Source organism: Anopheles moucheti, chromosome 2 (genome assembly GCF_943734755.1).
Source record: "Anopheles moucheti chromosome 2, idAnoMoucSN_F20_07, whole genome shotgun sequence".
NCBI classification, from domain to species: domain Eukaryota; kingdom Metazoa; phylum Arthropoda; class Insecta; order Diptera; family Culicidae; genus Anopheles; species Anopheles moucheti.
Window position 1 is genome coordinate 66,019,221 of NC_069140.1, and position 72,089 is coordinate 66,091,309.

The following is a 72,089-nucleotide window of genomic DNA, read 5'->3' on the forward strand; positions in this document are numbered from 1 at the left end:
CACCAATAAACCAAAAGGATTGAGCATCATACACACATTCAAACAAATATTTTCGGAAGAAATATGTAACCTGATCATCCATGAAACCATCCGAAAAGCCACTACTTATTACCGAAGTGAAAACGAACGGGATGAAACAAGTACACGGGAATGGAAAATGATTACATCTTCAGAATTCGACGCATATTTGGGTCTTCTACTTATAGCCGGAGTGACCCATTCAAACTATATGCCTATAACACAATTGTGGAAGACATCTTCACATCCAATGTTTCGAGCATCAATGAGCATTCAAAGATTTTGGTTGATTACTCGATTTATCCGTTTTGAAAACGGACAAACACGTGAGCAACGTAAGAGAACAGACAAAGCAGCAGCAATCTCAGACGTTTTTCGGATGCTGAACAACAATTTAAAATCATGCTAGGTAGCTGGGACAAATATTACTGTTGATGAAAAACTTTTTCCATATCGCGGTGGCACATGGTTTACGCAGTACATACCCTCCAAGCCAGCTAAGTACGGAATCAAGGTTGGGTGGGTGTGTGATTCAACATCATCATATTTACTCAAAGGACAGATTTACACTGGATTGGCGCCATCTGGGGAAAGAGAACGTCATGAAGGTGAATGCGTGGTAAAAGATTTGTGCACTATTTTTCGAGGCAGTGGCCGTAATGTCGTATGTGATATTTTTTTTACATCATATAATCTGGCGCAAACTTTGATGCTTAACTACAAACTTTCAATATTAGGCACTGTGAATAAAAAGGGCACATTTGTTCCTGCCGAATTCGCTAATCCTAAAGGAAAAACAGCTGAAACGACAATATTTGGGTTTTGTCAAAACATCTGCCTCTGCTCTTATACTCCAAAAAAGAACGAATGCGTGGTGTTGATGTCCACTTTTCATTATGACAAGGAAGTTGAAGGACCTAAGAGAAAACCGGTAATGATTAGTGACTACATAATGACTACATAGTGACTACAAACTGAAAGGAGGCGTTGATAACTGTTGAATTATATGTACTTTAGGAAGCTTATGGCGCAACAAGAAACACAACCTGCAGCACGTTTGGATGTCCAAGCACAACTACGTCAAGTTCTCTTTTATTTAGTATCGTTTACACAGACGTCTAATTCTTCGTTAACAATATGTAATTCAATTCTCAACACCCTCTCTCAATCCGAGTCCTGATCGTAAAGCCTTGAATCGGATTGCATCAATAGATTTTGTAAGTATGTCCGCTACCTGTTCATTAGTCTCTATACGCGCTACATCGACCTGTCCACGAGAAACCATATCTCGTATGAAATGATGCTTTATATCTATATGTTTGCTTCGCTTATTCTCGGCGGTCTTGGCCATGCTAATACAACCATTATTGTCTTCATAAATGGTTACTGGAGCAGCTACTATTGATATGTCTTCCAATATTTCGGAAATCCACAGACATTCAGAAACAGCTGCACTGAGTGCCACATATTCAGATTCGCTTGATGATAGAGACACTGTTGTCTGCTTTTTGCTACTCCAGGACACTGTGCAGTTACACACTTTGAATAAAAATCCGCTTACTGATTTACGGTCTTCAGTATCGGAAGCCCAGTCAGCATCTGCGAATCCTATCAATGGTTTAGCATTACCCTCTCTCTTTTGTATTCCAGATATAAATCGTTCATAATCAATCAATTTCAAGTCCCATAAAATTACGTAACACACCGCAATCTGTCATTTCAAAAACTGATGTTAAATCTGCTTTGAGTTTGTTTATAGATTCTTTGTTCCTACCAGCAATTAAGAGATCATCTACGTACAAGATGATGTAAAGTTCATCCGCTAGCGTATTTTTCACATATAAGCAGTAATCTCTATTAGATCGCGTGAAACTCATTTTCATAATTTCGTTATTAAATTTATGGTTCCAACATCTTGGAGATTGTTTCAAACCATTCAGAAATTTCTTTAACCGATAAATAGTTCCGGGTTCAGCTTTTATACCTTCTGGGGGTGTAATATGAATGTTTTCATTCAAGTCTCCTTGAAGAAATGCGGGCTCCTCATCGATGGCCACCTGCCATTTTTCCCTCTCTGGACTAGAGACCGCCTCGTTAAAGGACAATGGAATAGAATCTGTACAGCTTGCAGCAAAAGACATAACGTAATCATCAAATCTTTTCGGCAGTATTCCTCTTGTTTCTCTTTTAATCCTTTGATCCTCACTTTCAACAACTACAACGGTTTCATCATGAGAGATATTGGAATTGTCGTTTTCTAGCCCATCCGAAAGAGACTTATAACTGTCTTCGCTTGGGACTTCATCATCATCTGTATGGATAGACTTTTCCTCCTGATAATTGTTATTGTTACTGTTATCGCATTTTGCAAATATTTCAATATTGTGCTCTACATTTTCAACAAACTTAGCATCTCGACTTATCGTTATTCTATTCGTTACCCTGTCTACGAAACGATATGCTTTATGTTGGATGGAATACCCAATAAAAATTAGCTTTACTGCTTTTGGTTCCATTTTTCTTCGTTTTTCCTCTGGTATGTGGATCTATGCTTCAAAACCAAAAATTCTAAAGTGATCGTAAGAAGGCTTTCTCCCGAACCATTTTTCGTAGGGAGATATATTTGTCGCACGAGTTCGTACAGCTTCTCCCCAAAAACGCTTTTTTAACTGAGCATCCTCCAACATGCACAATGCCATTTCTTTTGAGGTTCTATTTTTTTCTTTCAGCGACCCCATTTTGCTGCGGTGAATAAGGTGCTGTGAATTGGCTTATAATCCCTTGTTGTCTGAGGAACTTTTGTATCTCATGCCCTGTATATTCGCCACCTCCATCGGAACGAATAATCTGCGGTTTCTTACCAAATTGTGTTTCACAAAACGCAATAAATTCTCGTGTTTTCAACGCAGCTTCTGATTTGTTTTGGATTAGGAAAACAAATACCATTCTAGTGTAATCGCCTATGAATGTAATGAAATATCTATTTCCGCTAGGTGTACTTTCTAATGGACCACTTAAGTCGGTGTGTATAATCTCCAGCGGATTCTGGGTTTTTGATTCGGCTACTTTTGGAAATGGTAATCTTGTAGCATATCTGCTATACAGTCTTAAAAACATTCACCCCATGCTCCTCTATCAAGATATTAGAACAAGAACTGCAACAAACAATTAACGCAAATAGCATATACCTCAGGCGCAATTAGAACAAACATTAATCGCTCACAAGTTACAGGTACTCATTCAATGCACACAAGTTGCAGGTACAAACCCAATAGGCAAAACATAAAAAACATACACCATAGAAGCATCGACCGCGCAAAGAGCTTACGCAAACCCAATCCATACCCGATCAATACGCTGCGTCAAAAAAAACCCATCGCGACCTCATTGCAAGACAGTACAGGTGCGCTTCACGCCAGAGTTGCAACCTTTGCAATATAGCAATAGACCCTATTGCTTGACTTGGTTCAAGTTAACAACAGGAAATAACCCGTCCATACATAGTTTATATGAAACAGAACTACGCCACCCAATTAATAAGAACTAGAACTCAAGAAAACAATTAAACCAACCAATCGAAATTCAGACAAACAAAAGCATCAAATTACAACTAGTTCGATATCTAGGTTAATGGAAATTTCCATCAAATTTGTTCTCACGATGTTTACTCGAAATTATGATATAAAATAAAGATTGACCGTTGACTAGGCAGGCACTCGCAGCTACGTGCACACGCTGTTACTGTCGTAGTTGATCGTTATGCTCAACTAAAGAAGTCTAGTGTTTTATTGGGGACTCTGTCCCAATCCGTACTGAAAGAAATGTAGACCCATACATGGTGTGTTGTCCCGAGGTGATCCCGTATGACCGTGTTGTATTATGGGATAAGCAGTTATATTACAATCTGCTTATTTTCCCTTTCATGCAACATCTACATGGTAAATCCTTTTTACATTCACGAAACTTTGTTTTCCTTTCACCAGCTTTGAAAATTCTTTTTATCGCTTGAATAACACGATGTCCCATTTTCCTATGTCACGTTTTGTTTGCAACGCAGATTCAAGTGTACATAGTTTGTATAAGTTTCCTACTGCCTTTGCCATTGCTACAGATTTTCCTTTTGCATTGTACATAATGCATTGTGTTAGAAACAAAAGTGGCAACACTGAAATTGAAATTGTTTTCAATACTTGAAAACATCGCGCACGAATGATCCAACTTAGGGAAGAACGTAAACAATGCGATGTTTACGCAACACTGGCACGAATGATCCAACATAGAGAAGAACGTAAACAATGCGATTTTTACTTAGCCGATTCAATATTTAAAAACACGCGAGGTCAACGAGCGATAAGCAGGGATGGCGGATTGTAGGGCGAAGAAACCTATATGTAGGAGTAAGAAAGAATAATTGCGCCATTATTCGGTGGTTCCGCGAAAGAAGGTCTACTTAATTTTGGTGCAAATAAACGAAGTGCAACCTAACATAGTTTCCTTTTCTAATTAAACGTCGATACGTAACACATTGATCATTAGAAAATATCACTTTAAAATCCTTTTTAGTCAACTCATTGACGGAAATCAATCCAGCAGTTAAACTAGGAACATACAAAACATCCGAAATATCAATAATTTGTGTTTCGTCATTGTCCGTTAGACAATTTATCCTACCACTACCGATACCAGCTACTTCGGCCGTTTGTCCGTCAGCCAGTAAAACTTTTGTAATTTGCGTTGTTTCCAGATTTCTGAAGAAGAGGTTCTAAAGAGGTTCTGAAGCAGCGAACCACAAGCGTAAAGAAACATAAGTGTATATTTCAGTGATATTTCAAGCGATTTGCGAATAATTGAGTTTTTGAGTTGAGTGAGCAAAGAAAAGATCATTTGTACGAAATGAGCAAGAAAGATGAGCATTTGTACGCTTGTGTTAAATATTGCAATCGACGGGTTACCGATCTTCAAAAGCAGTAAATTGCAATTTTGGCCCATACTTATTAACATTCATGAAATGCCAGAAGTACCAGTTATGAAAGTTGCTATATACTGCGGACCAACAAAACCAGCAAGTATCGAACACTTTCTTCGTCCTTTCGTGGACGAACTAAACTTCCTAATGAAGAATGGAGTAATGGTTCAAAATGAGAAGTTTAATATACAACTACGTGCCATTATAGCTGATTCTCCTGCTCGTGCGCATATCAAAGGTAATATAAATCAATTGTAAAATTACGTTAAAATTACTATTAAATTATACTTTATTAAACCGGTGTTGCCAATTATAACGCTCGACACGGCTGTTTAAAATGCACTACGGTAGGACAGAGTATGCGAAGAAGAGTTGCGTTCCCGGATCAAATTGCTCCAAATCGTACTGACGAGGGATTTAGAATGTGTATATATGGCCCTCATCATAAATTTGAATCTCCTCTAGTACATTTGGACAACTTCGACATTGTGAAACAAGTAATAGTTGGAGATTCGTTGCACATAATCGATTTGGGAAATACCAAACAACTATTGAATAGCTGGATAAACGGGAAACTTGGATTGGCACACAAATTATCAACACAACAGATTAATAACATGTCAGCTATGTTGTTAAATACTAAATTACCATCCGAGATAAACAGCAAATTTCGTTCTCTTAACGATCTAAAGTACTGGAAAGGGTCTGGGTTATCCTCATTTTTATTTTACGCTTCAACAGCTGTACTTAAAGAACATTTATGTGAAACAAATTGGAACCATTTTATGTTATACTTTTGTAGCATTACACTGCTATCTATAGTGGTATACAAAGAGCATTGGCCACTTGCACATTGGCTCCTACAGCTTTTCGTTCAACAGTACAAAACTATATACGGCCCAGAGTATATTTCTAGTAATGTGCATAATCTGTTGCATATTTACGATGAAGTAGAACAATTCGGTCCTCTTAATACTATTTCTTCCAACCCATTTGAAAATGAATTGCAGCATATAAAACGTTTGCTGCGAAGCGGTTCAAAAAGTTTGGAACAAGCTATCAATAGAATTTCAGAAAGGGAAACTTTTAATACGGATCATAGTAATGAAAATGTTGCATATCCCTTGATTAAACAAAGAGGCAATTTAATCTCACTTTATGCACGCAAAGGATTCTGCTTAAAAAATGATCAAGCAATGCATGGTTATTAACGAATAGCATTTGTAAATATGAAAATGTAGTTTTACAAGAAAATACCCTTGACATATTTGCGAAAAAATCCTCTTCAATAGATGCTTTCGTTTATCCCTTCAATTTGAAGGTTTTCAACCTACATCATGCTACGGATATAATAGTAGGGGCCCAGGATATAAAATGTAAATTAGTGATGGTACCGCTTGCTCAGGAAAATGATTATTTCTTTGTACCCCTTATACATACCTCAGTTTAAAATAACATATCTTTTTTTAAAATAACAAAGATCATTTTTGAATCAAACGATATGATATTTGATAACGATTTGATATGATATTTAAATATTTTGATCGATTGAAATGTAAATAAAGAATAACAAAAACATATTTCTAAATAGTTCATGAACTGGCTAAAAATATGTAATGAATCCTGACTACCCTAATTATTTTACTGCTTGCTATGTCTATGATAAGATGTTTTCACTACACCTGCTAAATTTAATCTTTGTGTACTATGTCTAAACTTATTTTGTAAAAATGATTTAATTTTAATGTCGGCAGCATTAAAACCATGACATGTCCCAATGTATCTATAAAAATTTAGTACATTATTATAATCCTTTAACGCTATTTTTGGGTTCGGATGGCCCATACCTGTCCAGCTTAACTTTACAACAAAATCGCGTTTAAAAAGAACGTCAACGCTGGCATGTAGGCGCGCTTCAATACTTTCAGTTGGCAGCCTGGCATCTACAAACTGACGCATTTTAATTTTGAATTCTTGCCCTCATAGATTTTGCTCAAAATCGTCCAATTCTTCCTTACATCCTATGGGTTCGAATTCAAAACTGTTTGCTCGTACAACGCCAACCCTGGGAGCAATTCTGTCCGCCAGCAGGTCTAGCTCCGCACGAACGAGTTTCATTTGCCTGTCCATTTCCAACAGTTTTTTGTTTGTGACTAGCTGTTCCCGTTGGATCTCGTTGAGTTTATTAAGAATTTGGCCAAAGCACGCATTCTCTTCGCCGGATGAAATTGTTTGTGTAGCAATCGACGACTGCGTTGTGCGTGCTGATTTACGGAACGCGATTTGTTTGCCTAAAAGTATGCATTAAATACGAAAACATTATTGTTGTTCTAGTGGTATTGCAAAACTACTCCATACCTTTTGCTGGTATATGTCGAACATTGGAAGTGCTTTGGCTGGATAGTACAGTCGTGTTGGGTGCCATTTGTTGTATTAACTGTTGGTGCAAAATTAGGTTTGTAGCACGGGGTTGTGTTAAAGTAATGTTGTCTAATAAAGTACAAACACTTTTAATATGATATTTTTGTCTACATATGTCCCGATTATGATGACGTAACTAAAATGCTCACCATTATTTTGGGGTTTCAATGGTGTTAGAATGCACTTACCATCAATCACCTTTACCATCACCTTTGGCCGCTTTGCGCTAAAAATATAGACGAAAAAAGATGTGCTCTTTGTGTACATTACTGTTGAACCATTCCCGTATCCGCACTTACTTTTCCATTTTGGCCTATCTGGATGAACGATTAATATTGGCTAAATGCAATTCACTTTCCGATGGGACCGAGTAGCTCTACCAGCTACAGAGCGAACGTTATAACACGCTGTGGACGAGTTCAACACCGTTGAGGAGCACCAAAGGAACACAAATAAAAAAGAATTCTCTCACAACTCTACAAAACAACATCAACAACAAAAAACCCCGCAACTTAATCTGACTTCGACGCTGATGTTATAGAAACATACGAAAACCACCGAGAAGAGAGAGAACGAAAGTACTACGATGCAATAAGCTTAGCCCCAGCCTAGGAAGAAGTGATGAGTGATGAGAGAGATCAACCCAACCCCTCACATATGCGCACACACGAAGTGAACCAAACATGGCAACAAGGCCCTCGGAAAAAAAAATTGAAAAATGGCGCTTTTTTTTTCTCCAGTTTTTTTTATTTACCCGAGCGATGATATTTTGCGACATTACCCCCCAACAAACAATTCCCAACAAACAATTCGACGAATTTTTTAACGTTGTCCGAGCCTTTTTGGTCGAATCAAGCGTCGTTTGGTTCTGCGCGCAGCTAAATCAGCAAGATTGGTTCCGAATCTTGGCTAAATGTGCGTCAAAGGTTTGCGTCTTTGATTTCCTCCCGCACGAAAAGATCGAAGTGGTGCGATCTATGGTTCTTCTTCATCTTTTTCCATGGCTTGTTTGCATTTTGTCTGCGGTGATTACCGCTTTGACAGATTGAATGAAATAGAAATGTAAACAAAGCCTGACCTGTGATTAAAGAGCATCTCCTCTGCTTAAAGTAATCCTTTTAGTTAAATCTGTGCAACAATCTTTCATTGGTGTTAATGTATTCAATCTGTGGTGTTTTTGAATACTCTGGTAAGTAAATAACGTGTGCATGTCGTACAATACTTGTGCCAATGTTGTTTCTTTGAGAACAGTGTTCTGTTTGGATCTTCCGCTAATAGGTGCAACATGGAAACCAAAAGAAGCCGTGCGACTGGTTCGGTGTACAAGATCCGTAATATTAGATTCATCTTCATCGTAACAATTATATGACGAATGTGTTGGAAGGACATTGCGACGCGGCCAAACACAGGATACGGTGAGTGATATCAACATTCGTTACAAGTTGCCCATTAATTAAGGACATATTTTTCCAGACAACGCGCAACGATGGTTTTGTTGTTTTCTTCAGCTGTGCGCCATTATGGTTCAAAGAAGGGTGATCGGAAAGCGGATTCAAACGATACAATACCACAATATATCTACAGCGGAGATTAATACCACAATATATGGAGCAGCGAACAATTTAATAAGAGCAGATCAAATGCTTAAGATACTACTAGATTGTAGGTAGCATCAAATAATAAAATTTATATTATTTATACAAATATTGTGCATCTATTAATCTTGTCCTAAATATTGTTTACTGCAATGCACAATAGATGGCGCTTTGGTAAAACGTCCCGCTCGATTTTCATCGAAAAGGCTCGAACGCGTCTTCCTTGCGAGCTCGAACAATGGCTCGAACGACGCTCGAACCGGACCTGTTCGAGCCTCGAACCAGTTCGAATTGTTTGTTGGGTTCGATCTGGTTCGAGGCTCGAACAGGTCCGGTTCGAGCGTCGTTCGAGCCATTGTTCGAGCTCGCAAGGAAGACGCGTTCGAGCCTTTTCGATGAAAATCGAGCGGGACGTTTTACGAAAGCGCCATCTATTGTGCATTGCAGTAAAAAATATTTAGGACAAGATTTATAGATGCAAAATATTTGTAAAAATAATATTAATTTTATTATTTGATGCTACCTACAACCTAGTAGTATCTTAAGCATTTGATCTGCTCTTATTAAATTGTTCGCTGCTCCATATATTGTGGTATTAATCTCCGCTGTAGATATATTGTGGTATTGTATCGTTTGAATCCGCTTTCCGATCACCCTTCTTTGAACCATAATGGCGCACAGCTGAAGAAAACAACAAAACCATCGTTGCGCGTTGTCTGGAAAAATATGTCCTTAATTAATGGGCAAGTTGTAACGAATGTTGATATCACTCACCGTATCCAGTGTTTGGCCGCGTCGCAATGTCCTTCCAACACATTCGTCATATAATTGTTAAGATGAAGATGAAGTTATAAGATGAAGAGCAGGTCGAATATTGAGGATCTTGTACACCAAACCAGTCGCACGGCTTCTTTTGGATTCCATTTTGCACCTAGCATGGGAAGATCCAAACAGAGCGCTGTTTTCAAAACAACAATGTTGGCACGAATATTGTACGACATGCACACGTTATTTACTTACCAGAGTATTCAGAAACACCACAGATTGAATATATTAACACAATGAAAGATTGTTGCACAGATTTAACTAAAAGGATTACTTTAAGCAGAGGAGATGCTCTTTAATCACAGGTCAGGCTTTGTTTACATTTCTATTTCATTCAATCTGTCAAAGCGGTAATCACCGCAGACAAAATGCAAACAAGCCATGGAAAAAGATGAAGAAGAACAATAGATCGCACCACTTCGATCTTTTCGTGCGGGAGGAAATCAAAGACGCAAACCTTTGACGCACATTTAGCCAAGATTCGGAACCAATCTTGCTGATTTAGCTGCGCGCAGAACCAACCGACGCTTGATTCGACCAAAAAGGCTCGGACAACGCTTAAAAATTTCGTCAAATTGTTTGTTGGGCCAACAAACAATTCGACGATTTTTTAAGCGTTGTCCGAGCCTTTTTGGTCGAATCAAGCGTCGTTTGGTTCTGCGCGCGGCTAAATCAGCAAGATTGGTTCCGAATCTTGGCTAAGTTTGCGTCAAAGGTTTGGGTCTTTGATTTCCTCCCGCACGAAAAAATCGAATTGGTGCGATCTATTGCTCTTCTTCATCTTTTTCCATGGCTTGTTTGCATTTTGTCTGCGGTGATTACCGCTTTGACAGATTGAATGAAATAGAAATGTAAACAAAGCCTGACCTGTGATCAAACAACATCTACTCTGCTTAAAGCTGCCCTTTTAGTTAAATCTGTGCAACAATCTTTCATTGGTGTTAATATTTTCAATCTGTGGTGTTTCTGAATACTCTGGTAAGTAAATAACGTGTGCATGTCGTACAATATTCGTGCCAACATTGTTGTTTTGAAAACAGCGCTCTGTTTGGATCTTCCCATGCTAGGTGCAAAATGGAATCCAAAAGAAGCCGTGCGACTGGTTTGGTGTACAAGATCCTCAATATTCGACCTGCTCTTCATCTTATAACTTCATCTTCATCTTAACAACTATATGACGAATGTGTTGGAACGACATTGCGACGCGGCCAAACACAGGATACGGTGAGTGATATCAACATTCGTTACAACTTGCCCATTAATTAAGGACATATTTTTCCAGACAACGCGCAACGATGGTTTTGTTGTTTTCTTCAGCTGTGCGCCATTATGGTTCAAAGAAGGGTGATCGGAAAGCGGATTCAAACGATACAATACCACAATATATCTACAGCGGAGATTAATACCACAATATATGGAGCAGCGAACAATTTAATAAGAGCAGATCAAATGCTTAAGATACTACTAGATTGTAGGTAGCATCAAATAATAAAATTAATATTATTTTTACAAATATTGTGCATCTATTAATCTTGTCCTAAATATTGTTTACTGCAATGCACAATAGATGGCGCTTTCGTAAAACGTCCCGCTCGATTTTCATCGAAAAGGCTCGAACGCGTCTTCCTTGCGAGCTCGAACAATGGCTCGAACGACGCTCGAACCGGACCTGTTCGAGCCTCGAACCAGTTCGAATTGTTTGTTGGGTATACCACTGTAAACATTTCCTATACCAAGGCATCCCAGATCGCAAATGTCACTGAAAAGACGTCTTTTGGCGGTCTTACCGCCCGCCGTTAGACCGCCGAAAGACGTCTTTTTAACGAGGGTTTAGACCGATTTTGACATTTGCCGCAGCCAAAATATTGGCAACGCTGCCAAAAACAAAATTTTCAGCTCCATCTCCCCTTCCCCTCTCACCCTTCCATCTTGGTTGTTTTTTTCTTCTATGCATCCCTCAATCATTTTACCGTCTATATTTAGAATCGAACTCGTATTGCGTGTGTCTCAATCTTCAGTATGTTATGTATTTGTCTTTTACGTCTGTGTTGAGTTGGGGGTTAAAATAGGGCTATAAAAGCACCCATGATGGAGTCAAGCGATATATGCACTGCTGTGTATGTCTTCGTCATGAATTTGCGCTAGATGCACCAAATTGATGGTGCAATAAAAGGTCGGTATGTATTTTGGTTTCGTTGAAGCTTCAGCCTCAGAGAAAAGTGTATCCTGGATTGAATGGAGGTATAAATAGTCTCTATTTTACATGCATTTTCGGACACTGATTCCAGTGGAACAGCATCATCATTACCGTCATCAAACCATCATGAGTTTGTCTCGTCTTGTTTTCCTGGGATTGTAACGTAAACTATTGTCAATATATTAGAGGGGCAAATATAATGTAACAAGAGCTCTGCTTGCAACCAAACGTGCGATAATAATTTAACTTTCACGACGAAGAATATCACATGCACATTCATAGGTCGGATGCGGTGATGAAAATTGTAACCTATTTTAACCACTGCGAGATGGCACTGGAGCTGTTGTGCGATGTAAAAGGATCATCTAAAGGTTAAGGACCCTCTTCTAGTACAAGATGGACCTGTATCATGGTAAAAAAGCACATTCATTTCTTTCATTCCTTTGGTTCTGCCGGCAGCATGATCATGACGGTGGTACCGGTTGCACGAACATGACGGTGATAAAGAAGCGAATAAGGCTTTATTCGCAATGGCAGAAGATGCAGAAGACTCCTCACTGTTATTTTCAACATGTAAACAACTGCATTTCGTATAAATGCAGATAAAACTTGTTCGTTTCTGCAGCGGCTTCACTCGTGTTGTTTACGTGAGCTTCTTCTTCTTCTTTTTGGTGAAGGTGTGACAACCAATATGCTGCCCAAGATACCAACATCAACAATAGCACTGCCCCCGAAGGTGGGCTAAAACTTGCAAAATGTTGAAAAATCGTCTAAATGTTAATAAAACGTAATTGTAAAATTAGTTAAAATCTTCTTAAAGTCATATAAGATAAAATTGCTGACCATAATGCAGTAAAAATGCCTTAGAACACGTGCACTCTTGAACTCTGTAGCGTAAATCGACAATATTAGTCCGTCCGGCTGTCTTTTGCATTTTGGGATATATAAATTGAGGTATCCACCTCGCTGTCAAAACCTGACTTAACCATCGTTATTCGGGCGCCCGACGGTAGCAATTTCGGCGCCCGTCGGGCTACCGTCGGGCGCCTTTTCTTGTGACGTTTGGAGCTTGGGAAATATCATACAAGTATAATAAACCATCACAATCTTCAACATACACAAATTATATGCTTGAAATATGCATTTTTTGCTAATATTATATGTTGAAAAATTGATTTATTACAGAACTTTACTTGGCAAAGTTCATATATCACAGTAAGTTATTGAATGCTACATGTCAAAAAGTTGGGTATTCATATACAAAAACACCATTAAAAAATTCTAAATAAACTTTTAAAATTTTGATAATAATTCCAATAAATAATAATAATTTCCAATACAAAATGTATGGGATACCCGGGTATGCCGGTCGTAGAGATTAGGGTGGTGGCATTGCTCGGTCGTATACGACTAGTCGTATGGAAAATGTATGGGATTTGACAGATAAAGTCTTACGACCATTTTGGTTGTACGACCCAGCATGCAAAAGACAGCCGGACGGGCTAACATTGTCGATTTACGCTACAGAGTCGAAGAGTGCACGTGTTTTTAAGGCATTTTACTGCATTATGGTCAGCAATTTTATCTGATATGACTTTAAGAAGATTTTAACTAATTTTACAAACACGTTTTATTAACATTCAGACGATTTTTCAACATTTTGCAAGTTTTAGCCCACCTTCGGGGGCATTGCTATTGTTGATGTTGGTACCTTGGGCAGCATATTGGGTGTCACACCGTCATCAAGAAGAAGAAGAAGCACACGTAAACAACATGAGTGAAGCCGCTGCAGAAACGAACGAGTTTTATCTGCAATTATATAAAATGCAGTTGTTTACATGCAGAAAATAACAATGAGGAGTCTTATGCATCTGCTACCATAGCGAAAAAAGCGTTATTCGCACATTTATCACCGTCAAGTTCGTGCAACCGGTACCACCGTCATGATCATGCTGCCAGCAGATCCAAAGGAATGAAAGAAATGAACGTGCTTTTTTACCATGATTCAGGTCCATCTTGTACTAGAAGAGGGTCCTTAACCTTTAGATGATCCTTTTACATCGCACAACAGCTCCAGTGCCATCTCACAGTGGTTAAAATGGGTTAAAATTTTCATCACCGCATCCGACCTATGAATGTGCATGTGATATTTTTTGCCGTGAAAGTTAAATTATTATCGCACGTTTGGTTGCAAGCAGAACTCTTGTTACATTATATTTGCCCCTCTGATGCATTCACAATAGTTTACGCTACGATCACACGAAAACAAGACGAGACAAACTCATGATGGTTTGATGACGGTAATGATGATGCTGTTCCACTGGAATCAGTGTCCGAAAATTAATGTAAAATAGAGACTATTTATACCTTCATTCAATTCAGGAAACACTTTTCGCTGAGGTCGAGGCTTCAACGAAACCAAAATACATACCGACCTTTAACTGCACCATCAATTTGGTGCATCTAGCGCAAATTCATGACGAAGACATACACAGCAGTGCATATTTCGCTTGACTCCATCATGGGTGCTTTTATAGCCCTATATTAGCCCCCAATTCAACACAGACGTAAAAGACAAATACATAACACATTAGAGATTCAAACACATACAATACGAGTTCGATTCTAAATATAGACAGTAAAATGATTGGGGGATGCATAGAAGAAAAAAAGAACCAAGACGGAAGGGTGAGAGGGGAGGGATGGAGCTGAAAATTTTGTTTTTGGCAGCGTTGCCAATTTTTTGGCTACTGCAAATGTCAAAACCTGCCTTAGCCATCGTTATTCGGGCGCCCGACGGTACCAATTTCGGGCGCCCTGCGGGAGCATTTTCGGGCGCCCTTTCGTGTGACGTTTGGAGCTTGGGGACCAAATCAAAAAGCTTTGATTTTGCGTGTATAAACTTGATTTTTCTTGAAATGACAACCCACCTGGCAAAATCCCACCCATACATATACAAAACTTTCTCAATAATTTCTCAATACCTTCGCAGAAGGCGTCGTTATTGAGAAGGTTTTGAACATGTGTGCGTGTTCGTGTCCCTCCGGCGTTCGTGTCCTCTTCGGGTATCGAGACATTCCCATCTGGCAAAAACCAACCCATCTGGCAAAAACCGATTATTTTATATTGACCTCTAGTTTTTTCATCGTTTCCTCTCGCTCTAATTGAGTGCTTTCGTTCGCTCGGGAGCCGCGATGAGCACTTATATATATATATGGGTTAGTGCAAAATTAGCTGGTCCGAACGATCCGAGCACATTCTCAAGCATTTTTTTCGTTTTTTCCACACGATCGTGTCATTTTGAGCAAAAATCTAAAAATTGAAAGAAGAAGTTGAGCGTTGCATCGGAAACGAAGAATTGGTTTTGTGGTATAAGTGCGGGAACGATTTTAACGCGACAGATGCAGAATAGAACAATTGTTTGATTGTGTAGTAGCCACAGAAAAATCACTTTTAACACGATTCAACGCATGCCGTTGTGTGTTTTGTCAAAAGTTTTGTGAAATATAGGTTTAAAAAGTGAAATATGTACATGTTCGTGGTTTTGACACAGATGTTGTGTTATTTTAGTGATTAGTGATCAAAATGGATCCGAATATGCCGAAATTGCCGAAAATGCCAAAAATGAATGGCTATTTCTATACGAAATATCACCAAGCAATGGAAGAGCTGGACCGCGATTTCGATGAGGCAAAGGAGCGGCAGCGCCGTATAGGAAATAGTGGAATGTTCAATTTCGTTCCTCTTCCGGATATTGGTAAGTAATAAATAGTGTAGTTCTATTTATATACGTAATGTAAAGTGTGTCAAAGTATGTCAAATGCGCGAAATAATAATTAAAAAGATCGTAATCGTAATTTAAAGTGTGTCAAAGTACGTCAAGTGCGCGAAATAATATTGTGTAAAAAGTGCGTTTGTGTTTTTGTTAAGTGTATAGCACGGTCCAGTTGTGGCTAAATTCTTGGCTAGTCCGTGTGTGCCTATAGGTGACTGTAGGACATTTTTAAAACAGATAGTTTTTCACTGTGCATGGCAAGCCTTGACCGACTTAAGTTGTGCCTGACCAAATGATCAGAAATACAAACAAATATTATCTTCAAATTAAGATAACAAATTATTCAAAATTTTAAATGCAAGACCATCGGGAGGTGGCCCCGGTGGTGTGGATCAGTGCTCTCCAAACTTATTAGTGCCGCGGACCACCTTGGTTTAACCTACATATATTAATAAATTGCAATTGCGGCCCACACGCGCAGGCTGTGAGGCTGGGGATGCCAATAATAATGGCAAAAGATTAATTAAAGTGTGTAATTAGCATACGATTAACTGCTCAGTAGAATAAATATATGTGTCTATGCACATTATATCCACCAAAGAAATTTGTTTGGCATAGAGTTTAAAGTGATAGCGATCGGTTCAAGGACCAAAGTTTTTTTTCCCGGACCACTTTTACTTGTGCCACGGAACCCCAGTGGTCCGCGGACTATAGGTTGGAGATCACTGATGTAGATGATAGTGCCGCTCGTCTTCAAACGATACCAAAACCAATTTCCATCCGTGCTGTAATCTCGTACGCAGGGCTGTGCCTGTCGGACTACCTTTGATTCTGACAAGTCAGAAATGAAATGCCAGGACATTTACTAAATTAAAAAAACACAACTATGTGATAATATAATGTTACGCAGGTGGTGCAGCGGTTGCGGCTTTGCTACATTGCAGGTCCGGTTCCAAATCCCAGTTTAAAAAAGACGGAGTGCACGCAAGGGTGAAATCCTGAACAAAACAAGGATGATGTTATCTCTACAATATAGTGTTACCCATCAGAAAGTGTGTTAATTAATTTTGTGTGGAATAAAATTAATGAAATTGTGAGGTTTTAACTGAGTATTTAACTGATGAATAATAAATAGTTGTTCGATAATTTAATCTGCTAATGCAAAAACCGAACTTAAATGCTAAGAACAAACTAACATGGCTGTAATGGAGTGAATAGTTCAAACAGAACTTAAACAAAAACTCACGCTCCGTCTCTTAATGAAAGAATTTTATCAGTAAGAGACCATGGACGAATTATAAGTATGAAGCTAACGGCAACAAAACGCTTTGAGATCGTAATAGAAAAACGATTTAATTTACGTACTAATTAATCAAAGCACAAAAATATTCATAGTGCTTCTGCGTAACGATCACGTATCCGTAAAATGAAACTAACGTAATCGTTTCTTACACGCCCGGATTGTATAATCGCGAGTGCAAGCGTTAACAGAATGAAAAGCTCGTACGCATGGTCATGTTATTTTGTAATATATATAAGATACTATTGTAACGAGATTGAATATTTCATGTTCTTCTTTTAGATTTAATCGCAGCATCACCCATACCTGACACCAGCGCAGCAATTGAAGGACCACGACCAGGAACCAGCAACGCAGAGCACGGAGGACAAAATTGCATGGATTTTAATTTTAATAATGGTGGAGGGTATAATAATATTACTAACATTAATATAGATACCGACCAGGAGGACATGTATTCGGACGGGGACTGTGCCGATTTTGAAGAAGATGCGGTCGGTTGGGACGATGCGTTCGACATATTCGATGACATGTCTTTAATTGACTGCCTGAGATACCTTACTGTGACCCTTTTTCCGTGGACGTGTCAATCGACGGGCTACCACTTCACCATAGTGGGCCAACCCAGCTTTGGCCAATACTCGTGCGAGTGGTAGAGTTGCCAAAGCTACCGGTGATGGTGGTTGCTACATTTAGTGATCCATCAAAGCCGGAAAGCATCATCCCGTTTCTTCGGCCGTTTATAGATGAGCTGAATGCTCCCCTGAGAACGGACGCAGGGTTTCGTAGTCGAGTGTGTAAGGACCATCATAAGTCTTGGCGATCACCATTGGAAAATTTAGACAATTTTGATATGATCAAAGGTGTTGTCTCCTGCGATCGTCTACACCTAATTGAATTTAGTGGAACCCGGAAAATTTTGCGGGGTATGTTGGATGGAGACTATCCAAGGGTTTGTGAAAAGTGGTCCACTCGAACGAAGGAAGTTGCATCGCGTTTTTTGTTAAGCATACAGCTTCCTTCGAAGGTGCATCCGCGTATGCGGCACCTCAAACATGTCACCTTTTGGAAGGGAACGGAATTGCGGTCCTTCCTACATTATGTTAGTATTGTGGTCATGAAGGACTTTATGAGTTATCGCACATATCGTCATTTCCTACTCTACTTCTGCGGAGTGCCAATATTTTCTTCATTGGCACATAAGCGCCTTTTGCCTCTAGCAGACAAATTCCTTCGCTTATTCGTGAAGGAGTTTGGCTCGACATATGGTCGTGCCTATTTGACTAGCAATAGCCACAATCTCCAACACGTGTATGGAGAGGTTGCGTTGTATGGACCGCTTGATGGGTTCTCAGCGTATCCCTTCGAAAATCATTTGCAATTGATTAAACGCTGGGTCCGTTCGGGCACCAAATGTGCGCAACAAGTGACAGCCCGATCAGACGAACTTGCACGCTGTTCTGTCGGGCTGTTAACGTAATTGCTCCACAATAACCTAGATTAAAGGTAAATGGTGATGGTGTACACGTGACCGCCGATTTTGCCTTAATGCCAACTTTTAAGGATCAATGGTTTTTAACCAAAGACAACGGCATTGTTAAATTTTTAGAAGCAAGGAAATTTTCTGCGCTTCCCATCTCCGTAGTTGGAGTCCGGTTTTTGTCAGTGGCGGAGCATTTTAACGCATCAGCGGACGACAATGCTTTTCCTCCATTGTCGTACGCTGCTCTGCACATATATGAGATGCAAGAGAATGCTCCGTCGCGAATGGTGGAAGTGCCATGGACTGAAATCAGGTGCAAGCTGGTTGCAGTCCGGTTACCTACCCACTGCCTTAATCCTAATTCTACACAACCACTTCCACGTCCTGCTCCCAATTCTATTGCCTTCTTTCCTCTTCTTCATACTTTCATTCTTGACTAATCACTCAACTTTTGACTAATTAACATTTTAATTAATTCCTCCATCACTACCTACTAATTCATCCATACTATTTCAACTAAAACACTAACAAACTATTAATAATATTTGCGATAGGTTGTTCACGATAAAATTTGCTTACAGTTTTATATTATAGGAACTTTCTGTGGCCGCGTGAACTGCCTTATTTAATACGGGAGGTAACAAGTGGTAAGTTTTGATACTTCCATTGAATGGTAAAAAGATTCTAATTTTAAGTTGCAATGTAATGGTTTTAATTACAGACACTTTCATCGCGATTCCGGTACATCGGTGCCCAGTTCGTAGCCGACCCTTTTAACCGCATGGATGATCCAACCCCATTGGACATGGAACTTAAATTCCTTTCTAAATTAACCTATCTAACCACTTCTTCATGTTGATTAGGTTTTACACGTGTGTTAATATAATGATAGGAACGTAGTTATAAAATTAGGCACATAACTGAATAGGAAGATAGCTAGATAGAAAGATAGTAAGGTAGGTAAGTAGGTAGACATGTAGTTAGAGAAAAGAGTAGACAAAGCAACATGAATAGGTAGCAAGGTTAAAAGTTAGATATTTAGGTACAATGTTAGTAATAGGTAGAAAGGAACAATGTTAGATTTAGTAATACAATGTTAGTTTGGGTCTAATGTTAGTACAATAGATGGATAAATTATTGATAAATATGTTTATAGTTAGATAATTAGTTATGCAGGAAATTAAAATTCATAATAAATAAGTAGGTGATTAAGTAGTTTGTTAGTTTGATAGATAGATAGAGAAGTTCAATCGATCGATCGATCGATCGAAGAGATAGCTGTTGAAATAAATTGGTAAGTAGGTAGCTAGGCAGGTAGAAACTTTTTTGGGGTTTGTAGTGATTTTATCTTTAAGCTTGCGGGACACCGTGATCTGTCCAAGCCTTCTCCTAAACGTACGCATTTGTCCTCTTGGTTGATGACTTTGGTTTGTTTTGGTAGTTGGATGTGGTGTGTTTGCATAGCAGTACTGCTATGCGCATTAACAATACTAAAATTACTAACAATGCTAACATGTTCGGTAAGAGGGAGGATCCGAAGCCAAAAGGATGCATATCAATTACAACATACTTTAATTATGAAATACATAATTTATCTCTTGTAAGGCTAATACAGACTCTCCTCCCTATCTCCTATTCATTACGTCCACGACGTAACGAATGTCAACATGCATTGTTAATAGTTTGCATGGCCAAAATGAAAGTGGGACCACCATAATTAAGACACTTTAGTGAGCTTCATTGATCATTGTTTCAGAGCTCACTTTAGTCCAGACACTATGGTATCAATTAACAAATTGGTTACAATCAACAACAACTTCTTCCGTTTTTATAATTCATTTTTTTAATATAGTTGTGGAGTAATATAATAACATATCAGTTTTATTTCATCCATGATTAATTTTAGTAACAATGTATTAACGATAACGCCGTAACGAAAAATGCATAATCCTAACTAACTAACTAAATCATGAAATTGCATGGAAATAAATAGCTCTAACAATGTTAAAAACTAATCAACCAACACTTGTACTTATTCCTAACTAACTAACTAAAAAATGAAATTGCATGAAAATAAAATCAACCTATTGCGTCCAGCAACCGCTTCTCTACAGCAAAGGCGATACCAATAGCTTTTTTTAACACTGTACTTTTATTCTTAAATGAGAGTGTATCTCTCGTGTTAGGTGAAAAGAGGGAAGAGTTAAAAAAACTTCTATTCTCGGCCTAAGCTGGTTTTCGAAAAGACCCTAGCTGTCCCTGCGCGCTGCTTTTATCTGCACTCTCTCCCGTTTTCCCTGAACGGGAATACGTGAGAAGAACGCACGATCCTGCTACGCAAGCGCCACCTAGCGTAAACCTACTGAACGAGGCTGCTGTTGGTTTAAATGAACCGTTGTTCGCAACACAACCAATACCTGTACTAATACCTAACTAATCTACAAACTAATTTCAAACAATTTATATTTCTTTGCGTTTTCTGATTTTGCACACACTTTTCGTAAAATTTTTTATATCAAGCCTACCTTTAGCTTTATATACTTTTACTTTAATCAACCTCTCCAACTCCATTACAGACATGCTGCACCCGGTATTGACTGCAACCAGCCACAGGAGACGTTGCAACGTTGTATATTTTTTTAAACCTATTTTAGGCCCGTTTTTCCCACCACCCATCCAGCTGCATTTTGTTAAAAACTGGTCGTAGATTAACAGATGAACAGCATCGCTCACGCGGTTTGCTGCGTCAAGCGCCTGTATTCGACTGCACAATCGCCTGACCATGCCATCCATATTACCAGCCACTGCAAGGAACTCATCCAGTCTGTCCAATTCTTCAACTGTTTTAATTTGGTCGATCGTCCCAGTATCGTTGGCCAAGCCACTGCTGCAAGGTAAGTTTTCTGTATGGGCTCTAACACCACCTCTTAATATATCCGTCTGGATAACTTTTTGAGTTAATTTGAATAATTGGCCGTTCATGGTCGTAAGAGCCCCTTCTGTTGTAGCCTGATTTTGTTTTAATGTTTCTTGTATCCCTTTTAAAGTTTGCATAATTTCAGCCTGTTATATCGTGAGGCAAGGTTAGGCGATACTTCGCGCAGTGGATCGTCGATCTGAGAGATGGAAGCCTGTGCCGGAAGTGAAAGTGAAGGAGTTACAACATACGGGGAAAATGATGGAGAACAAGATGGAAGGACAGGAGAATTCAACTGATGAGGCGGTTCAACTCGGGTGTTGAAATACACCAAAGGTGGTGGTAACGAAGATCCAAAGGCAGTAGTCGCGGGAGATGGCGTTCCGTAGGTTAACGGACGGTGTTGAAAGGCTGGCGACAAAGCGGTGAGTGTTGAGACGGTTCCTGTGGTCATGCTACTGTTGGCAGCAGTCGTGATTGAAGGTGTTGCAGCGGAAGATGTATTTTGTGGCATTTCATCTTGTGAAACGACGGAACGATAGCAGCCAAGAGGCAGATGAAAACGCCTAAAAATTGATGCCGAGGGCAGATTTCTGGCATGTGGGATTTTACGCGTCTTTTTTGGTGTGACAACCTTTTTTTTACAGTTGGAACAATTTTATTGTTACAATTAATTTTAAACATTATTACTCATAATATTCTTTCATATCTTCCTCACTGGTGTTTTCATCCCCGTCTTCACTATCTCCATAAATTGCATCATCCTCAGTGCCATCAAGATTATTACTGATTCCGCAGTTTTTAAAGGATTTAATGACAATCGCTTCAATGATACGTCTCCATGCAGTAAGGACCCATTGACATATGTCTGGAATGGTGGGTTTTTTATTCTTCCCGAAGAAGACAGATTCGAATCAGCCCACATTGTATCCACTTACTCCATTCTTCGCTTATCAAACCCTTAAACGGTAGTGGTTGCAGCAGACTGGTTAGACCTCCATGTATGACTTCTAGAAACGTTTTGCTTAGAGGAACAATTTATTTAACTTCTGCTGGTAGACGACCTTTAAATGCATCCAGTACTAGCATTGCTGGTTTTTCATAAGAGCTCCAGCTCTCTTATTCCAAACAATTTTAAACCACAGATTCATCCTTGTCTTATCCATCCATCCTTTTATTTCAACAAAACGACCTTTAATCCTTAAAGCTAGAACGGAAAAGTTACTACCCTTGTATAGCGACCCCCTTAATTGGACTTTGGTCATTTTTGACGTAAAAGGGGGTTATTATACACGCTAAAATACGGTACTTTGGAGTAGTGTTAATTAAACCAACATTTTTCTTTCAATTTAGCAATGGATGAAACAACAAATTTTCTAAAACTAAGCCAACAAGAGTAGTACAGGAGTAGGTGTATTTCAGACATGATAATTAACGATAGTGGAGAAGAGGACGATAGCCTATTTACACCAAACGAAGCGTATCAAGCAGATCAAGAATTTGCCATTGATTTTTTGGAAGATTCTGATGCAGAAGATCTACAGGTAGCAGAATTTAATCCAGAAAATTCGGATAGTGAAAATGTTTTCTTCGAGTAAACTCAAGAATATGCGTATTAAGCGAAAAATGATGTTGTTTGGCTGGGTAAACCACCAAACCATCGTAGAAAGTTTGCTCATAACATTCAACGATCGCAAAAAACCAACTCGACAAACAAAGGGGTGGTCGTAATATTATTTTCGACAATTTTTTCACAAGCTACAATTTAGCCTTAACATTAGCTGTTGATTGCAAGCTGTCCATGTTAGGTACGGGTAACAAAAAATGGTTCCTGTTAAATTTTGCACTTTATGTTAGTGAGAGAGAGAGAGAGAGAGAGAGAGAGAGAGAGAACAAGAGTCGGACGAGCTACTGATGCAGCAGCTATCTCAGTCGGGGGAAACTCGCCAGTTTTACAGGATGTTGAATGCGGCACGAAGCGGTTTTACTCCCATGATCGCAATGTGCCGCAACGTGGAGGGAGATATCCTGTCGGACGAGCGAGAGGTGATCGACAGGTGGAAGTGCTACTTCGACGGACACCTGAACGGAGCAGATACAGCAAACACAGGACGAGGCACGGGAAGCAGAATTGAGCAGCAGAATGGCAACCAACATGACGAAGACGAAGTGCCCCCGCCATCCTTGGACGAGGTCATCAGCGCCGTCAAACAGTTGAAATGTAATAAGTCAGCTGGCAGTGATGGACTGGTGGCAGAACTGTTCAAGATGGGGCCGGAGAGGCTTGCCGTCATCATGCATAGGCTGATTCTAAGGATTTGGAACCAGGAAGAACTACCGGACGAGTGGAAACTGGGTGTCATACACCCAGTCTACAAAAAGGGCGACAGATTAGACTGTGCTAACTTCCGAGCCATCACAGTTCTTAATGCCGCCCATAAGATCCTGTCCCGCATACTCTTCTGCAGACTTGCGCCCCTTGGATGGGGTGCAGTGCAAGGTGAGGGTGTCGAACATGCTGTCGGAATCGTTCGAATCTCACCGGGGTCTGAGACAAGGTGACAGACTCTCCTGTTTGCTGTTCAACATCGCTCTGGAAGGTGTCATGCGAAGCGCGGGCTTCGAATCAGGGGCCCGATTTTTACCCGATCTCTCCAATTCCTAGGCTTCGCTTAGCTGTCCTAGCTTCCTAGGACAATACGGGCGGAGGACGCCAACGCTCTCGCCATTTTCGAGCGGCGGGTGCTACGGACAATCTTTGGCGGTATTTTTGAGCAAGGAGTGTGGAGAAGGAGAATGAACCACGAGCTAGCTGAGCTGTTTGGCGGAGCAGACATCCTAACGGTGGCTAAGGCCGGAAGGATACGATGGCTGGGGCACGTGATGAGTGTTAACATTAATTGCACTCGTCTAACCACTCGCTTGACGAGGTCCAAAACCTTTAAAGAGGAGTGAGTACTTTTCTCGCAATATTGACACGTTTTAAAAAACTCGCGGATCGACTCGTTTCAAACGTTCGCCTTTATTGCACCTTTTCACACACCTTTTAAAAAACTGTCTCGCCTCGCTGCTGGTTTGACTATAACTCCCTGCATTTCGCGATGGCGCAATCTTATATCTTTCCCAAACTCCAGGTCATCGCCCCAAGACCCGAACCTGTGCGGCTGCCACCTAGCGGTGGTTAGCAGTACCCGCCACGATCGATCGTCCTGCTGTCACCAACTTTGACATTTGCTAACCTGTTATTTATATCCTTTAGATATTGTATATGAACCGTGGCAACAATGAGGATGCCGGACTCTTGCCCCACCAGGAAGGTGCTCGCCAGTGACCCGTTCGGCACGAGGCACAGAGGAGCGCAGCGAGTTCGTTGGCTGGATCAAGTGGAGCAAGACCTGTCGGAGATCAGGTGCAGCCGGGGGTGGAGGAATGCAGCCTTGGACCGAGTCTCCTGGAAACGGATTGGTGACCTGGCCATGTCAGCACGACGTGCTCAACTGTGAGCGGGCCAAGAAGAAGAAGTTAGTTAGGAAAGATTTCACGGATGTTATGTGTTGTGTTTGAATACACTCTTGATAACACTACGAACTAGCAGGATAAACTGACGCATAATGACATATTAGGAACAATATGGAAAGTGAAACGATTGAACTACAAATAAACTCCCATTGCATGTAAAATGAACTACGGACGATCGAATACTGTTGGGATACAATATCTGTAACCTTATTGTGAAACCCTGTATATAATATGTTATTTATTCTAACATTTAAATATGTTTTAACCTAACTAACCTAATTAACCTAACTTTAACAAATGTTCGTAACTATTCGGCGTCCTATCTATTCGGCGTATGAATCAAGAAAGAGACCCGAGTGTGTCCTGCCGCTTCCGTTGTTAGCTGCCACTATAACGCTCCTATACTGTACAGGTTATACCAGTGGTAACGCTATAGGGCAGCTTCGCATATCTTATTCCACATTATTATATTTTGTAAGTTGACGTTGTCAGTTTGGCAACTTGCCCAGCATGCAAAAGACAGCCGGACGGGCTAACATTGTCGATTTACGCTACACAGTTCAAGAGGGCACGTGTTTTTAAGGCATTTTACTGCATTATGGTCAGCAATTTTATCTGATATGACTTTAAGAAGATTTTAACTAATTTTACAAACACGTTTTATTAACATTCAGACGATTTTTCAACATTTTGCAAGTTTTAGTCCACCTTCGGGGGCATTGCTATTGTTGATGTTGGTACCTTGGGCAGCATATTGGTTGTCACACCTTCACCAAGAAGAAGAACAAGAAGCTCACGTAAACAGCATGAGAGAAGCCGCTGCAGAAGAGAACCAATTTTTTCTGCAATTGTGTGAAATACAGTTGTTTCCATGCAGAAAATAACAGTGAGGAGTCTTCTGCAGCTTCTACCCTTGCGAATAAAGCGTCATTCGCTTCTGTATCACCACCATGTTCGTGCAACTGGTTCCACCGTCATGATCAAGCTGCCGGCAGAACCAAAGGAATGAAAGAAATTTATGTCGTATGAATGTGCTTTTTTACTATGTTACAGATTCATCCTGTACCCGAAGAGGTCCTTAAACACGTAAATGACCCTGTTACATCGCACAACAGCTCCAGTGCCATCTTGCAGTGGTTAAAACGGGTTACAATTTTCTTCAGCGATACCGACCTCTGAATGTGCATGTGATATTCTGCGTCATAAAAGAGACATTATAATCGCACGAATGGTTTGCAAGCAGAGTTCTTGCTACATAATATTTGCTCCTCTAATGTATTTACAATAGTTTACGCTACGATCACACGAAAACAAGACGAGACAAACTCATGACGGTAATGATGATGCTGTTCCACTGGAATCAGTGTCTAAAAATGAATGTTAAATACAGACTATTTATACCGCCATTCAATTCATGAAATACTTTTCGCTGAGGCCGAGGCTTCAACGAAACCAAAATACATACCGACCTTTTACTGCACCATCAATTTGGTGCATCTAGCGCAAATTCATGACGAAGTGCATACACAGCAGTGCATATTTCGCTTGACTCCATCATGGGTGCTTTTATAGCCCTATATTAGCCCCCAATTCAACACAGACGTAAAAGACAAATACATAACACATTAGAGATTCAAACACATACAATACGAGTTCGATTCTAAATATAGACAATAAAATGATTGGGGGATGCATAGAAGAAAAAAAGAACTGGTAGGGAATGGTGGGAGAGGGGCAGGATGGAACCGAAAATTTTGTTTTTGGCAGCGTTGCCAATTTTTTGGCTACTGCAAATTTTGTGTTTAAAAGTCACTTTCGTTTTACTTTAATAAAAACTGAGACGGTCGAATTTAAAACACTTAATACAACACACTTTATTTTAAGACTTAACACAAATAAAACAATAAGGCGGGACGCTACAGAACACGTCCCTTCGCTTGGACGGTTGCGTTGGAAGAGAACAAGACGATGGCCGCGCGCACAGCCGACGATAGCCGAACAGCGTACGTCGATCGCTGTCGCACGACGACAGGATCGAGCAAAGCCGTAACGCTTCACGACCGAGGTGTATACACAACACCTCCCCCTTTTAAGTCAGCCTGTACGGGCTGAACCTACGTGGCAATCTTCTAATCCTAGAAGAACGTCGTGGTAGCCGCGTCTGCTGTGTGTTGCTCCTGCTATTAGCCGGGGGTCCTTGCTGCTCTTCTAAATGTGCCGGTGCTGTTGGCGATGATGCTAATGCTCGCTGCGCCTCTACCTGCGCAGGCGGTGCTGATGATGATGTGGGATGCGATGCGGGCGACGGCACGGGTAACGCTGGCTGATGAGATGAAGGATGCGGCAAATCCCATTCATCCAACAGGATAAATAGGGGTAGTTGATGCTCCGTTCGCTCGTTCCGTTCAGCCGGGCCAGCAACACGACGTCGGAGCTGATTCACGTGACGCCGATGCTTTTGCTGGTCCTGGGTAACCACCTCGTAAATGACATTACCCATTCTGCGAACTATCCTTCCAGATGCCCAGCTCCAAGAGTTCGCCTTGTATACCTTAGCATACACCAAATCACCCGGCTGCCATTCTCGAATATCGCTCCTAGTGATGGTCTCTGATGACGCTGGCGGCCGCAACAGATGATGAACTGTTCTGGTTGCTCTTCCGATCATCACCTCGGCTGGGGTGCGTTGCGCCAAAACAGGATTTGGTGTGGAGCGATAGGTTTGAAGAAACAGATCCAATGCTTCTTCCAGCGACGTACTTCCCACCTGTATTTTCCTCAACGCCCGCTTGAACGTGTCCACGAACCGCTCAGCTTGGCCGTTCGATTGTGGATGAAAAGGTGGAGTTCGAATATGCTCGATGCCGTTCCGCTCGCAGAACTCGCTGAAGACTTCGCTGGTGAATTGGGGGCCATTGTCGCTGACCAATGTTATCGGTGGTCCAAACCTAGCAAATATGCCTCGCAAGATGGTAATTGTAGCGGATGAGGTAATACTCGCCGTTTTCACGATCTCAGGCCACTTAGAGAAGGCATCTACGACGACCAGGAAATACACTCCATCCACTGGACCGGCGTAGTCGATGTGAACACGATGCCAAGGACCGGATGGTTTTGGCCATAATGATGGGGCCACTGCTTGAGGGGATTTGGCTGCGGCCTGGCACGGCCCACAGGTAGCGACGCAATCGGTGATGTCGTTGTCCAGTGATGGCCAGTAAACGAAACTGCGCGCAATCGCCTTCATCCGCTGGATGCCTGGGTGTCCACGATGTAGCTGGTTTAGGCACCTTTTTTGTAGAGCAGCGGGTACCACTACCCTCTCCCCGAAAAGAATGCAGCCATCCACGGTTGTCAGCGCATCTCTTCGGTGATGAAAGCGGACTAAATCCTCTGCGTAAGCCACGCCCCGAGGCCAACCCTCTTTGACGTACCGGTACACTTGTCGTAGTAGTGCATCGTTTCTCGTAGCTGTAGCAACTTCTCTAAAATGAATCGGAAATGATTTTAGTGATTCAATGGCCACACAACTTACGACTTCCTCCAGCTCGATGCTAGCGATGATGTATTCAGGCTCCGGCTTCTCGCATCTGCTAATAAGCCGAGATAGCAGATCCGCATTCCCAAATTTGTCCGTCGGTATGTACTCCATCTCGAAATCGTACAGCTGCAGCGTTAGCGCAAACCGTTGCAGCCGATTTGCGGTATATACGGGAATGCCTTTTTTCGAGCCAAAAATCTGGAGCAATGGTCTGTGGTCGGTTTGGAGTCGAAAATGCCTGCCATACAGCATTTTGTGGAAACGCGTTACCGCAAATATGATCGCCAATCCTTCGCGGTCTATCTGGCTGTACCCTGCTTCTGCTTTTGTTAAAGCCCGCGACGCGTGTTGCACCACTTTTACTGATCCGTCTGCAAACTTGTGACTGATGGTTGCTCCGAGTCCTACGGAAGACGCGTCCGCCGCTACAATGATGTCGGCTCTAGGGTCATAGTGAGTTAAAAGCAGATCCGATTTCAGCACTTCCTTAAACCTGCTGAATGCTCTCTCGCACTGTTTGGTCCAAACAAACTGGCTTTCATTTTTCAACAGATCGTCCAGGGGGTACCTCAAATCCCGCATCCTGGGAATAAACTTGCCATAATAATTTATTGCGCCCAAAAATGAACGAACCTCATTTACATTTGTTGGCGCTGGCAGTTTTATGATTGCCTCGATTTTCTTTGGGTTCGGCCTTAAACCTGTTCGGTCAATGATGTGCCCGAGGTATTCTATTTGGTGCATATTGAAAGCGCATTTTTCGGCCTTGATCGTGAACCCAAAGTCTTGCACACGCTGGAGCACCTTTCTGACGTTCTCATCGTGCTCTCTTTCCGTCCTACCCCCGACAACAACGTCGTCCATATAACCAGATGTGTCATGCAATCCGGCAAGCATCGCATCTATAATCTGCTGAAATGCGGCTGGTGCTATCTTTAATCCTGGAGGTAGACGGTTATAGAGGTATAGACCCCGATGCGTGTTTATCGCGAGAAGAGTCCTGCAGCTCTCCTCGATCTCGACTTGCAAAAATGCGTCCGACAAATCTATTTTGCTGAAGATCTTACAGTGAGCAAGCTTCGCAAAAATGTCATCCGGCAACGGCAAAGGATACTCGTGCGGTTGCAGCGCAGCATTCAGCCCAGTGGAATAATCGCCGCAAATTCGAATACTGCCGTTGCTCTTACGTACGACCACGATTGGGGCTGCCCATTCAGAGTAATCAATGGGAGTGATCACGTTCATTTCTACCAATCGGTCAAGCTCTTTTTCAACAATGGCTTGCATGGCATAAGCCACGGGCCGCTTTGGACGGAAAACTGGGCTGCAATTTTCCCTTAGCTGCAGCTTGATCTGCGCCTTTGTACAAAGCCCTGTACCTCGAAACACTTCGGGAAAACTTGCATGCAACACTTTTGGAATGTGCGTATCCGTTGAAATATTCGCACAAAACATGTCCATTGGGACGGAGCCAAGGGCAAAAGAATCCACCAAATCTGCTCCCAGCAAGAGCAGATTGACCTGAGCCACACGGATGATCGCCGGCTTGGTGGCGTTGCATATTGTCACCCTTGCTTCAAACTCGCCTAGCAGCTTTAATTTTTCATTGGAGGCAGTTTTTGCACAAACGGTAGGCTTTACCAATGATGGCTTCCCTAGTTTTTCCCATGCGGTCTGACCTATGACCGATATGTCCGAGCCCGTATCCAACTGCAATCGGATACTCGTTCCATTGATGGAAACCTGCACAAATTTACGACTGGCTCGTACACTACACACCCTAACCGTTCTAACAGACCGTGGTAGTCGGCGGCTTCTGCGACCGGTGTGATGCTTCCGCTTGCGACAACGCTCCTCCCGATGACCTGATTCACCGCACTCTTTGCACTTATAATTCGATTTCGGACAATCTTTCACCCAATGCCAACCACCGCATAGCCAGCAAGCGTTACTCGGTTTCTTACTCCCTGATTGGTTATCGCGAAACGTGCGATGCGAGCGCGATCCTTCAGCCGAGCCCTTAAAATGGTTTCGGCCGCCATTTGGTAATGCAAGCACACGCTCTTCCGACGCACCAGTGATCATTGCATTTTCACGTTTGAGGTTAGCAATGCGGTTGCATTCCGCCGATATTTGCTCTAGAGTGATATCGGGGCGCTCTTCAATGCGAGTGAGCAGCTTCACTCTAAAATCCTTGTCCGTTTCCTCCTTCAGTCCGCAGACAAAAACTAAGCACTTGAGCTGTTCCTCGCTCATTCCATTTAGCTCGAAATCCACGCACGCCCGATTAACGCGACATGCGTACACCAAAAAATCCTCACTCTTGCTCTTTACTAACTGCATGCATTTGTAACGCTTAGTTAGCAAGGATTCTGTTTTTCCAAAAATGGATTTCAGTTTGGCAATGGTTGCCTCGAGCGTAAAATCACGGGGTTTTTGGGGAAGAATATAGTTCACATACCTTTCGTGCTCTAACGGACCCAGCTTCCTCAGGAGTAAGCGCACTTTGGCCGCATCGTCAATCCTGGCTGCATCTCTGACGAACAAATCCTCGTAACGCGAATACCATTTCTCGAACGTTACGCCTGCGTCAGCATCGAAACGGAATTCCGTGATGTTCCTGGCCAACGAATCAAGGATTTGCTCAGGATTGAAGGGAAACTGGTGATGCTGCTGCTGCGGCTGTGATGCTGACTGCGGTAGTGATACCGATTGCTGCTGCTGCTGTGGCTGTGATGCTGACTGCGGTTGTGATACCGATTGCTGCTGCTCCAACTTGGTCATTACTTGCTGCATGAGCTGGATCAATTGCAACATTGTGGGCTCACCGCTTTGATACAAATTCGTCTGTGATGACGGCATTGGGAGCGATGGGGGATGCTGGCTTGATGACGCCGTGAAAAGCGATGGCGGATGCTGGCTTGATGACGCCGTGATAAGGGATGGCGGATGCTGGGTGGGCGATCCTGCTTGATGATCCAACGTTGCACCGTTCGGCTGGAACGGCGGTCCAAACCCGGCTTGTAGATGCGCGGTACCCGGAACATCGAATTGCTGCGAGAGACGACGTTGATCCTCCTCCATACTATTGTCTCTCAGGTCCGTGTTCTTGCGACGCCGCTTGCGTGGGAGCGGAATGATTGCACTTCGCGGTATACTTTTTTTTCACTAAACTTTAGTCCTCGTCGCCACTTTTGTGTTTAAAAGTCACTTTCGTTTTACTTTAATAAAAACTGAGACGGTCGAATTTAAAACACTTAATACAACACACTTTATTTTAAGACTTAACACAAATAAAACAATAAGGCGGGACGCTACAGAACACGTCCCTTCGCTTGGACGGTTGCGTTGGAAGAGAACAAGACGATGGCCGCGCGCACAGCCGACGATAGCCGAACAGCGTACGTCGATCGCTGTCGCACGACGACAGGATCGAGCAAAGCCGTAACGCTTCACGACCGAGGTGTATACACAACAGCAAATGTCAAAACCTGCCTTAGCCATCGTTATTCGGGCGCCCGACGGTACCGATTTCGGGCGCCCGGCGGGAGCAATTTCGGGCGCCCTTTCGTGTGACGTTTGGAGCTTGGGTGGTTTTTGGTGGCATACGAAGCCATCTTTAGGGTGGTGGTATTGCTCGGTCGTATACGACTAGTCGTATGGAAAATGTATGGGATTTGACAGATAAAGTCTTACGACCATTTTGGTTGCACGACCAAATCAAAAAGTTTTGATTTTGAATTTGGTCGCATGCAACCATATCAGTCAAATTGAACTTGCGTGTTTAAACTTGATTTTTCTTGAAATGACGAATTGTAATGAAAACAGTAATATGTAAACAAAAACAAATCAAATCTATTTTGCAACACCATTAGCAACACGTGTAGTACTTACAGCCATGACGTATGTAAAAATTAATGAAGAGCGACTGATTAGCCTGGTGCAGGAATGCCGGCTAATTTGGGATTTAGGTGATCCGAAGTACAAGGACAAATGGCTAAAGAAAGCAGCATGAAATCGGATGACAGTTGAATGTACCCGGTAAGTATGCAAAGCGGTATAGTATTCTTTCGTGGCTGTGGTGTATGGCAAACGGTGATCGTATTGGGGTCCTCTACCAGCATAGTGCAGGACTCGCACCTACAGGCTTCTACACGCAACATTCACGTTATATTGAACATTACATATGTGCAATATGATGTGATTTTGAGTGTTTGATTCTGTCGTAGGAAATGTTTCTCTGAACAATGCACCTCCAGGTTTCAGTATTAATGGTGTTACTAATGTGTTAATGGTGGAAGTTTCGCCTTACCGTGCATCTACACCTAGCATTCATTCCAGGTTCGTTAGCCAGGCTACCCTGCCTTTTGGTGGACCACCACCACAATTTATGAGAAACTTCTATCGTACCTGCTAGCGTACCTAGTCCCATGGTAAATGGATGCACTGTAGATGCACGGTTAGCGATATCAATTCAATAATATATCACAACAATAATGTTAATGTTAATGTACAATAATGTTGTTGTTAATAACAAAGCAATGACGACATCCGAACAATTACAAATTTTGTCTTATAAGAATACATATAAGTAGATGAACATGTCCTTTGTAACATGGATCAACCCATGTCGTTTTACACTTTAAGTAATCGTAATTTGTAGAGCAAATTTTATATAGTACATAGTAATATAACACAATAAATGAAAGACGTTATAAGTACTTTGTACATTTTTTATTGAATAAATCAAAGAACTTTATAGTAACGTAAATTAAAAACAGTTTCGACTATTTCATGGTTGGAAATTAATAACAGAAAAATCGGAAAACTTTGAAAGTATTGAGAAAAACGGACAAAAAACTCATTGAAGTAAAATTGAAAATATGAGAAATATTCGGATATCGTAAAGTATTAAAACTAATTAATTATAACATATTTTTGAAAAAGGAAAATGTGTGCATGTGTGCTATATATCTAACAATTTTTTTATTATTCGGTTATTGCACTTGACAAATATTCCTTGAAAATATCTCGAATCTCTGTTGCCTCACGAGATGAATGGTTGTTTGCTCTGTAGCTATTGGCGTTAGAATTATGTGTGGAACTATTGCCCGGATTAACAACAGTCTCTTTAAAATCTATGCACAAGTTGTGCAATAAACACACTGTTTGCACGATTGTTGTAACGTGATCCGGAGTTATTTGTAATTCTGTTTTTAAGCATCGCCATTTAGCAACCAGTATTCCGAAGGCGCATTCTACGCAACGTTTTGCCATGCTGAGCGATTCGTTGAAATGCAATTTGGCGGATCTGCACTGTTATATGGATAAGGTCGTAGTGAAAAATGTTTTAGAGGGTAACCCTGATCGCCCACGAAAACGTGTGTTACACTGCGCGTAGTGCCCGGAAGAGGTTTAGGAGGAGGAGTATTGAGACGATTTGATCGCATTAGTTTGTAGCGGTTAAACTCCAGCAACCAAACATATAAACGCATATAAACGCAAACGTAACATAACTGTCAGTCAAGCTAAAATTTGACAGTTCAGTGACAGGTGGAAATAAAACCAGAGTGGACGCACAGCGACATCAACGACAGGCAAAATCACGTGTTCTTTTATTTAATGCGCAAGAAATCAGAGAGTATCGCATTATTGGTGACCCCGACGTGATCGCCTGCCTGCGGAAGGAAAGTTCTAATTCATCGGACCTTTTTCCGAGAAGCTATTCGCTATTCATCGCTGTCGCATCGTGATTCACACATTATTCTGAGTCCGCCATTTTGTTAGCAAAAGCTAACCCACGTGCCAACGGCGTCATCCTCTCACCGATTGTGATTTTGATCCTGCTGTGATCCTATTGGATCCTATTACCAGCCTAGTGATGCCAGTGATGCCCAGCGACGAGAACCTGCCACCACCAGCAGCGGGTGCAGCACCTCCGCAGCACATTCAATTGCTAACACCGCCGTATATTCCGCCACCACAGAATGCTCCGACGATGCAGTCGTATCCGGAAGTATGTTCGCTCAAACTCCCTGGATTCTGGATGAACGCACCCGACAGTTGGTTCATCCAGGCGGAGGCGCAGTTCGACCTTACGCACATTCGGTCGGAAAACACCAAGTACGCCCATCTTCTTGCGTCCTTAACTCCCGACGCGTTGGATAAAGTTATAGATGTCATCCGCTCGCCACCGGAGGAAAATCGGTACACCAGTTTAAAACATGCACTGATGACCAGACTCTCGGCCAGCGAAGAACAACGCATAGGGAAGCTGCTGTACAACGCAGAAATAGGGGACTCTAGCCCATCAGAGTTCCATCGCCGAATGACGCAACTAGCAGGATCGTCGACCGATGTATCGGAAAGGTTGGTAAAGCGTTTGTGGTTAGGTCGATTGCCGAAGGCAATCGAAATTGCGGTAATATCTTTAGGCGAGCGTCCAATGCGTGAAATAGTAGAAATAGCAGATAGGATTTGGGAAGCGTCAAAAGGAACCACGGTGAACGAGTGTGCTGGGTTTTCGGGAAATTCTTCGAGCCATGAAGTAGCATCTCTCCATGATGAAATAATGGAGCTCAAGAATCAGATTCAGAAATTAGCTCTATCGCGCGATCGCGGACGTTCTCGTGGTCGATCGAGTTGTCGTGATCGTAATGTTTCTCGTGGTCGAAATCGATCAAAGACTCCTAATCTCAAATGTTGGTACCATACACGGTTCGGTAACGCAGCTACAAAGTGTGTTCCACCATGCAATTTTAAACCAAAAGTGCCAAAAAACGAGTAGGGTTACCAGATATGGCAGGGTCTGAGTGTGGCTCCCTAGAAACTTGCCGTCTTTTTGTTTTCGACAACATGTCCAAGTTAACTTTTCTGATTGACAGTGGTGCAGAAGTATCTGTCATCCCTAACAACATTTTCGGAAAAATGACGAAATCCAGTGATAGCCTTATCGCCGCCAACGGATCATCCATTGCTGTTTACGGTGTTAAGCTGCTTCAGGTCTCATTAGGTCTTCGTCGCGTATATCCTCATACTTTCATTCTTGCAGCTGTTAACCACCCAATCATAGGCGCCGATTTTTTGAAAAAATACGGATTGCTAGTGGATATAAAAAACAAAAAGTTAATCGACTCATTAACAAACTTGGAAGTTACGGCACGCATTGCCACAGTCGAAACACCCAGTCCCAAACTATTTGTCATTAATAGTAGTTTCTCAAACCTTTTGGATAATTTTCCATCTTTGACAGAGTCTCCTAATTACAACAAACCTGTAAGGCACAACATAGTTCACCATATTCATACCAAAGGTCAGCTACCAGTTTCCAAGCCTAGAAGATTAGATCCAGTTCGACATAATGCAGCCCTTTCCGAATTTCAACATATGATGGAACTAGGGATTTGTCAACAATCTTCATCACCTGTGTCCTCACCGTTACACATGGTTGCAAAGAATGATACCGATTGGCGACCTTGTGGCGATTATCGCAGATTGAACGCTGCAACAATTCCTGACCGATATCCTATTCCCCACGTTCAAAATTTTTCGATGCACTTAGAAAACTGTAACATTTTTTCTAAGTTGGATATTGTCCGAGCTTATCACATTATACCAGTAGCTCCAGGAGACGTGCACAAAACGGCAATAACAACACCGTTTGGGTTATACGAGTTTTTAAGAATGCCTTTTGGGCTTAGAAATGCTGGTGCCACTTTCCAAAGATTTATGGATTCAATTTTCCAGGATTTAACATTTGTCTACGTCTACATAGACGATATCCTCATAGGAAGCAGTTCTCCCGAACAGCATAGAGAACATCTCTCCCAAGTGTTAAGGCGCTTAGATGAATTTGACATCAAACTAAAACCATCGAAATGTGTTTTAGGAGTGCCTGAGATAGAATTCTTGGGACACATCATTTCTAAAGATGGCATAGCTCCAGCCCCGGAAAGAGTTGAAGTTATCAGCAATTTTCCACAGCCCACAAGCCTAAAACAACTTCAGCGATTCGTAGGAATGGTAAACTTCTACCACCGTTTCATCCCACGCATTGCCGAAATTACAAAACCATTATATCAGCTAATGGCCAACTGTTCAAAAAATCAAACAGAACAGTGGTTTTGGTCACCCGAATGTGACGCTGCTTTTGAAAAGCTTAAGTCAGAGATAGCTGAAACCGTGTTGCTGCATCATCCGAGAAGCAACACTCTGTACAATATTACTACTGACGCTTCGAACGTTGCAGTAGGAGCAGTATTGCAACAATGGCACAATAATGCATGGGAACCATTAGCATTCTTTTCAAAGCAACTTTCAGAAGCCGAACGTAAATATTCCACATTCGACAAGGAGCTCTTAGCAATTTTCTTATCTATAAAACACTTCCGGTACTTCGTTGAAGGGAGAGAATTCTCTGTCCTAACAGACCATAAGCCCCTTACAACTGCTTTTACCACAAAATCTGAAAAGTCTCCACGCCAATCCAGACACATGGATTATATAGCTCAATTCACTACTGACATTAGGTACCTGAAGGGACAAAGCAACATCGTCGCGGACACGATGTCAAGAATTGGAGACACCAACAGTGTGGAAGCATTCGATTATGACACTCTGGCCACATCCCAAGGAACGGATAAGGAACTAAAATACCTAATTCAAAACCAACCATCTAACTCAAAGTATAGATTAGAAAAAGTTTTCATTAATAATCGAGAATTATATTTTGAAGGTTCAACTGGTACTAATCGCCTATACATACCAGAAGAATTAAGGTTCAATCTTTTCTGTAAATTACATGGTTTTTCCCATCCTGGAAATGGAGCTTCGAGGAAGTTAATTTCTTCTAAATATTTTTGGCCCGCAATGAACAAAAACATTAACTCATGGTGTAAAGCCTGTGAAAGGTGCCAAATCGCGAAAGTAACCAGACACACCCGTTCTCCGTTCCAAGAAATCGATATACCGAAAGGAAGATTTGATCATGTACACTTAGACATAGTAGGACCTCTTCCTCCATCAGATAACTTCACTTACCTGTTAACAATAATAGATCGGTATACCAGATGGCCAGAAGCAATTCCTCTAACAGATATAACTGCCGAAACAGTCGCAAAAACATTTGTAACACAATATATAGCTAGATTCGGATGCCCTCTTATCATTACTACAGATAGAGGAACACAGTTTCAATCTAAACTATTTACAGAACTAGCAAAGCTATTAGGCAGCAATCATTGTAAAACAACAGCATACCATCCTCAAGCGAATGGCATGGTGGAGAGGTTTCACCGCCATTTAAAAAGTGCGCTTATGGCAAACGATATGTCTGATAAATGGACCGAAAAACTACCGTTAGTGATGCTAGGCATACGATCATGCGTTAAAGAAGACTCAGGATTTTCTCCAGCAGAGTTAGTCTACGGTCAAAGTCTTAGGTTGCCAGCTGATTTTTTCGCTCCACCAGGAAAAGAACCAACAGACATAAGCGATTTTGTGAGCCGTCTTAGAAACGCTTTTAAATCCATATCCCCTTCTGTACCAAGACAATCCACTGCAAACAGTTACGTGCATAATGATTTAAGCTCATGCAAGCAAGTTTATGTTAGAATTGATAGGGTAAAAACAGGACTACAACCTCCTTATGAAGGACCTTATACAGTCCTCAAAAGGCTTAGAAAATATTTCATATTGGATATGAAAGGAAAGAATACGTCGGTAAGCATTGATCGACTAAAGCCAGCTTACAAAATGGAGTTGATAACATCAAATCCTTCGAAAAAGGTAACATTCAATCTCCGATCCCCCAGGGGGGAGTAGATGTAGCGGTTAAACTCCAGCAACCAAACATATAAACGCATATAAACGCAAACGTAACATAACTGTCAGTCAAGCTAAAATTTGACAGTTCAGTGACAGGTGGAAATAAAACCAGAGTGGACGCACAGCGACATCAACGACAGGCAAAATCACGTGTTCTTTTATTTAATGCGCAAGAAATCAGAGAGTATCGCATTAAGTTCGTACAACCTTGAGCAGTTGAAGACACCACTATCACTACGACTGCCGTATTCGCCCACATCTACGGTTATAAACTTGCATTTCGCATCTGCCACGGCTTGCAAATGCACTGAGAAATATTTCTTGTAGTTAAAATATTTTGTGCCAGAGTTTGCTGGAGCCTTCTGACGCACATGTTTGCCATCGATGGCACCAACACAATTAGGAAAATTCAATTTTTCGTAGAATTCTTTTTCTACTCTCTTCAAGGCATCTGTCGTTGGAAAAGGCAAGAACTCTGCGTTCAGTGTGTTCCAAATTGCTTCACATGTTTCATAAACAATGTTTCCAATCGTGTTATGAGCCATACAAAAGGTGAACGATAGTGATTTGAAGGTTATTCCCGTTGATAAAAACCTAAAAATAAAAAAAAAGAATAAAACAGAAATTTTAGTCAAATTAAAATTTAGATTAAATAACACTATTATAAGGTATATAATAAGGAATTTTCTTAGCAGTAAAATGTTAGTCATGTGTGGTATAATATTTTTCGTTTGTTTCAGGTATCGTGGCCAAGAATAAATGGCGCGGCTTGCGCGAAGTTTTTTCGCGCAAGCTGGCAGAAACGCGCCAGCCATCTGGGTCTGGATACAAACACATCCGATGGAAGTTCTTCCACCAGATGAACTTCCTGAAGGATAGTTTGGCATCCAGACCCAGAAAGGATAATCTGGAAGCAGCCGTCGGTGTGAATAAAAAATACATTTAATTAACCGTTATATATCGTTAATCTATTTTTGATTTTATTATCCACAGAACAAGAAAGCGAGGAATATTTGGAGGAGTTCCTCGAAGAAGAGGATCGGATTGACCACGCTGGGGGTGGGGCGCCTTAGACCAGCAACAGCGGTCTCCAATCTATCCCCAACAATGATATACAGCCGTCAGGGCAAACATCGGCCGGCCGGTCAAGGCGCGAAGTCGACGGTGCCCTTCACGAGGAGCTGGTGGCCCTCGAGAAGGAGAGGTACGCGATGGTAACCAAAAAGAGTGGCAACTACCATGCCATGATGAGTTTGGTCACTCTCATGGACATGCTCACCGTGGAGGACCAAATTGACGCGCGGGAGGAGATCCTGCGGTTTGGTCACCGCGTGTTGAAGGAGAAGTTGCATAGCTTTAAGGATAGTCAGTAAGTTAGGTTAGCTAGGTTTCATGATTTTTTTTTTCTTAGATAGGTTAATGAATTTTGTTAGATTTCATGATTTTTTTGTTAGATAGGTTAATGAATTTTGTTTTTAAGTTAGGGTGTTGAATTTGAATTTTGTTATGATAAATTTTTTTTCTATGAGTTTTTTAGTAGGTATATAGTTTTTTTTTAGTTTTGATCGGTGTGTGCTCACCGCATTGTCGATGATAAACGGCCAATGCTGCAACCCAAAACATACAACTGTGCTTGTAGCAGAATGCTTCATCTCGTCTACAGTCTTGCCGGATCCAGTAGACCGGCTTCTAAAATCTTGCCGACGTCAGCAGATAGGAAGAAACCGTTTCATTCGTAGTTTTGATTACGAAATACAGTTGCAATCTGGGGCATAAAAGCATAAAACATCATTTTTAAACACATATACTCACCTTACTTTCACTTACAGTTTACAGTTCACAGCTTTTCGGGGTTTTTCCTCGCTTTTTTGGGGTTTGATATTGGATAGCATTAACATAACCTAGTTTATCTTGCTATGTTTGTTTTTATTCAAACGTCAAACCGAGAAGGGTCGTACGACTGATCTGGTCATACGACTGAGCAATGACACCCCCTTCGTTTGGTTGTTCGACTGATTTGGTCGTACAACCGAGTAATGCCACCACCCTAAAGGTCAACGAGCTAGGAACAGGGATGGCGGATTATAAATCGAAGGAATCTACATATAGGAGTAAGGGCAAATAATCGCAGCATTATTCGGTGGTTCCGCAATAGTTAGGCAGCTCAATTATAGTGCATAATAAATAAATTGTAACCTAAAATACTTGCTTTTCTACTAGGTCGATACGTAACATTAATGTTATTTTTAAACAAGCACATGGATAATAATGCTAACATGCCAGGAATTGCAGCTATTATGGAGCGGTTGAGGCTCATAAAAACGGCAACACAAGCAAATCTTGTACAAACAGCACGGTTGTCCACATTATAGCTGGAGTCGCCGTAACGTTGAATGATGTGGTAGAAGTGGATAATAACCAAATAAACTCCAATCCTGCAACTCCAAACCAATTAACTGTACAGAGAAGTTACAAAAATTGCATGAAGATTTTTATTTACTGTTTTGTCGTAATTTTGTAGTGCAATGCAGTTGGACCGGTCGAGCAAAAGACGGTATGAACAAAGTAGCGTTGGTTGCATATAGGAACGTTTTGAACTTGTTGAAACGAGTAGCAGGAGCACATATAACTGAGATTGAGGAGTTCGTAAAAAAAAAACAAATTAAAAATGCTAAAAGCACGTTTCTAACTCGAGGCGTAAATAAAAGTGTGCTACACAAGACACACAAACGGAAAAATAAAAGATGAGAATATTTAACTATCCTCGGAAAAGCACTAAGCATCGGAAGTGGTTCAATAAAACGGAACTTAAAATGAAAATATATATGAAGAAACTGGATATTTTTTAAATAAGTTGAAGATGAAATGATGATCGTTTCCCAAATAAAGTTAGGATCGAACAACCAGAAATAAACTTTATTCCACAATTTTACACAATTCAATCTTATATGTAAGTATACAACAATGGAAATAATGCTATTGAATCTGGCCGGAGAGGTACTCTGTTAAGAAGCTGAATTAAGGACTAGGATGGTATGAAATTAGGAACACGGCAATTCCACCTTCAATGTGGAAACAATAAGTTTCACTTTAAATATACAAAGCACAACTGACGAAAGTTCTATGTCTAATAAAACATTATCCTCGTCATAAACTACATTGAATAACTCCTTCTACCATGATTCTACCATGTTAATTGAATCAACAACATCAACAAAGCATGTATCAACAAAAGAGTTATCGTTTTTTAACAACTAAATACTGCATGTTGCTAATGTCTTTTATACTACAGTTCGTACGCGAGAAGAACAAAAAGTTTGCAAAAAGAAAGTGCTAAGAAAACAAGCTGATGTGCGACAGTACATCTCATGGGCCAGAGGGGTGTATAACGTATCACGGAAGTAAGGAGAATCGCTGTTTCTTATATTTTGTACGGCCGGGAAACATTGCCTAGTCCAACGAAAATTCAACTACCAGTCTAGTGATTTTTGAGCTTCATGAGTTACTCTTTGACAGGTGCGTAATCGAATAATTTTTCCGAAAAAAAGTGAGAGATCCTTTTGAGATCTGAGAAAAGGAATTAGTCACTGGGAACCAGATCTACGAAATACGGTGGGTGGCGAAGCAATTCAGAGCCTAATTCATGAATTTTTGCCATTATTTTCACTGGTTTGTGGCACGCTAAGTTGTCTTGGTGCAGCATTTTTTTTTTACTTTAAATGTGGCCGTTTTTTGGCGATTTCGTCCCTCAAACGCTCCAATAAGTTGATATAATAGTTGTTATTAATGGTATTTTCTTTCTCAAGATAATCGATGAAGATTATTCCTTGCGAATCTCAAAAACCTGACCTTACCTTGCCAACTGATTGTTGCGTTTTCCCCGCTTTGTAGCAGGTTCATCGCGTCCAGTCCACTCGGATGACTGTCTATTGGATTTTCGAGTGAAGTGGAGAAGCAAAGACTCATCCATTGTCACATATCGACGCAAAAACTCGGGTGTATTACGAGTTAACAGCTGCAAACACCGCTCAGAATCATCAACTCGTTGTTGTTTTTGGTCAAATCGCGCGCAGCCATTTTGCACAGAGCTTTCTCATATCCAATTACTCGTGAACGATATGTCCAACACATTCCTTAGACATCTTTAGGGTGTCAGCTATCTCGATCAATTTCACATTATGGTTGCTTTTAATAAATTTTGTGGATTTGTTTAATGCTTTCGCCTGTAACCACGATTTTCGGCCGTCCACTGTGTTCACCGTCTTCAGTACTCATTTCACTACGTTTAAATTTAGCATACCAATATTTCATGGTTGATTTTGGTGGAGCAGTGTCCAAAAACTCTTCATCAAGCCAATTTTTGGCTTCGACTGTATTTTTCCCCTTTAAAAAGCAATACTTTATCATTACGCGAAGGTCCTTCTTTTCCATGATTACTCAAAACACAAAAGTTGCGTCACACAAAATGCTCTAGCTCATTATGTTATGGCCCGAGGGCTGTCAAATTTTGACAGAACTCGTTTGAATCAATACGTGTGAACATTGTGAATAGAATCTTTATCATTTAATTTGCTACTGTTTATACTCACAGGTTTGACAGACAATAAGTACCACAGAACGATCGTCTCGTCGACTGGATAGAAGCATAGCAGGCTGTGGAAGTAGAAACAATGCAATGCAATGTGTAAGCAACTGGAACAGGATGTTTGATTACTTTGTTTTACTTACATGCATCATAACAATGGCTGTTGCTCACCATCACCCAGCTCACAAAGCATTTCATCCTAAAATGGAATGGCATCATAGAGGGCCTGATCTATTGAACTTTAATGTTTTTGGCATGCAGTGAGGATTGCGTTAGCGACAGCAAACCACCTATTAGTTCCCATGTTTTGGATAACAAGAGCGTCTTCTGTGGTGAAGTCAAATGTTCTATATCATCTTTACTTATTTTTATTACACGTGATATAAAATAATAGATGGGTTATAAAGAAATTACAGCCAACTACCATTTTTCAACGAGCACGACGACTTCTTTAAGGACAAAATTTTACGTCGAGACGTCGTCCTGACGTTCCAGATTGCCGATCAATATCGCAATGTTGGATTTAGATGTAACGCGCGATAACGCCACATACCACTGACCATGAGCAAACACATGTTTCGGTAGATAGAGACCCAAAGCAACTGCCCTTGCGATTTATTGCAAAGCAAGACTGAAAAGGAAACTGTTTGCGTCATATCTCGAACAGTAAACCCTTATCGTTGCTATGACAGTAGGCTCGAGGAAGCAGAATGTCATCGCCTTATTACTTGCCTGTAAGTATGCGGGCATGAATACAAATCGCCTTCATTTCCACAATCTGCAAGCGAGTGCCGTCGCTCAACCCCATATCGGTATTCAGGTTGCGCAGCAGCAGAACCGGCGTGTATTACTTGAGCCGCAAACGGTGCTGCTTTTCCAGATTCACCTTGGTGTGTCGACGGAACGGTACTCCCTGAGTGGCTCGGGTATTGTTGATGGTGGTAACATCAACGTTGAACGGTGACAGAATCGATCTATCGGAAAAAATCCGCGTCGCGATATACTGTTCCAGCATCCAGTGCACACCGATAAAATGTCATGTATTTTGCGATTTACAGCACTGCAAAAATCCCGTTCGAAGTAGTGGCGAGTGCGATTTTTTACTGACGACGCGGTACCTCCCGGAAAAAAACAACTCTCGGTGTTAATAGCATCCACAGCCGCCTTTAGTTGATCGTACACTCTGAGCTGATCTACGTTAAGTCAGTGCACAGTGGCGAGTGTACTGTCGAGATCAGTCACAGGGTGTTGTCGTTCCGCGTCGATCAATGCATTTGTACGGTCATCGATTAGGTGCGCGTAAACGTGACCATACTCAGCAAGCTGTGGCATTCCCGCATAGCACATTAAATTCTTCGTCGGTGTGGAGCTGCGCAGATAGCGGTCGATTTCACAGAATGCGCGAAAATGTTCGACATCGCGTAGCGTCTGATTCTGAACATCCACCTCATTAGTTGTGTAACGGTCCCGATGTTAGCGACGAAAGTTCTCGGTGTATTGATCCACAAAAGCCGCCAGGGTAACTGCCGGGGCATTTGGAACGATACCGATTCACGTAGTGAAACACACTTCACTCACTGTGCCACGGATTGTGCGCATCCTACCGATTACCATATGTTCGTTGCAGATGGGTCGTACCCACTGCTGATCCATACCATTGTGCCACGGCTGGCGTTGAGCTGCTGTTGTTTTGGCGAATCGATAATCTATCAATCAATACAGTCTAAATCAATGTGTACTGCCAACTCGGAAAAGCACGTCAGCATTGTATTCTTACCACGTGCCAGCACCGCACTGACCGATTAGTCATGCCTCAAGAAAACATTCTGCTGGCGGAGGAGATGTATCGGTAGTGTAATGACGGTGTGAGATTTCGCCTGCACCTAGAATCTCATGGTTCTCCAGCAACTTTCGGACGCCGAAATGTACCGTACGTCCAGGTAGTTAGCGATTTCATCCACTCCCGATCCGATAGATATAGCAGCTCTATCGTTGCCCTTGTATACGTTTTTGTACAGGTACTTGACACCGGTGATAAACGTACATCCTTTTATGTTGATATGACAGTCGTATATGTGCGAAAGCCACGGGTTGTACGGTACGACATGTCAGTTATCACGGGCTACCCCTCACACCGTCATGGTGCGTCCATCGGTTCTGCGACGGAATTTCGGATAGCCATTATCAGAAGCGCGTGTCTGCTCGCAAAACAATTTCGGGTAGTCTTTCGTGCAAACCTCGTCCTTCATACACGACAAATTTCGATTATGAGCTCCACACGGTCTGTGCATCGATTGGCACGATTTGCTAACCACGCGAAGTCAAAAACGATTTCAGTTGTTGTAAACAACGTCTTGTCAGGAGCCGGGAGAAACAGTTGTCACCTAGTGTTACTGAATATAGCGAAATTGTTGAAGGGACTTCACGCTAGGTGGCACTAGGAGCAGAAAGAGGTTCGGCAAAAAGGTCATCGATCGACGCTCGGTTAGTAATAGGATTGGCTGGATCGATTTGATGCCCTTATAAGGAAATTACAACCAATCACATGATCGAAGGCAAGGATAGTACGAAGAAAGCAGGTTAAGCGGTGCGTAGCGAGTCAGTACCCAAAAAACACCGATAGAGTAGAACCAATTTTAGAACGCCTGCAGCATCACTGTCGTCGCTAGAGCAATTACATTAAAAAAAAATAAATAAATAATAAATTACGTTGGCAATTAAATTAAATAAAATAATACGAGTAGAATGCTCCCTGCGCTTCCATAAGGACGCCGCGAGAGCGAGAGGTACTGCAAGCGTAGTCGCTGCAGGCTTAGGAGCGGCAAATTGAGCCAAATGATCACGCACTCTCTTAAGCTGGGCCGAGTAGGGATACTATTGTAAACATCGCTAGTGGAACCCGTCGTCGGCGAGCGACGCGGCAATGAAAAAATTTAAAATAAATGTCCCTTTTCTCTCTCACGAAAAACGTTAATAACTTGTTTATTTGTGTTATAAAGTGGAAAGAAAGGACCCAACTCCTGCAAGCAGCTACGCTCGTTTTAAAAGGACTTGGTGAGATTGGGATTATTTCCCGGCCTCGTCCACAGTGAGCCAGCTAACAGTGCCACATTCGCCACTACAAACAGGTGTCACCGAGCGAAAAAAAAATTGACACCTACAAGAAATGGCATTGAGCATGATGCAAGACACACACATGGAGGGCAAAAATTGGAGCGAAGGCATTCACATTCAAAATATATTACCATCGCGAACAATTGATATGTCACCGTTAGTAAAATGGTGCGGTAGAAAGCCAATTTACTACCATCTTCAAGTGTTCGAGAGTTAAACGTGGTCACAAATTCCAACAGAGAAACGCGGCAAGATGGAGCCTAAAGCAAGGCGATTGAATTAGTGGGATATTGCGTTCAAGAAAAGGCGTACAGGCTCATGGATACTAGTACTGATTGTGATTAGCCGTGACGATATCTTCAACGAAGCATCTGCATCATCTGAGCAGTGTGATGGTGTTTCGGCTGATGAGGTTGAAATCGTCGTTGATTTCATCCGATATCAAAAATTCCGATCTTTTGATGTTGACGACGAATGCTGCCCGACTGACGAGCAGGAGGAGGAATTCGCTTCGGCAGAAAGTGATGAAAATTTTGCATTAAACTATGATGATCAAGAAGTGCCTACTGTAACCTCTTCAAAACGCTCAACAAAAGCATCTACAACATCTACCGCACAACTCGCTAAACTCTGTCTCGTGTGTTATCAACCTCCGTGAGATCAACGTGGACGATATTTTGTCCGAACTAAAACCACAAAACGTACAAGAAGTGAAACGCTTTACCAAAAAGTATCAGGCGAATCTGTTGCTCAGATGCAGATGCTCTTTTACTGAAAATTGAATGCAGTAAAGTCCCAGAATATATTCGTTTGGGTCCGATCCAGGTAGGCCTTACTATCCGAGACCTATGATCTGCTTGAACTGTTGCCAATATGGCCACACCAAGATCAGATGCAAGTCTGAATCAACTTGTGGAAACTGTGGACTTAGCGTACGCTGTGATTGCACTAATGCGATTTGCTGCAAAAATTGCAAAGGCCAACACAACGCTTTTGATAGAAGCTGCCCAATCTACAAACAGGGAGAAGCAATTATCAAATACCGTGTAGATAACCAAATATCCCACAAAGAAGCAAGTTAACTCATAAAAAACACGCACAGCGTACAAAACCATTTGAGCTATGCCTAGATTACAGTAAACTCTCCTAACAATGACAAAGATACGATTATTGCTAATCTTACAAAAAACTATCGAAAACTTAAACATGGAGATAAATAAAATGAATGAAACGATACAAAATATGAGCCAACAATTACTTCCCAAACTTCCCCAGGTTCTTCCCCTGAAAGAGATGCAACATCAAATACGAAACAAAGGAAAAAAAAAAACATTGAACTCAAACAATCGCATACATGATTAAGTTTAATCTTGCGTCCTCTCTCCTAATTAGACTCTCTCGTATGCCAATTCTTAAAATTCAATCCTACAAATACTGCAAACAACAAAAAAAAAACCCATTGTAACATGCAGGTTTGACACCTTTGACTAACAACACAAAAACAATTTAAAGTAGTAAAAGTAGTAAACAATGATTAGTAAAACGTCTTACGCAATAAAGCCACATGAATTTTAGATCATCCTAGACACGAACCGCTTAGGATCAAAGTGAATTAAAGCAGTCAGAAATTAGAACAAGATAGCTAATGAGATAGCATGAGAAGTGGCGTCCTCAATACATACACATGAAGATAAAAACCTAGTTACCGCGAAGTCAAAGGTGGTGTCGCTGGTGAATTCACATTCTTTCGCCAGACTCGAGCTCTGCGCTGCACGTATAGCACCCAACCAGCAATTGGACTCCTCCCATCCATTTTTTATTCGGATCTCTCGTTCTGGCCTACATGCGACGCGAGATAAAAAATCGAAAACACACATGATACACACACAAAATCACGGTACGCGTTCCACGCCCTCCATCGCGCGTATACGGACATTGCAACGCACCAACACATTCAAAGCGACCGACCGTCGTTGTGAAGGTTCAGTTTCGCGACTCGAAGCCGAACTTCATTCAAAGTGTCCAACCGACAACGCGTGTGTCGAGTAGGTTCAGTTTGTTCGGCTCGACTTCGAATTAACTGCTCCTTTAAAGTGTCCAACAGCGCGTACGTGCCTATGTACTGTGGTCGTGTAGGTTCAGTTTGTTCGGCTCGAAACCGACATATTCAATCTCTCATTTAAAGCGTCCAACCGACACGCGTGTGTCGATTTCTGCATTTAATCGTACTTAAATTATTATTTATTTATAAACCATCGGTTGTAAAGTATTTGCGACACTTTAACCAAACAATTGGTACACTTTCTCCTAAGATATTTTGAAAGACAAGCGCAGAAATTCACTGATCAAAACTAGGTACAGGACTGGGTATTTAAAATCGGACACTTTAAAATCAGACACTTTTCTCACTTTGCGATGCGTTTATCGCTCTCCCACAATTACCAACGGTTAGGAATACTTTGCAGCGAAATTCTCTCCTCTTCCCCCTACACGTTGTTTATGAAAAATGAATACCAAGAATGCCATTGCTTACGAAAGTATGAGGGAACAAATGAGAAAAATCCTCTTTTTGCGCTGGGCATTCGGACACTTCGATTTACTAGGAATTTTCGTAATAAATGAGCAAACTATGGAAAAAACACACTAAAATGTGTTTCTGCTATCAGTAGAGAGTTGGTAAGCTTCAACAAAATTACGTTTAAAATGACAAAGCAAACATCTGTTGAAGTTCGAAAAATTATTATTTCTAACATGAAAAAAGAAAAAGCATCTTAAAGACATTCGGAATGTTGACTTAGATTCTTCAACAGTGCGGCGATACCTGAGAAAACATGATTTGTTCGATAGAGTGGCAATTATAAAACCAATCATACCCTGGTATAGTCATACCAGGCAAATGGAGAACTCTCGCTGTGGACTCCGATTACTAATGCCTCCGATTACGTCGCCGGAGCCGTACTTCACCAACTTGTCGATACCATTTGGTAAGGACGGAAGTTCAGTATATACACTGATCACAAGCCTCTGGTGTACGCCTTCAAGCAAAAACACGACGACGCCTCACCTCGTAGAGCCAGGCAGTTGGATTTTATCGCACAGTTTTCGACGGACATCCGCCACAACGCCGGAGAAGAAAACGTTACAGCCGACCTGCTTTCGCGTGTGGAGACCGTGCAAGGCGCTCTTTCGATCGATTTTAATCAACTAGCTGAAGAACAAGCCTGCGATCCCGAAATCACTGATATTCTCAGCGGAAAAATACGGACAGAATTGTTTCTTTAAAGAACCCCTACACCTGGAAGCCCACATTCACTCTACGCCGATTAGTGATGTGCGCTCCGGAACGCACCCACGGCTCTGGAGCCGGCTCCGATTTCAGCATGGAGCCGGTTCCGAACCCACGGCTCTGGAGCCGGTTCCAAATCGCAAGTGATAACATTACAGAGTACTGTAGCGTCTGGTGCAAATAAATTCGGGGAAAAAAGTTTGCTGTGCCATGCTTTGAATTACAAGCAAACAAAGATCGTTTTTGGTCGTTTTCTGTATGTCCTGCCAAAAAAATAAATAAAGGTCTTGGCTTTAAAAATGAAAATAAAAATGAGCCCGTTCAAGGTATATTAATATGATAAGGTAGAATCGTTCGGAGCAAGTTGACATTTCTTGACCAGACAGAACTCTTCTAGCACGTTCAACGCCACATCACCCAAAAATAGGTGATGCCGCCTTGTAAATTGCTCTAGCGAATTTTGACGTAGCGTAGAACGTGCTAGAGCGTCGGTTAAAAAATTAGGGGCGAAGTCAAAGTGTATGGAGAACCAGGTGGTCTCATAGCCTGTTTTTTAACCAAATTTAAATGCCGCTTCTTGATAGAACGGGTGAAAACATTGCGACACACACAACTGCAACTGCAACTACCACACCGTGAAGGCATAGAAAACCTCTGAATAAACTTTCTAAAAGGATTTATTACTCAAACTGTAGTCCACGAGGAGATTTATTCGTCTATAAACGCAAAATAGAACCCAATTTTGTTTTCACCCGTCCTGTCAAAATTTAAAAAAATCTCGTTATTGGTTGTCAATTTACAAGAAATGAGACCACCTTGTTCTTCGTACACTTTGAGCAAAAGTGACAAAAATCCACCTTCTAAATACATACACCTTGAGCCCGTTGTGTCTTTTTCATACTAACTTCCACTTGAGACACTTGCCGGCGGAACGGAAAGCAGTGCTTAAGTCACTTTTAGTTCTATTCAGCATAGGCAGAAAATTGAATGGTATAGATGTTCAAAACCAAAACATGTAAAAACATGTTTTTAAAGTCATTTTTTTGCTTGAACAATGCGTTGATGCTTTCTTTTTCTATGATACTGGTAATTAGTAGCATGTCATGCTTGTGGATGGTAGATATGATGTTATGTCTAGATAATTATTTATTAAGAGAATGAAATTTTTTAGAGCCGGTCGGTTCCGGTCGGTTCCGGAGCCGTTTTTCCCATCACTAACGCTGACTGCCCCCGAGGAATCATTCGCGCATATGTGACCAAATCGTTTCGGAAAAAGCTCCTCCACGCGGTACACGATTTGAGCTATCCAGTAGCACCAGCTACAGCTAAGCTTATAACAGAGCGCTTCGCATGGCTGAGCATCAAGAAAGACGCACGAGAATTCGCCAAGAACTGTTTAGCCTGTCAACGCGCCAAGGTAACAGGTCGGCTGATAATTGTTTGGCCTAACACATAGATCGCGATAGTAGATTTAAATTCATTCATACATATCATTTTTAGTTTGTACCAACCTTCAGACGAGTTCTGTCAACATTTGACAGCACTCGGACCATAACCTAGTAGGCTAGAGCTTTTTGTATGACGCAGCTTTTGTGCTTTGAGTAATCATGGAAAAGAAGAAATTTCGCGTGATGATAAAATATTGCTTTTTGAAGGGGAAAAATACAGTCGAAGCCAAAAATTGGCATGATGAAGAGTCTTTGGACACTGTTCCACCAAAACCAACCATCAAATATTGGTATGCTGAATTTTAACGTAGTTAAATCAGCACTGAGGACGGTGAATACAGTGGAAGCCCAAAAAAGGTGGTTACAGTCAAAAACATTAAAAAAATCCACAAAATTATTAAAAGCAACCATAATGTGATCAAGATAGCTGACATCCTAAAGATGTCTAAGGAACGTGTTTGAATTTATACTTTACGATTAGGAAAGGTTGCATGAATTTATGTGTTGTGTTTGTTTACACTTTGACAACACTACGAGCTAGCAGTATAAACGGACGCATCATGACAGATTAGGAACACTATAGAAATGAAACGAATGAACTACATGTAACATGAATTGAATGAACGATAGAATAAACAGTTGAAAATTGTAAGCCCGCAAGTAAGGACATACCCACTACGGATTATTCACGTCATTGGCTACGCCGTGTCTTAGCGGCTTTATACTGCTTGTCGTGAAATTTCTTACAGAACGTGTTGGACATATCGTTCACGAGTATTTGGATATGAGACAGCTCTGTGCAAAATGGCTGCCGCGCGAGCTCACATTTGACCAAAAACAACAACGATTTGATGATTCCATTTCCATTATTTGGAGCTGTTTAAGCGAAATAAATCCAAGTTTTTGCGTCAGTATGTTACCATGGATGAGTCTTGGCTTCTCCACTTCACTCCAAAGTCCAATAGACAGTCATCCGAGTGGAAAAGACGCGATGAACCTGCTCCCAAACGAGGAAAACGCAACAAGCAGCTGGCAAGGTAATGGCGTCAAGTTTTTTGGATTCACAAGGAATAATCTACATCGATTATCTTGAGAAAGAAAATACCATTAACAGCGTCTACTATATCAAGTTATTGGAGCGTTTGAAGGACGAAATCACCAAAAAACGGCCACATTTGAATTAAAAAAAATTGCTTCACTAAGACAACGCACCGTGCCACAAATCAGTGAAAACAATTGCAAAAATTCATGAACTAGGTTCTGAATTGCTTCGCCACCTACCGTATTTCGTAGATCTGGCTCCCAGTCATTACTTCCTTTTCTCAGATCTCAAAAGCATGTACGCTGAGAAGAAATTTTCCTCCGATGAACAGGTGATCGCCGAGGCAAGGGGCAAATACTCAACTAAAAGTGGTACCGAAAAATTTTAAGACTGCTATAATCGGTGTATCACTCTTAAAGGGATGTATGTTGAATAAAAAAAACCTAATTTTGCAAAAAAAAAAAATGTTTTCATTGGCCATTGGCCAAAAAATTATCAGCCCATCTGTTAGGCAGACACAAAAAAAGTCCCCTTACGCAGTATCCCGCGACGTCTTCCAGATTCAGTCATATAAACGTGGACATCATCGGGCCTTTCCCGATCAATAACGGCAACCGATATTGTCTAACGATTATCGACCGTTTCACACGCTGGCCCGAACCGGTACCGATCCCGGATATCAGCGCGTCTACGGTCGTATCAGCACTACTCCCAAGGAAAACAGTTCGACCAACCGCCATACAAAATTTGAGAGTACTCGCTCTAACAGCTATTCCCCTCTTGCTCGCACTCGCGCATGATCGAAAATGTACTGCCCCTTTGCCTCGTTCCACAGGCCTCTCCACCGCTCTTCTCCCACACATTTTGAGCACGACTGCATTTGGTGTGTATGTATAGGTTGTTGTGATTGAAAATTATCAGAGAGGTTTCTATGTATGGGAGAGTTTGTTGAGTTTGGCTTCCCCCCTCGTCCCTTCTTCCTCCGTCTCACCACCGCACCGATCAGCTGAACGTTTGGCGACGCCGAAAGCGCTCGGCGTTCAACCAAATCTGATACGGGATTCGATATACAATTTATGTATATTTCAACTTTATAATTATTCTGTTTATAACGCGATGACACTATGATGCGCTGAAATCATCAAATGCTAACGATGCTAACGAACACACGAAAATGTGGTATACCTTGATTTTATTTTTTATTCGCTACTTTTATTCGCTATTTTTTACTTGACTGTTATCCGATTTTATCACCGGTAGACTAAGTTCCACAAGGTGTACGATGATCAGCAAGTTGGCCCTAGTCGAATTGTTAAGTTCGAGTGCTGTGTTTGTCGGTTTGAAATACAGTTCCTTGTTTTAGTTCCTTAAATCCAAGGCGGTACTTGAATCGTCTGGATCGGTGGATCCGTTACAAGGAAGGACTGGAAGATGTTAATAGACTATCATATAGTCATATCTGGACTCTTACGATAGCTTTTCAGACGACAGCGGCATCGAAGGGGACACTGACCGGTCTTTTGGCAATATGTCGATTGGCGATGGCATTCGCTACAGGGCGATCCATCAACATGATTTCGCAGTTGCCCGACACTGAAAACTCCTTGCTGCCAACCAAACATGGGAGGGAAACTACTGCGCTTGACCATGAGCACTACTGGCACAACGGATTGAAAACGACGTTGTTCAGTTACTTTCCCGTTTCTTTACTGAGCGAGACCATCGAAACAGTGATCCACCAGGACACCGCAGCAATGATACGCCGCGAAGGTGTTCCTGTCGGTAATCGGCTGCACAGCCAGGATCTGGGCACCGTAGCACAAATCCCATGCTGATGGGATAACGCGATGGCAAACTGGGCATCATGACAAGGTGAACAAAGCCCCAGTGCGACCAGGTTTCACCGGTTTGAGACAGACTGCCTAGTTCAGTGAAGTGAAGAAGGATTCGGAATTAGCCTTCTACAGTTCCTTGTGCCATGGCATTTCTGTCACCAACGCGCACTTAGCAAAGTGGCCACTTGCGGCTGAAATGTTGGACGAATTGGTGAATACGGTTAGCAACGATCACAAGTCGGGTTTCTCTGTAATAGCAACCTGCGTTTACCGCTCAAATATGTATCGAGCAACAGCGTATTCGTACAACTATGTAATATTTGCATGCCAGTAAAAGCACGGATTCACCCATTACTGACCAGAATGTGAGATAAGTCATGATATCAAATTATCGCTCAGATTGTGATATGTTACACAACAATAATAGAAGTACAAGACATTTGCTTTTTGTTCGTGTAGCCGTATGTGGTCACTTGATTGTATTACAAGACAACAGAACAGCTGATGGTGACACATCCTACTGTTGGTGGAACATCAATAAAAGCTGGTGGTGATGGGGTAGAGGAGTGTGGTGGAGTAGGAGCTGAGAGAGTAGAAGAAATCTTATTAGATTGGTGAACGGGTCAACGGGTGAATAGGTGTTTCGCGTTAGCAAGCATCAAAATTCTTACCTCGTTCGATGCTCGGCTCTCAAAAAAGGGATAAGGAGAGTCTTCCCTCTAGCAGAAGAAGGGTATTACACAAATTTGTCCGATCATACATCGGCATCACCAGAATTGTTCAGCGGCAACTCGGTCAGCGATATGTCCTGTCCATCCTGACCATAATAGGGTTGCCGCTGAACACTGGCTTTTATGATGCGCAATCCTCCGGTACGATAGAGAGTCCAGGTACTGTGGAGGAGAACCGCAGTTATGTAGTACATTGTGTCCTTAATCGACGCACTTTACTTTGCTTACTTACCGACATGGTTTGATTATGGCTATTTTGTACGCCTAAGCATACACGCCCTCGCCACCACGTCACACACACACGGTACTTTATCACCGACCGGTGTCTCGATCGTCGCGCTGCGCGTACAACAAAATTTAGCTGTTTGCACACTTTCCCGTAGTGGATCGAACAGCGGACACCGTAAACTCCCTGGTAAGCTAGTATTAAAACTCTCCGGTTCGAAACCGTCGTTCTTCTCTCTACTTTACTTACAGAAAAAGAAAATACACACCCGACCTTGCGCAGTTTCACACCAGCTCCACCCCCCTTGCGAAATACTCAAGCAATCCTACACACTTCGACAGCGACAGAAAATCCAACTAGAAACGGACGAGACGAACACACGCGGCTACTCCGCCCCACAGACAGGACTACAACAGTACACGTACACCCGGGAGAATGAGAATAGGGAAACGAAGCGAGAGAACGGCGGTCGCCTTTTTACCCACACCAACGCGATCGCGGCCATTATTTTTTTTCGAACTGCACTTCGGTCGGATTCGACCACTGCATTCGGCAACTGCATTCGGCAAATTTTGGGTCGAACTGTTCTGAGGTTCGACCCAAAGTTCGACCGCGGTTCGGTAGTCGAACTAGAGTCGAACTTTTGGTCGAACTTGGTGCATTTCGTACCCCTGGGACTGCTCCATTGGATTGCTAGGTTCAGCGTCCCGTCCTGTATAACAACCGAGAAATATATTTGACGAAGATTATTAATAAAAAGTAGAGCCTTTTTACTGTATGCTGTGCTACAATTATTTTAGAAAACTAAAACTAACTTAAGATAACTGTTGTTTTTTTTTTTTATAAAGCCAGTTTTGGCGGACAATTGCGCTAATAAAATAATAATAATGGTAATAATTATCTTTGACCAATTGAGACAACCTTTGACCAGCTCCCGCATTAAGCCCAGGGGTACGAAATGCACCAAGTTCGACCAAAAGTTCGACTCTAGTTCGACTACCGAACCGCGGTCGAACTTTGGGTCGAACCTCAGAACAGTTCGACCCAAAATTTGCCGAATGCAGTTGCCGAATGCAGTGGTCGAATCCGACCGAAGTGCAGTTCGAAAAAAAATAATGGCCGCGATCGCGTTGGTGTGGGTAAAAAGGCGACCGCCGTTCTCTCGCTTCGTTTCCCTATTCTCATTCTCCCGGGTGTACGTGTACTGTTGTAGTCCTGTCTGTGGGGCGGAGTAGCCGCGTGTGTTCGTCTCGTCCGTTTCTAGTTGGATTTTCTGTCGCTGTCGAAGTGTGTAGGATTGCTTGAGTATTTCGCAAGGGGGGTGGAGCTGGTGTGAAACTGCGCAAGGTCGGGTGTGTATTTTCTTTTTCTGTAAGTAAAGTAGAGAGAAGAACGACGGTTTCGAACCGGAGAGTTTTAATACTAGCTTACCAGGGAGTTTACGGTGTCCGCTGTTCGATCCACTACGGGAAAGTGTGCAAACAGCTAAATTTTGTTGTACGCGCAGCGCGTCGATCGAGACACCGGTCGGTGATAAAGTACCGTGTGTGTGTGACGTGGTGGCGAGGGCGTGTATGCTTAGGCGTACAAAATAGCCATAATCAAACCATGTCGGTAAGTAAGCAAAGTAAAGTGCGTCGATTAAGGACACAATGTACTACATAACTGCGGTTCTCCTCCACAGTACCTGGACTCTCTATCGTACCGGAGGATTGCGCATCATAAAAGCCAGTGTTCAGCGGCAACCCTATTATGGTCAGGATGGACAGGACATATCGCTGACCGAGTTGCCGCTGAACAATTCTGGTGATGCCGATGTATGATCGGACAAATTTGTGTAATACCCTTCTTCTGCTAGAGGGAAGACTCTCCTTATCCCTTTTTTGAGAGCCGAGCATCGAACGAGGTAAGAATTTTGATGCTTGCTAACGCGAAACACCTATTCACCCGTTGACCCGTTCACCAATCTAATAAGATTTCTTCTACTCTCTCAGCTCCTACTCCACCACACTCCTCTACCCCATCACCACCAGCTTTTATTGATGTTCCACCAACAGTAGGATGTGTCACCATCAGCTGTTCTGTTGTCTTGTAATACAATCAAGTGACCACATACGGCTACACGAACAAAAAGCAAATGTCTTGTACTTCTATTATTGTTGTGTAACATATCACAATCTGAGCGATAATTTGATATCATGACTTATCTCACATTCTGGTCAGTAATGGGTGAATCCGTGCTTTTACTGGCATGCAAATATTACATAGTTGTACGAATACGCTGTTGCTCGATACATATTTGAGCGGTAAACGCAGGTTGCTATTACAGAGAAACCCGACTTGTGATCGTTGCTAACCGTATTCACCAATTCGTCCAACATTTCAGCCGCAAGTGGCCACTTTGCTAAGTGCGCGTTGGTGACAGAAATGCCATGGCACAAGGAACTGTAGAAGGCTAATTCCGAATCCTTCTTCACTTCACTGAACTAGGCAGTCTGTCTCAAACCGGTGAAACCTGGTCGCACTGGGGCTTTGTTCACCTTGTCATGATGCCCAGTTTGCCATCGCGTTATCCCATCAGCATGGGATTTGTGCTACGGTGCCCAGATCCTGGCTGTGCAGCCGATTACCGACAGGAACACCTTCGCGGCGTATCATTGCTGCGGTGTCCTGGTGGATCACTGTTTCGATGGTCTCGCTCAGTAAAGAAACGGGAAAGTAACTGAACAACGTCGTTTTCAATCCGTTGTGCCAGTAGTGCTCATGGTCAAGCGCAGTAGTTTCCCTCCCATGTTTGGTTGGCAGCAAGGAGTTTTCAGTGTCGGGCAACTGCGAAATCATGTTGATGGATCGCCCAGTAGCGAATGCCATCGCCAATCGACATATTGCCAAAAGACCGGTCAGTGTCCCCTTCGATGCCGCTGTCGTCTGAAAAGCTATCGTAAGAGTCCAGATATGACTATATGATAGTCTATTAACATCTTCCAGTCCTTCCTTGTAACGGATCCACCGATCCAGACGATTCAAGTACCGCCTTGGATTTAAGGAACTAAAACAAGGAACTGTATTTCAAACCGACAAACACAGCACTCGAACTTAACAATTCGACTAGGGCCAACTTGCTGATCATCGTACACCTTGTGGAACTTAGTCTACCGGTGATAAAATCGGATAACAGTCAAGTAAAAAATAGCGAATAAAAGTAGCGAATAAAAAATAAAATCAAGGTATACCACATTTTCGTGTGTTCGTTAGCATCGTTAGCATTTGATGATTTCAGCGCATCATAGTGTCATCGCGTTATAAACAGAATAATTATAAAGTTGAAATATACATAAATTGTATATCGAATCCCGTATCAGATTTGGTTGAACGCCGAGCGCTTTCGGCGTCGCCAAACGTTCAGCTGATCGGTGCGGTGGTGAGACGGAGGAAGAAGGGACGAGGGGGGAAGCCAAACTCAACAAACTCTCCCATACATAGAAACCTCTCTGATAATTTTCAATCACAACAACCTATACATACACACCAAATGCAGTCGTGCTCAAAATGTGTGGGAGAAGAGCGGTGGAGAGGCCTGTGGAACGAGGCAAAGGGGCAGTACATTTTCGATCATGCGCGAGTGCGAGCAAGAGGGGAATAGCTGTTAGAGCGAGTACTCTCAAATTTTGTATGGCGGTTGGTCGAACTGTTTTCCTTGGGGTGCGATCCGACGCGCACCTGCACGGACACGTTAAAAGAAACATGGCGGGAAAAACTTCGCCTAGAACAAACCCAGTCATGCAAAGGCGGAGTTTCTTGGTCGCAGTTCTTTTGTTCTCATAGTCGTATATAGGTCTCTACGACTTCGAATTGACCACCGACAGGAAGACTTTAGCGACCTTCACGCACACACTCTCACCACGATGGTATATAAAGCGGCGCGTAACCACGCCCGCTTCAGTCGCCCGGCGGCTTTTGCAGCGTGTGGACCTACGCCGGGTCGTAGCAAAAATATGATTCTATGCAAAAAAAGGGGGGTGGAGGAACTAGCACAACTCTCTGGCTCTCTCGTGAGAGCCGTTATCAGAGAATGTATTATTTTATTCTTTACATTTTTGTAGAACATCATTTTTATCTATCTCTGCTACTTTTCTAGTTATTCTTAAAAATATGGAAAAATTGTTTAAAAATCACCACTGATATGTATAGAAAAACTACATTTCTTATTCTTAACCACTTTCAATGTATGTACCTAACACTTAAACTTTTCCTGCTATTGTTAAATACTCCCGTGTGTTACCGATCGCCACAAAGCAATGTCTTCGAATGTATCAAATTATACCTAGTTTTGATCATTGAATTTGTGCGCTTGTCCTTCAAATATCCTAGGGAAAAGTGTTCCAATTGTTTAGTTAAAGTGTTGCCAATACTTTACAACCGATGGTTTATAAATAAATAATAATTTAAGTACGATTAAATGCAGAAATCCACACACGCCAGTCAGTTGGACGCTTTAAATGAGAGGTTGAATATGTGGGCTTCGAGCCGAATATGCTGAGCTGCAAGGCGCGTAAGCTGCAAGGACAAAATGTGACTCTAAGTCGGCAGACGCGAGCACAGTACACAGGTACCTGTCGACACACGCGTTGTCGGTCGGTTGCTTTGAGTGTGTTGGTGCGTTGCGATATCCGTATACACGCGATGGAGGGCGTGGATCGCGTACCGTGATTTTGCGTGTGTATCACGTATTTTTTATCTCGCGTCGCATGTAGGCCAGAACGAGAGATCCGTATAAAAAATGGATGGGTGTGGTCCAATTGCTGGTCGGGAAAACACGCGAGAGTGCGCCATATATTTTAAATGGGGCACGAGAGAGCGGTCGCTCATCGGTCACTGATAGGCCCACCAAGGCCTTCAGAAGTGGCACGAAAAGGGGGCCTCGAAAATCCCGAACAGATTCACATAACATTTGACATACAGAATGACACAAGGGATGATTCTTGCAGAACCACAATTAGAGAAAAATCGATTAGTGTTCAAAAAGTCAACTTTAAATTCAATTCATGTAGAACAAATTATGCGTGTTAAAACGCATACAAAAAACTGGTTTAGAATATTATTCCGGCCAATGTTAGATTATCAATAAGAGTATCCATTAGCAGCAAGTCATTTAAGACTTCTACGTTGATGATTTGATATCTGGCGAGCAAAACAAACAACGAAAAGAACGAAGAGACAAAAAGTGCAGAATCTTTATGGTAAAAGTGGACTCCAATTTCGAAAATAGACATAAAATCATCCAAAAGTTCTTGATGCCGTAGAGATACATAGCCTTGTGATACAGATTCTAGAGGCTGTGTGTAACAAAGCGATCTTGACGCTAGGTCTGGTGTGGGAACCAAAGTCAGATATGCTTCTAGTACGCTTTCGCACTAAGGGCCGGTTCGGATCCGTTTAATTGCAACTCAACTCGACTTAGGTTCCTTTTAGTGACCTCTTTAACTTCGAGCTTTATTCAGACTAATTGTAATTCGCTACTATTTCTGTAATTCTACCTATTTTCGACCCTCGCTCACCAATACTCGTGTCGTACCGGTTCTTCCGACACTGTAGCGGGGATTGCCTATCGTAAGGCGCAACACTTCTCATCAAGGTGCAACTCGAAACAGCTCGTGACAAAATCACTAAAAGGACGATACACTCATGTATAGTAGAGATACATGATCTACATGAACTGCTGTCAGATCTAAAAGAATTATGACAAAAATTTTACAACCAACAAACTGTTCTGGAAGTGTTGAGAATTCTACGATTTGTAATGGCGAAGCAGTAACGAGAAGTAGAAATGCATATTTTGTGATCCATCTGATCAAGGATATGGTGCATGTTGCTATCTCAGAAGCGTAAAGGCGGTGCTTTCACATGTTTGCTTGCATCGATATCCAAAGTAACATAATAAACGATAAAGCACACAATCGCACGTTTGGAACTATGTAGTGCTTACCTAACATCTAGGCTCTACAAGGTGGTGAGTGCAGCATTGAAATTCACGCATAAGGTGATATTTTGGACAGACTCTACGACGGTGCTGCGATGGTTGAATTTATCAGAAAACTCGCGGAAGTCGTTTGTGGCGAATTGAATATCAGAAATCCAACATACTACGAAGAGAGAGCAATGGAGACATGTGCCTGTTAGCTGCAATCCTGCTGATCTTATGTCACGAGACATTCAACCAATATTAAACGAATAACTATGGTGGCATGGACCACAGTGGTTAAAACAAACTGAAGAATTTTGGCCACAGACACATACATCGAGTAAGGAGTGTGAAATTACGTGTTGTGAGAGAAAGTCGAAAACAGTATGTGTGACTGTCAAACAGGACCTGTTGCGGATGTTTGCGTCCCGTTCTAAATAAATAATATTGCTCGATATTCGTTTTTGAACTATCGCAAAATTAGTCTATATTTTAGCACGGTTCGCGGTGAAAGAGGCCGAAGGCGCATCCTTCGGCCTTATTTATGCTTTTTCGTTCTTCTTACCACCGCGATTTGCTGCTATAATGATGGTGGGCACTGTTCCACCATCATCCTAACTCCGAAACCTTACAATAGCAATGCCCAAGAGTAAGGAGCTACTCTAATGTAAACAACGCGCGTTGTGATAACAGTCACAACAGGACCCTTACAATCAATCACGATCAATTTGCCGGTTAGCACGAAGTGATTCCGAGCAACGATTGAAGATCTACAAAAACAAAGACAAGTATCCAATGCATCTACTATGAAGTAGTTGATTCTTCATTTCGATGGTGTTATTCGGGTTGAAGTACTATTTCCATACAATGGTGATCCCGGATCGCTAAGGATCAACAGTGCTATTCAACAGTGATCCCGGATCATTTGTTTCCATATTATAGGATTGGATCAGATTTTTCGAGCCTGGATTGAATCGGATCAACCGATCCACCTCCATCTTCGCATCACTAGTTAAATGTAGTGCTGGGTAATTCAAATTCAGGTTCATGAATCAATTTTCTTATTAATCAAATTTCTTCTTAACACGTTGACCGCCAAGCCTTTTTGAGCGAAATTCTTCGTCAGGCCACGGAAATCGCTACAGCGCGAGTGCAACTTCCGCATATGTCTTTGTGCGAAGTGCTTCGCCTGCTCATAGCCTGTGACCATTTCTCACGATATGATACGATAAGAGCTTTATTCTTAAAAACAAGCAATTCAAACATACACAAACAAACATATATTCTTATTATTGTACCGGTCTTATTCTGCTTAATTAATTTTATATTGTCAGGTTTCGTGCATGTGACCGAAACAACAGTAACAATGTCCCATCAAAGGATCGTAATAACGTAAAACCTAAGCCAAAGATGTGTGAAGAATGCTTCACCATCTTATACCATAAATAATACTCCTAGCTCGACCGAGTACACCCTGGATAAGGTGTACTTTCACTGTTTGGAGAAGGAAATGTCTTCAAACGAATGTGAATTGTACAATAGATTAAGTTATCGTTAGTTGTAAGCAATACGGCACTGGCCGTTCTTGAAGAAACAAAAAAAAATATACTCCTAAGTAACTAAGTATCTACGTAATGAAACTAATTTATTTATGTAAAACATACAATTTCACAAAGGTAAGATAGTATGTGCAAATGGAAATGCTATAAAAGCATGGTTTGTTTTAGAGCGCTGTCCGTATTAGCACGGTACGTTGAGCGCTTTTGTCATCACCCAAAAATTGGGTGATGTGGCCTCCTAGGAAATGATACTATCACCTACGAATGGGTGATGTGGCAGTCAACGTGTTAATCAAATTAATTCTTTCTTAGCTGTCAAATGCTCCAAGCACGGGTTGTCAAAATTCAATGGTAGCCGCACACGATTCGAACGTAGCGGCACATAATCCAATCGTAGCGGCACGCATCCGAACGAGACGGTATGCGAATCGAAGCAAGCGGCACGAGATTCGAACGTATCAGGAAACACAGGTGTAAAACTCATGAATTCAAAATTCAAAATGTCTGAGGATGTATGAATCTCGAGGAATATTGAATTTCGGAGGATCCATGAATCCCTACGGATTCAGATTTTGAGAGTCAACTCCTGATTTGAATGACTCCTCGTTAAAGATTCATTTGAATGACCCTTCACAAAAGATTCATTAAGCACAACACTAGTTAAATGTTTTCGATGTATACCGAGTACCGTTGGAACAACTTATGGCGGATCTACCAGCCTCAAGAGTGAACAGAACTAAAGCATTTAATATTACCGGGTTGACTATTACGATACGATACGATAGAGTTACGATATACGTTACAGGTTCATATAGAAGAGTGGACCCTAGAAAAACATTTGAGTCAGTATTCGTTAGCTTTGTTACGCGAGCAATACATTAGTTTCCGATTTCAATACAGCAGTATCCTGAGCGGCATCGAAAATCTCTGCTTTTTGTTGTTGCTCGACGAGGTTTAGTTAGGCAGCGCGCTGCAAGTTCTCGAACAAGACAAAACAGACCACACGAGAAGAACAAACCCGTGTTAACCCCCCGGCTTAACGATGGGGTTTCATCTTCCCGAATAATGGAATCAAACCCTTGATATCCCTGACTCTCCCTAAAGTCGATACATATGTTGTGCAGCAAACATGTGGTTTTTGCAATCGTATCTACATGATGTGGATTAACTTGCAACTCGGTTTTAAGCATCTCCATTTTCTAACCAACATTCCAAAAGCGCATTCAACTGTTCGTCTAGTCTCGCTTAACACGTTGACCGCCATGTCAGCCACTATGTGGCTGACGGGTTTTTTTTCGATCGGGCCACGTCAGCCATATAGTGGCTGACACATTTCACGTTGAAACAGACGATTTACACTCGATAAATTTGCACATATTTGATTTCTTTGCTTTCACAGTGCTTTTTTTCGTGGTTATTAATTCTAAGTAAAAAAGAGAGTTTCTATTATGTTTCTATTCTCATTTATTGATCGTTTATTTTCGATAAACAATATTAAAACACTCAGCACAAAGTTGAAGTTGATCGGGACTGCTTGAACGATATGTAAACGATCTTTTAACAGTTTCACGTGCCTTTAAGTGGCCCATATTTTGTCTCTTATTGTTGTACCATTGTTTACATGCGCGTCGCAATTTTTTCCCATGAGAGTCCTGACGGATGGCTAAAACATGATGTACTTGTTGCGGACTGAAATTAGATGTATGTTTTACGGGTATTTGTAACAATTCAGAAGCAATCATTTCTCTAAATTCTCTTATGTCGATGTTTTTTTGTTGCAGTTTTAAAAACCACTAAGGCGTTTACTACAGAGGTTCCTAAATAAAGCTCGATTCCTAGCTTTCGGTACCATTTGACGCCTTTCCTCATTGTTGTGGCCATTTGGTCCGATATGGCATCTTTGCCGCGAAATATCTTGGGATGAACCTTGCGCTAAAAGATCCGAAGTACAACTAAAGTATTCAAAAAGCTCAAGCACACAGTAGAAAAATTGGTTATAGGTAAAACGGAGGAATTCATAGAAGTGATATTGTCAGAGTCTTATAAATCCGATTTCCTTGCTAGCAGGAGTTGGAGTCGGAATTTAACCGACTTTTGTGAGAGGAAGGGAGGAGGAGATGTTCCAAGAATGTTCCAATAAATTAGCACAACAAACAACATTTTGGAGCGACTGAGACAACAAAATAGAATTGGTGAATGTAATTTAAAAGAGAAGGAGAAAAAAACCGAATGCAAATGCAATTGTTTCTACGAGTGATTCGGTGGCCTGGCGGGGCAGTTCAGTGAACATGTACCGTCGCAGTCAACGTGTTAAATAATAGTTATAGACCCCTTCATCACCGTCTCCGGGTGAGTATGGTCTTATTAAATATGTTTTTAATGGATAACCCTGATCTCCTAAAAGCACATACGGCATTTCTACTCCATCTAACATTCTGACAGGCGGGAACTTCAAAATGTTTTGTTCAATATTTTGAAATGTATTGCTTTCTAAAAACACACCACTATCAGCCCTTCGTCCATAATCTCCTACATCTACAGTCAAGAACTTTCCTTTTGCATCTGCTATCGCTTGCAAATGAATAGAATAAAAATGTTTATAATTATAAAACGACGATCCGAATGAATTTAGGCATTTAATGCGTACATGTTTGCCATCAATGCAGCCGCATACGTTGGGAAACCCGGTTAGTGATTCGAACTCTTAGGCGGTATGTTGGAATTGATGCAGAGTAGGATTTGGCATGTGGATATTTCTCATCGTGGTCCATATTGCTTCACATATCTCGTACACAATTATTCCAACTCGTTGATTGGAGATGCGGAACGAATATGCCAAAGCTCTGAACGATTGTCCAGTTGAAAGAAACCTGTTGAAAAAAAAAGTTATTAATACATTTTGTATATTACAGCCGAACTTCTTAAAAAAATGGCAGAACCTCAGGAACCAATTCGCGCGGGAAATGCGGAAAGCCAATTTACCAACTAGGTCGGCAGCCAGGGACTTGGAAGTAAAATGGCGTTACTTCCAAAATTTACAGTTCCTGGCTCCGTCCTATTTGCCGCGGCCCTGCGTGAGCAATGTTGCCCCAGGGGTTGAAGCGATTGAAGCAATGGAAGGTAAATATAAATGCTTTTATTACTTTCTAATTAATTTTGACTCATAACGTATGTAGTATGTTTACAGAAGGTTCGCAGGATGTCCCGGAGGTTCTTGAGAGTTCTCAATCAGGCGATGCAGGCAATGCAGGCCAACAAACAACAGGAAAAAGAAAGGCTGTCCAACAGAAATATTTGCAGGAGTTGTTAGAGTTGGAGAATGAAAAGCTAAGAAATAAGCTGTCAAAGCTAACACAGTTCCCACCCGCATAGCGACGCGCTCCGATAAATTCAACTTTTCACCGTGTTTTCCGCGTTAATTCCTGTATTTTATCCAGTAAATCCATTAAGTGCTGCCTACAGTTTTGCAAGTGCACATTAACTACTGTCGCTGTGTATTTTCCGAACGTTGCAATCAGTTTGAAGTGCGCAATGAATCAGCTGTGTCGTGCCTGCCTGTTACCAGTTGCTGCAAGCGACAACACATACACATGTAGTGGCTCCTGCAAGGCTGTTTACCATGGGCCGTGTTAGGGTGTCCCGAGCTCTGCGGTTAAGGAGCTTGGCCGCCAAGAGACTCATCTGATGTGGATGTGTGGCCAGTGTCGCGATTCCTACCTCAGCGGCTGGGCGGGTGAGCTCACCGTGAGCTGCTCACCTCGGCCATGGCGTCCGCGTACACCTGTGACGTCTTCCAGGTGTTCTTTAGGCTTTCGGTCGATGAGGCTTGTCTCCAGATGATGATCCCAAAAGAAAATGATTCGGCGTCAAGGGGAAGTCCTCCTCACGATCAACTGGAACATCAGTCAACGGTCGTGCATTAATGATCGACTCCACTTCAATCAGCCAACTGTTGAAAACGGCGTCGGTAGGATGTCTGGTGAAAGCGATGCCTGCTAGGGTCCGTTTTATCGACTGAACCAGGCGTTCCCAAGCTCCTCCAAAGTGTGGAGCTGCCGGCGGATTGAATGTCCACTTTATTCCGGTAGGACTCATCTCTTCCATCATCTCACTCACGTTCACTCGTTTTAGGGCATCTTGAAGCTCGCGGCTGGCTCCTACGAAATTTGTCCCTCTATCAGAGATTATTTGGGTTGGAGTTCCTCGACGAGCTATAAAATTTCGGAGGGCTAGGAGGCAGGAGCTGGTTGAAAGCGTGGACGCGACCTCAATGTGTACAGCGCGCACCGTTAAACAGGTAAACAATACTCCCCACCTTTTTTCCGTCTTTCTCCCATTTACTACGGTGAACGGTCCGAAGTAGTCTATGCCGGTAAAGGAAAAGGGTCGCGTGTATGGTGCTAGACGACATTCCGGTAGCGCACTCATCAAGGGTGCTGTTGGTTTCGCGTTCCTGATTCGGCACCATTGGCATTTGCTTCTCACTCGCCCACACGCCGCTCTTAGCGCAGGAACATCGTAGCGTTGGCGAACTTCGTTCATCACAGTGAGGTGATTTGCGTGTCTGTATTTTCGATGATACCAGTCGATGATTAGGTCCGTAACGTGGTCGTTTTTGGGCAGGATGATAGGACGTTTTGTTTCTTCGCTAACGAAGGGGCATGCGTCGATTCTACCCTTTACTCTAAGGATTCCTTCTTTATCCATGTAGGGACTTCTTTTCCGTAACGGACTTGATACAGTTAGGGATGATTTAACCTCCGGAACATCTCTGGCTTGACGTAACATCTGGTATTCTTCGCAGAACGCCTGTTGCTGTACTTCTCGGATTATGCTAAGCTCGGATAATTTTAGCTCGGTGGTGGTCAAGGGTCCAGTTAAGCGTTTTTCCAGTAGCGTTTTAGGTATCTTACTATTGTTAATGAAGCGCCAGACGTAGCCAATCACTCGTTGTAGTCGGATCCATCGCGAAAAGCGAGCTGCTTCGATGACTGGTACTATAGCGGAATGCCTGTAAACCGATTTTCGTAGCTCTTCACTTGTCATTTGTTCCTCCAACTTTTCCCTAGGCCATTCCGTCTCTTGGTGACATAAGAAATGGGGTCCGGTGAACCACTCACTAGTCGTTAGATGGTTGCTTAACTTCGACCACTTCGTACCTTCATCCGCAACGTTGCTCTTTGAAGCCACCCAAGGCCATTCTGTCGATTCTGTATTTTCTAAAATCTCGCCGGTTCTATGCGCTACAAACGTGCTGTATTTCCGGTGATCAGAATTGATCCATAGAATCACATCCTTCGAATCGGTCCAGAAAAAACGTTGGTCGATATTTTGTCGATGCGCATTAGCAATGCTTCTCGCCAGTCTGGTACCTAAAACAGCAGATTGAAGTTCGAGACGTGGAACTGATAAGTATTTAAGGGGTGCGACACGGGTCTTCGCGCCTACTAGAGCTACTTCTACTTCTTTTCCTCTACAATAACGGAAATACGCAACAGCGGCGAAGCCGTCTTTCCCTGCGTCGACGAAGATGTGAAGCTCCAGTCTGCATCCTTCTAGTGGTAGTGATCGACTGCGGGTAACACCGTGGTATTGAGATATTTTGCAGTTGAGGAAGACATCTAACCCATTCCTTCCACTTTTCTTGTAGTTCATGTGGAATTGAGTCATCCCACCCGACGCCGCTGCGCCATATCTCTTGAAGCAGAACCTTCAGGTACAGTAGCAGGCCAGCAATAAGTCCCAAAGGGTCGTAAATGCGCATCAGTACTTGTAGGACTTCTCGTTTCGTTGGTACCGTTTTGCCCTGCAGCAACTCTATATCGTGAGAGGGAGCTTTAAATCGGAAGGTGTCTGTTGCTGTCTCCCACCACATTCCTAACACTTTCTGCGCTGATGACGTATCACTAATGTCGAGGTTTTTTTGCGTGATGTCGCTCTTTCCGACGCAACTGAGGACTTCTGTAGAACTTGACAACCAGTTATGTAGCAGAAAACCTCCATCCTCGTGTATCCGTGTCACTTGTTGTGCTATGTGTTTTGCCTCCTCTACGGTTTCGGTGCTAACAAGCATATCATCGACGTAGTGGTCCTTTTTTATACATTCTACAGCGCGAGGGTATAAGTTAACGAATCTTTCTGCGTTCAGGTTCTTCACAAACTGTGCACAGCTCGGTGAACAAGAAGCGCCAAAGGTCATCCTTATCATAGCATATTCATCGGGCTCTGATTGGCTTTCGCTCCAGCGCCACAAAAATCTCTGGCTATTCTGATCGTCTGTCTTTATGCACACTTGGTGGTACATTTCACGTATGTCGGCCGCTACTGCTACACGATATTCTCTAAAGCGTTGAAGCACAGATGGGAGTGGAGCCAGAAGGTCAGGACCTGTCACTAACATCGAGTTTAGGGAAACTCCTCGAAATGTAGCCGCCGCGTCCCAGACTATGCGCACCTTACCTGGTTTATTGGGATTTACTACCGGAAAAATCGGGAGGTACCAGGTTCTCGGGTGCTTGGCTATCTTCTCCTCTGGCAATAGCTTTCGGATGTAGTTCTTCTTCAGGTAATCCTGTAGTTTTTCGTTTAAAACTGCTCGAAGCCCTTCTGTCCGCTTCATTCTTTTTTCCAGACATTCTAATCTATTTAGGGCCATGGATTTGTTGTTAGGAAGTGTAGCATTTTCATATCGCCACAGCAAACCGGTTTCGTACCTTTTATCAAGCCTTTTCGTTTGAGCATGCAGGATCTGGTACGCTTTTTCATCATAGGTGGACATAAAGGTTTTTGTGGTGCTGGATCGTATGTCCTCCAGAGCGAAGCTTCCTTTAAGTGCGGCATCGATTCTTGCGTCAAGATTTTGGCATTCACACAGCAGCAGGCCATGGGTAGATACCACTCGTTCACGACTGTTCGTATTTCCAAAACGTCCAGATACTACCCAGCCAAGACGGGTTTTTGTCGCGGTAGGTGAATGCGCAGGCCCTTCGATGGTTTTTAACGGTCTCGACAGGTTGTAATTGTCGATGCCTATCAGCAGCCGAGGTATTGCTGAAGCGTACGATGGTATGGATAGAGACCGAAGATGTCTATATTTTGTAGATAGCTCCTCTCCGTCGGCGGATTGCGGCGGTAGACCTAAGGTGCGAACTGTAGGGACGGTGGGCATTACGAATTTACGATCTTCAGCGCGCCTGCCAGAGATGACAATGGAGGATTGCCTAGACTCCTTTTCTTCGCGCAGCTGACCTCCAGTCCAGCTTAAACATAATGGTTTAGAGATCCCTTCCAATCCGAGCTGTTTTAACAGATCGTGTTCTATCAACGTAACGGAGGAACCTTCGTCGAGCAGAGCTACAGTGTCCACCTTTCGTTCTACTCCATGCAGCGTCACAGGAACATAGCGAAGCAAGGTTTCGCCGTCGCCGTTAGTTCCTGTGGAATGAGAAAGATTAGCTTTATACCTTTTTTCTTCTCCATCCTCCTGTTCGGGAACCGCGTGCAGCAACGGATGATGACGCTTCGAGCACCCATTCTTCCCACAAAGGCGTGTGACGCGGCATGCACTACGATGGCGTCGAAGGCACGTGCTGCACAGATGATCGTTCTTGATGCTCTTCCATCTTTCGTCGGGAGTCTGCTGAAGAAACACTTCACAGAAGTCTAGCTGACTGCATTTGTGACCGCACAAGCATTTTATCTGGTCGGGCTGGATGGACGGAGCGGTAGTCTTGGCTGATGAGGAGGGCTGCTCACTAGACACATGAACATTTAGCTGCTTCGTGGTTCGCTTCTCCTCTGCTTTCGCTGCTGACGGCGAAGCAATGAGCGCGGCTTCCTTGGCCCCTCGCATCCAAACACTGAACTCTGCTAGGGTCGCTATTGGTTTTCCTACACGTTGCATTCCCCATAGGAATGCTAGAACTGGGGGTAGGCGAGCCACTAACTCTTCGAGAATCGGTCCATCGTAACGAAGCTCCAAACCGCTAGATCGGACGGCAGCATCGACCTCTTCCACCATCACACCATAGTCGACGATAGTGTCAAGTTTTTCGATCCGAGGGACCGGTGCCTTTCTTATCTGATCCATCAAAGAATTCACTATGAGTTGTGGACGTCCGTAGGTGGTTCGTAAACTTTCAATCACGGCAGCTAGATTTTCAGTTTTACGAAGACGCAACTGTACTGACTTCAACGCTTTTCCTTTCAGGGCTTGTTGGAGTCGGATGATGTTTTCGCCGTCCGTAAATCCACATATGCGGGTGGTCTCTTCGAACGCGTGAATGAACATTGACCATTGGTCAGGGTCTCCGGAAAAGGATGGTAACTTTCCAACACCAACGTTTCTAGCAGCGATTTGACCTCGTGTAAGGTCACCTGGATTCTCCATTGAGCAATGGCCGTAGGTCGTCGAACATGGCGCATAAGCATACGTAGGACGCGGTACGCTGGTGGCCGCTTCCATTTTGCGCTCTATGTTCTCTAGCCTGCTCATCACTTGGGTCAACGGATCAGTACTAACCCTCATCCGGCCAACGATGCAGAAAGCACATAGCCAGTTTCTTAGAGGGGTTGTATCGTTTTCCTCGGTGCAGTGGATATGCACTATACGATTGCATTCTTTGCACGCAATGATGTCGGTATCACCGGGAAGATTACACGCGTAGCACATCTTTAAAAGGGTCGTGCTCTTCCGTGTCGCGCCTTGATCAATGCACTCCTTCATTTGCTGGAAGAGGCAGCTGATCTCCCTCATCATTTCGTCTCCCGTCGGGCGGTGGCCAGTTGGGGTCGGAGCAGTTTGCTCGTTCACAGCTTCTCTAGTAGGGGTCGAGGTCGTTAACTCGTTCGAAGCTTCAACACACTTCTTGCAAAACCACTCGCGACACTTATCGGCATCATCCACCTGCACGCAGTTGCAATGATAAGGAGTGCGACACTCATCGCATAGTATGCAATCTTCGCTACACGGCGCGGTACACACACCGCAAATTAGGTCCTCGCTAGTAGCCATTTTTCCTTTTCACTGCAGCACGAATGTTCTGATTTTCCTCAAGAACTTAATTGGTATCGGCAACGGTGATTAACACGGGAAATTTCACTTTTGCTAAGACTGTGATTTTTTAGAATGGCTACGGCGGCAATCGACTTTTGTCACCCGATTTATATTAAAGTGAGACAATCGCGTATTTTAACAATCCAAGTTTATTTAAACGGCGCTAAAAAATCACGTCGACGTCTCGAGTTCCTTGGGTAGAGTGCCGGTTGCCGGTCGAATCCTTTCCACCAAGGCCACTCGGTCATTCCCCCTTGGAATCGGGAATCCTCGTTATCGTACCGATCGCGATCTCTCCTAGCGCCATCTGTCGTCGAATCCTGAGTTTGGTCGACTTGGGCAGCTGTCAGTTGAATTGACCGTTGATTTATCAACAGTTGGCTTGTCGCCCTCGCTTCGCGAAAAAGCGCTCAACTCGTCCACGTGGCCCCAGGGTATAGTATACAGGGAATTTACTAACCACCGCATGCCCGTTACGAACTTTCGCATCCCACCCGTCCGGTTCACACCAGGGCCGACTGTTCCTCCTTTCAACAATCCTGCACCAGCCGCTCAGGATGCACCAAATATCACCGCTGCCACTTCCTAATGCTTCGATACACTCGCGTTTTGTTCTACCGGATAAAGACATAACAGCACGCTTCGATCCCGTTACTTCATCAACGTCGCACGCACCACGCGCTACTACCACTCGCTCGGATTGTAATACACCTGACATTGCTTCCACTGCACACCTCGTGAACGCTAATCCAACTATGACAATATACTATCAGAATGTAAGAGGTTTACGCACGAAATTGGATGAACTTCGCCTCGCCGTGTCTGAATGTGATTTCGATGTGTTGGTGCTTACCGAAACCTGGC

The 72,089-nt window shown here is 42.4% G+C and overlaps 1 protein-coding gene and 1 pseudogene across 1 annotated transcript; both read left to right on the forward strand.

Moving 5' to 3' along the window:
* Positions 1-4,924: 4,924 nt before the first annotated feature.
* On the forward strand, positions 4,925-17,994 carry LOC128297658 (uncharacterized). The gene is made up of 4 exons (XM_053033341.1): positions 4,925-5,222; positions 5,336-5,408; positions 17,887-17,916; positions 17,961-17,994. The coding sequence occupies exons 1-4, from the start codon at positions 4,925-4,927 to the stop codon at positions 17,992-17,994; spliced, it is 435 nt and encodes a 144-aa protein (XP_052889301.1).
* Positions 17,995-18,025: 31 nt separating this feature from the next.
* LOC128299089 (uncharacterized) lies at positions 18,026-19,020 on the forward strand (annotated as a pseudogene).
* The last annotated feature ends 53,069 nt before the right edge of the window (positions 19,021-72,089 follow it).

Coding starts and splice junctions, on each gene's coding strand:
- LOC128297658 (XM_053033341.1), top strand. CDS start 4,925: ATGAGCATTTGTACGCTTGTGTTAAATATTGCAATCGACGGGTTACCG. Junction 5,409..17,886: donor ACTGACGAGGGATTTAGAAT/GTGTATATATGG, acceptor AGGGTTTCGTAG/TCGAGTGTGTAAGGACCATC. Junction 17,917..17,960: donor AAGGACCATCATAAGTCTTG/GCGATCACCATT, acceptor ATATGATCAAAG/GTGTTGTCTCCTGCGATCGT.